General features: G+C 31.6%; 3 protein-coding genes across 3 annotated transcripts; 2 read left to right on the forward strand and 1 right to left on the reverse strand.

The window, feature by feature from the left end:
* The first annotated feature begins 16,314 nt into the window (after positions 1-16,314).
* Positions 16,315-21,676, forward strand: LOC143053487 (perlucin-like protein). The gene is made up of 6 exons (XM_076226293.1): positions 16,315-16,434; positions 18,090-18,391; positions 19,541-19,614; positions 19,910-19,991; positions 20,521-20,733; positions 21,608-21,676. The coding sequence occupies exons 2-6, from the start codon at positions 18,106-18,108 to the stop codon at positions 21,613-21,615; spliced, it is 663 nt and encodes a 220-aa protein (XP_076082408.1). The 5' UTR covers positions 16,315-16,434; positions 18,090-18,105; the 3' UTR covers positions 21,616-21,676.
* Positions 21,677-33,133: 11,457 nt separating this feature from the next.
* Positions 33,134-41,039, reverse strand: LOC143053488 (chorion peroxidase-like). Its single transcript, XM_076226294.1, has 8 exons — positions 40,930-41,039; positions 40,391-40,486; positions 39,172-39,264; positions 37,951-38,443; positions 37,467-37,667; positions 35,510-35,676; positions 34,813-34,921; positions 33,134-33,259 (listed from the first exon to the last, which is right to left on the reverse strand). Exons 3-8 carry the CDS (start codon positions 39,257-39,259, stop codon positions 33,175-33,177), a joined length of 1,143 nt encoding a protein of 380 aa, XP_076082409.1. The 5' UTR covers positions 39,260-39,264; positions 40,391-40,486; positions 40,930-41,039; the 3' UTR covers positions 33,134-33,174.
* Positions 41,040-60,111: 19,072 nt separating this feature from the next.
* On the forward strand, positions 60,112-63,373 carry LOC143053489 (perlucin-like protein). Its single transcript, XM_076226295.1, has 6 exons — positions 60,112-60,163; positions 60,543-60,755; positions 61,700-61,773; positions 61,939-62,020; positions 62,377-62,589; positions 63,305-63,373. The coding sequence occupies exons 2-6, from the start codon at positions 60,557-60,559 to the stop codon at positions 63,310-63,312; spliced, it is 576 nt and encodes a 191-aa protein (XP_076082410.1). The 5' UTR covers positions 60,112-60,163; positions 60,543-60,556; the 3' UTR covers positions 63,313-63,373.
* Positions 63,374-72,089: the final 8,716 nt, after the last annotated feature.

A 72,089-nucleotide genomic window follows, 5' to 3' on the forward strand; every position in this document is an offset into this window, starting at 1 on the left:
GTTTTCGTCTTCAATCTTGTAATGTAAGTATATGAAAAAAAAGCGCACCAAACGCTCTAAATTAAGAAAACTTGTATTTTCCTATTTAAATGCATTGGTTTTTCGGTAGGATAAAACAATGTATGACTCAGCTTTATATAAAATCTTTCTAGATGTGAAATGTTCATATCATATACCACCGCTGACGGTCATGATTCTGATTTTAAGAAGGATTAATGGGATGTTACCACTCAGTTGACTATGCTTCTCCAGTTTTTATGTCCTAAGAATACCTTTGACTGTCCCTTTGGTATCTTTAGTCCCTCTTTTACATGTTTCTGAAAGAATAAAAGTATGTGAATAGTGTTAGGCTCAATGTGTATGTTTATAACTATAGACCACATGCCCCTTTTTTAACCTTTGCTACATGCGGTTCTTTTTTATGTTGACGATAACAATATTCTCTGGATAATAAAGAAACTGTGCTTTATCAATGAAATACTATGGCTTTTCTGGTATGAACAGTAGTATCCTTCAGACACTTGTCAAAAACAAGAAGACCAAAGAAGCCAGATTATTTAGTTTCACTTTCAGATATATTGATGGTGTTCTTTCCATTAACAATCCGGACTTTTCTAATCGGGTTCCATTAATATATCCATAAGAACTAGAAATTAAAGAAACGGCTTACTCCGCCTCATATTTAGACTTATATACCTCGAATTTGACATACACAGTCATCTCAGTACCAGATAGAATCTACGACAAACGAGACGATTTTAATTTTTAAAGTTTAAATTTCCCCTACCTTAGCGCAATATACCAAGTTCACCTGCATATGGGATATACATTTCCCAACTTATTCGATATTAAAGAGCTTGGACTTTGTAAAACGTCACCAGTGTCTGTGGCTCGATACTTATACATCCCGTCAATGTGTTTGTATTATCTTTCATATTTGCTGGTGTGTTTTGTATATGCTACTTTTTGTGTTTCTTTGGTTCTTATAACGTGACACTGTACTTTAAAAGAATCCGTCATTATATTATTGTTTTTTTATATGTCATCATGTTATTGTTCTATTATAAATTTGAAACTCTTTTAAAGACAAAATCTAAAGAACTTCTGGACAATTTTAAATCTCGGTCTGTTAATATGAATAATCTAACATAACGTTTGATTCTTAACCATGTATACCACAATTCCCCGTGTGGTTTTTTTTTGAAAAAAACTTGAACGACATTATTTCTTCCTATGTGACGTTTACATTTCCTGACGTCAGATACGCGAAGCAATGAATTTGTTTTTCATTTGATAGATGCTTTTGTGCTTGTTTGTAAATGATTGTTTTGAGGTTGTAACACAGCGATGACTGCTGTACCCATATTTGACTATTTTACCTATTATGTCTGTTTTGTTCACGCATCGTTGTTAATATAACAGATTTTTTTATGCGACTGTCATACAAGTGAGAGGTTAAGCGATATAAAACCAGGTTTAATTCACAATTTTCTACATTTGAAAATGTCTGTATCAAATCAGGAATATGACAGTTGTTGTCCATTTGTTTGATGTGTTTTGTCATTTGATTTTGCCATTCGATTAGGGAATTTCCGATTGAATTTTCCACGGAGTTCAGTATTTTTCTGATTTTATACAGCTGTTCGAAATTAATAAATCGACTGAGAGAAAACAAATCAGAGTAACAAACTAAATCCGAGAGAAGAGGAAAACAACAAAACAACAGAAACACTGAAGTGCAACAAAACAAAAAGGCAAATCAACATACATAGAAACGAACTATCATATAACAACTGCTATATTCCTGACTTGGTACAGGTTAGCTACTACTACTGGTAATTTAAACAAGCTACTTTATTTTATATATAACAATATGAATTTTGCTGTGAAAAAGTCTACCAAGAGGAATATAGTTAAAAAAACTTCCTAAACATTTCTGAGAATCGCATGACATACAATACTGAAGGTATGATACATGTAGAGTCGACAGATGCTAAATAATCGATATTTCATAGAACTCTGAAATGAAAGGTCTTTATAACTTAAATTGCATTTTCAAAACGGTAAACAGAATATTTGCAGAGATATACTGTTGAGGTTTTCGGTAGGTTTCATAACAAATATTATTGTATGCTTGATTTAACAATATGATAGTTGGTTGTTATTTGAAAAAAAAAGTGTTATAATCATATTGATTGTGAAAACTAATCTCATTTTTTATATGTGTTTTTCATTTAGAAAGTTTTTAAATTTTGTTGGATTCTTCTTTTGTTTTCTCTCGTTGAAGTATGGATATCGGGTACATTAATGACAACTCTATACTATTCTTTCCTAAATATTTATATCAATCGAAGACTCGGTTAAAATTTTTTCTTGATATCTCTTTGCTGACAGTTAAATTTCACTTTTCCTTTTTTGTGTGTTACCTTTTAATTCGGGCTCCTAATCAATCATAATATTTGAACATCAGTAAACACAGACTGTTACTTTGATTAAGACAAGTTAGTGTATGTGGGATAAATCTCTTAACCACTGGTTCCGAAAATGAGTGTACCAAATTTAAGTTAGAAATGTTTCCAGTTGTTTATCTCTAGTTCCATTAATCTGACTGATAACGTTTGAAGTTTTAAAGGACTTCCACTGTTCGAAATTGCCTTGAAGTTCAATATCTTTTGTTATACATGTTATATTTATGAATCCTGGTTAAATAAGAAGGGCATAGGGTTTTATAGGGGCCACGTGTTGGTGCATATAGTATGATGTGTGTGGGAAGAAGTCCACTTGTTAAGGACTTTATATACTAACTTATTTGTTTAATTTAAATAATTAATGGAATTATTATAACTTTTTTCCTGGAGGTTAATTAGATTGTGTATAATGTGTATAAAGTTGAACGAATAAATGTACAATCGTTTTAAAGAGTAATAAAAAAAGATAAAAAACTGATTTCAATTAGTATAATAGTTACAGCGAGTAGGGTTGACGTTTGGAATAAAAATATATGTATAAGTGGTAACTTATTTAACTGTGATGATTAAATAATTCATTAAAAATCTTGACAAAACTAAACGGGGGGGGGGGGGGGGTCTCAACACATGAACACGTATTTTTGTCTCCGACATTTACATGACCTCAGGTAGATTTTAATAAATGTATACAATTATTTTTTCTTCTAATGTTATTTATGTTGTACTGTGTATTGTTCTATATCAAATACCAACTGTTGGAATTCAATTAACTAATAGTTCTTATACTATAAAATGTGTACAAAGGTAACAGATTTAATGAATTGGACGTGACATCAAATGGGGAAGTGTCTTTAAACAAAATGATATAATATGAATAGAGATCATTTTAGTCAATGGTCTTTTCTTTGTATCTCATTGATTTCAGAGGTACCGCCAGTGATAATTTGATTGTTAATATGTTCATTTATAGGCTTCAATAGGATTTCCGCGATAGCAGATTGCTTATAAAAAGAAAGCTATTGAACCAAGAGTTTCAAGTAATAATCATTTGACAGTTTTACGATCGCAATCCCGAAGTTGGTTTATTTTTTTCGAATATCACTGCCGAACATGACTATCAATACGTTCCATACCATACTTCCGTCGTATTTCTTATATTGAGACATTAACGAATGAGGTTATTGTAGCATGTGTACTAAATATTGGCAACATGTACAGTGCAATATGTCTACAGGGATTTGCATATTCTTCTAGTACACCTACTTCACCTGTTTTTTATATGTTTTAAGTTGCTTAGTCTTTATGTAAGGTATTGTAGATATTTGTCTTTTAGAAAATGAATTCATAAATCATATTTATAGTGCTGTGTGTGTTAGGATGTTTATTGCCTTCATGACTAGATCCGTATGGTCATTTTATTAAACAAGGTAGTAAATAAATGAAGCAGTAGTACTAAGAAAAATACGAAACTCCAAGGTAAATTCAAAAAAGGGGAAGTCGTCCATTCAAAATGATTAAATCAAACCTTAGACTATATCAAAACAATTGGAACAAATGCAGTTAAAAGTAGAATCACAAAAATACTTAACTTGGAGTAAATTTTAAAAGGATAGTCGCTCATTAAATGCCAAAATCAAAAGCTTAAACACACTGAAGGAATGAATACCAACTGTCATGTGTATGAATTGGTACAGACATTATCTTATGTAGCAAATGGTGGATTGAACCAGGTTTTATAGCTAGATAAACCTCTGTATAAACTGTTTTATGACAATCGCATCAAATTCCATTATATTGACAACGAGGCGTTAACAAAACAAACAGACACAACAGACAAACATCGCACAAATAGGGATACAGAAGTCAACATTGTGTTATCATCCTAATCACTATAAAAAAAAATGTAACAAAGAAAAGTATTAATTGAATTGTAATGAAAATTCTTCAATTAAAAGATGTTTCCGTGATAACTCTACTTATAATTTCCTTTCGTTCATCGCATTAATCTTTTCAGAACTTTATTGCAGATGCATTAAAATAATGTGCTATACATTATTATTTTTTTTTTCTTTTTGATGAATTTACGGGTTGTTTACCTTAAAGTTAATGCTTGAGAAATACTGAGAAATATAATTGTTAGATTTATGTAATCATACATAACATATTTTTCAATGGTTTTACAAAGCTTATTGTTTGGCTCATTAATGAGTTTTTATGGACTTATCGGCATATTACGTCTCTCCTTTTACCTTTAAGTATAAGATTCCATGTAGAAAAAAAAAACTTATGAGAATGGCCTCGTTGTATGATTCACCTTGTATTTTACATTATTTTCAAGGTATCAAAATCTCTATATACCGGCTTTACTGATTTCCTGAAACCTGTTTGTTTTTAGAAATCAGATTTCAGAGAATTGCATATAAATAACACACACTATTTTTGAAGGTTTACCTGTGTGTGTTTTATAAGAACATTTAGGCTAATCGTTAATGTTCTACATGTTTGAATGCATACCGATCAATAGAAAACAATGAGCATCAATAACGTAAGTTTATGTAATAAAACTTGCATTCATTTAACTTTGTTTGTTCCTGTTTTTGTCGCTTGATTACATTTGAACAAAACATTTTGCTTTATCAAAATAATCAATTACCAACTATATGCTCGGCATTCTAAAATTAATCAACCAAATGTATTGGTTACTATAATTATACTCTGCAGATGAACACAGGGCTTTAAATATTGATGAAAGTTTTTTTAAGGTTTGAAAGTGTAAAAACTAAATAATTACATCGTTTACTTCGATGTGTGTATATCAAAGTCAGATACAGTATGTCATTTGTACAATTTTGATTGTTAAATACACAATTTTGTATTTATATAAAATTGAGAATGGAAATAGGGAATGTGTCAAAGAGACATCAACCCGACCATAGAGCAGACAACAGTCGAAGACCCCCAATTGGTCTACAATGAAGCGAGAAAATCCCGCACCCGGAGGAGTCCTTTAGCTGGCCGCTCAACAAATATGTATACTAGTAAAGTGATAATGGACGTCATACTAAACTCCGAATTATACACAAGAAACTAAAATAAAAAATCATAGAAGACTAACAAAGGATCTTGATAGTATATTTATTGATTAAAAGACATTAAAATCTAAATTTCCATTTACTGACAAACTACTTTGTAAAAATTGATAATCCATTTTAAAATAAAAAGAACATATATCCAGATGCAATATATGAAATTTTCATATTAAATCATTTTTATTTGATTTTTTTAGACCTCAATATGATTTCCTTCATAGAAGACTGCTGTATATCACTAGTAGCACGATTTCAGTCGGAAACGGTCATTTTGGTCTGATCGTATCTTAATTGACTGGATTTACCGCTAGAGGAAAACGTCAAGACTTGTCAGATCGTTAAGTCTCCGTTCGGATCGATAGTCTCATTAGGTAAATTAGTCCGTTAAGGCATGTCAAGATATTTAAGACTGTATCTTCTAGCGAGCTGTTTAGATCCGTTAAGACCGTGTCAGACCAAAACAGATCAAAACTCAAAATCAACGTTCAAAAGTGTCAGACCATGTTTAGATCCGTTCAGTGCCGGTATGATACCACGAGTTACGCCCCTTCTGCTTGATTAGTGCATTTTAGATTAATTATATATTTATTTGAAGTTAAAGTATTATATCATGTATATCTCTCGAATAAATAATAATAAAAAAAAAGTAATTAAAGATTAAATCCTCTATTGATTCTTTATTTCTGTTGTTGTTTGTTGGGTAACTAATAAATTATTCGTCTATATATGTTGCTTATTTTCTAATAAATATTAGTTTATATTAGCTATAAAGTGCAAGGACGTATGGTAATTATATACACATGAACTCTTTGTAAACATATTTTTCGTATTTGAAAATTAGAAACGGAAATATCTTAAACATAACCTAAAAAGGCGATGTTGTATATTTGCCAACGAGACAATCAATTGAAATGAAGCCAAAGCAAAAATTAACACATGCATATTTTTGTTTTAATTCGTATTCTGTTGATATGTCCTACTTTACTATTACCGTTGGAGCTGGTTTTTTTTATTATTATTTTCGTTCTAGTTAGTCTGTTAAAATCGGAAACGCTTCTATTACCATAGCTTTGTACTGTACAACCTCAGAGTGTACAACATATCATTAAACAATTATTTATTTTACACAAAGGTGCGTCTAAACACCACCAAGGTCGCCAACGTACATGAAGCTGATCATGATACTGCATTCAGTCTGTGTAGAGATAGTGTTAAAACTATAAATAAAGTACCGCCGTATAAAGATTTTCATCCAAACAATTAATCACGTTATCCTTATGTTTATTTTCTAACCCATGCATATGTATATAGCAGCAGTGGCAGATTAACTGACCCCCCTCCAATGCAGGTTCCCAAAAAATGTTCTAACATAATTTGTTTGCTACTTCTTGTCTAGAGCGGAAATTTATCACAGCAGAGCTTGATTTGACTTCTTAATTGGCCGTTATTTAATACAAACGTCCAGATGTATGTGTAGTTTATATATACGTGATTAATGACAACTTATCGGTGGGTGTGTAAATATTCACACCTGTGTGTAATGTCTCTGCAAAAGTTTTGATGTAAAATACATTTACATGCATGTTGATTTGAATAGTACGAATTTATATTGGTTTATAATACAATGCATATTAAAATCGATTTACAGGTGAAACTTCTGGTCTGTGTTTTAAAGAATTGGTACAAATTTGTTCCTTATCTGTCCTATTACATTCATCTATGGTATTTGAAATGAAAATAACCACAAAACCAGTCATTTTGGCAATTAAGATTCTATGAAGAAACCCTTTTAAGGTGACTATATCAGAGACAAAACAAAATGTGTACAATAGATATAAGAAAGAAGATTTTGTATGATTGCCAAAGAGACAACTCTCCACAAGAGACCAAAATGACACAGAAATTACCATATAGGTCACCGTACGGCCGTCAACAATGAGCAAAAGCCCATACCGCCTAGTCAGCTATAAAAGGCCCCGAAATAACCATGTAAAACGAGAAAACTAACTGCTTATTTATGTACAAAAATGAACGAAAAACAAATATGTAACGCATAAACAAACAACTACTGAATAAGTTTTCAACACGAAAAGAAAACGACAGTACAAATTATGTTAAGAATCTAATCTAAAATAAAAATGAGAAGAATGCTCGTACAAAATAAATATTTATATATTTCGAAAAGGTGACTTTATTTACCAGCAATTTAAAAAATAATAAATACATATTTGAACAATACAACAAAGAATTTTTCAACACAGGATCAGGATATTATAACTTGATAAAGGAATTCGAATATGGAATGGTGGTTGTTTACAACGGATCCAAGAAAAGACACGTATATGTCAATAAACATGCTATTAAAATAAGAACATGTGGTATATAATTTCAAATGAGATGTCTGTTTATTACAAGTTATAGCTACTGGTAGAAAAAGCTCCAGTAAAATTAAATTATATCAAGGATGGGAGAGAACTTAATATCTGAAAGACAGAGAAACATGACACAAAATCCTTCAACATGATTTTTTATTATATCAATGTCATGATTCAGGAACTTTTCAATATTCCTATAGCATCCGACGAACGAACGAACCAGTTTGATTTTTTTAGTGAGAACAGCATTTTATCAAACCATATTTATATATCTTCAATATAAAATTAAGGAGATATGATATGATTGTCAAACTTCAAAAAATAAATGGATTAAAGGGAAAATTCGCAAAAAAATAAAATTTGATATTATGTTTATCCTAAATATGAAAATGTCTGCTTAAAATGGTCTCTTTTTTTTCGTCTCGCTTCGCTCAGCGTTATTTTTGAATCCACATCGTTTCAACCCTGGCTACGCCATTGGGATGGTAGTACACGCTTGTCCTTTAAAGTTAGTCTGTCTGTTTGATAATTTACAGTTTAAGGAGAATAATTCGTCTTTTGCAAAGAATATATAAAGAATAGTCTGAAAATGTGCTTACGATTTCATTCAGGCAGAGAGAAATATGTTTTTATTTTATTTCATAGGATTATTTAGTACAAATATAAAAATTGTCTTAATCTTTTACAATTTACAAATATGATTTGGTAGTGTGTTTTTTCATGCACATGGTACATGAAACTTGTATGATCTTACTTTTGTCAGAGATCTATGAACTGTTGCAAATAGGACGTTCTGGAAAACACAAGTCGCATTATAAAATGCTTGTTAAATTCCGTTACATGTGATACGTTCATATTTAAATACCTTTCTGTTGAATAAGAAAGTGTAAAAACAGTTATTGAAATTCGCCTGAAAAGAGAAAACGAGTAGTGATTATGTAACTAACTTTTTTTCATAGGACATTTGCGCTTTTTTTTTTTGGACACTTGCGCTTCAAAACATAGGACATTTGCGCTTGTTTTGAAAGGACATTTGCGCTTTTTACATATGACATTTAAGCTTTTGCAATATTTGGTTGTTATGAATTCCCTCCTCTTTTCCAGGGTTAGGTCCGGTAGGATTGTAATTTCATCAGACTTCCCAGTCAACACAATAAATACAAGGGGAATATAGTTCCCATTTTTAAATCCATAACTCAGTCTGGTATAAAGCTGGTATAAAACATTTGGGCAACAATTAAATGTTCCGTCCGTTTGTGAGTGAATATGTTCATTTTTCTGACTAAAAATATTAGTAATCCCATTGTTCGTTTTAATTCTAGCATTACACTTTTTCACGGTACAATTCCATGAAAGGTCTTCACTTTTGAAAGTTTGATCAAAACGATACGAAAATCCATCATGACATGTACATTTTTTACCTTTAATAAATTAAAAGTCTCTATAACTTTAAACTTTATGTCTAAGACTTTGTTAATGCGAACTAACTAATACCAAATATAAGTTGATTTTATTTACTTAATGATTACTTCTCACTGAAAATTTACAGGTATACGACTATAGGTAAAAAGCGCAAATGTCCGGTCAATTTAATACAGGTTAATCAAAATTTAAAGTGCAAATGTCCATAGTGTTTGAAGCGCAAATGTCCTACCGATTTACAGGTAAAAAAGCGCAAACGTCCTGTGCCCATAAAAATAGACAACGCTTATATTTAGAAATAAAAAAGTAAAGAAAAGAAATATTACTATACATCGTACGGACGTTTAGACTAATTCGCTAGCTGTGATATACAGCAAAAGAAATAATGTCGATCGTAGCAAGGATAAAAAGTCATACCAGATTAAAAAAAAATGATAATTTCTGAAAAAAATCCTGTATTTTAGAATCACGAAGTAATTGAAATTGGATTTAGATTAGATTTGGTTGAAATGGTTGATGGTCGTCTCTCCATATCTCCTTAGGCCAAAATAAAAATTGTTTGTTTCCCCTCCCCACACCCCGGTCAAAAATAAGCCCCCTGGGATGGGAAACAGACATTCTTTTAAATGTGGCCTTATTCATGATCTTTTTATTGAAATTCTGTAATAAGAAGATTTTACTAGTCTATAAGTATCACATAAACTTTACATTATCAATAATCCATTAAAATGAAGTCCAGTCATGAATTTCTGAATTTACACAGTTCTTCCATACCCCAAATTTATGGTTAAACGTTTATCGTAACCATAGAAACAGAGAAAAAGACTTAACATAAAAACCATGAAAATGGTGTCATTGTCAGATGAAATCAGCCATTCAAAAATGTCAAACATGTACACCTTACATTTATTCCATAATAATGCCAAAAGTAGTGATCCTATACATGTACAATGTAGCTTATAGCTTATGAGAAACATTGATGACCTTCGGCTATTGTCTGCTCTGTAGTCGGGTTGTTGTCTTTTTGGCACATTCCCCATTTCCAGTGTCAATTTTATTAGGAATTATAAACTGAGAAACAAATCTAACCATGTTAACATTGTATTAAACTGAAATAACCTTGACCACTTAAATTATCCATGAAATAAAGTCAAGGTCAGGTCAACCCAACCTGATAGAAAAGTAGATCTTTCAAGATACTCATATACAATAAAATGTATCCAATTACATATATAAAATATACAGTATAAGAGAGCATTTCATTGATTAAGTAACAGTATATTTTACATGCAGTCATTGAACCATGAAAATGGGGTCAGGTGCAATGTACATATAATGGCAAACTGAAACATCATAACATATTAGCTACTAGCATCTGAATACAAGACAAGAAACATCCAGCTCTTTTAGCTTTTAAAATGTGAAGCTCTATAAAATAGCTTACATCATCACCCCAAGACTGTAATACAAATTTCTTGTATACAGCCAACTTTCATGACTTTTGTGTAAGGCGAGACAAAATAAAATGATACTTTGAAGTACATGTATTGTTTAATATGTTTGACTACTATTATAAAATGCCAGTTTCAGAATGAACAGTAATTTAGAAGATTATGGAAAGTAAAGGAGGTTTAACACTCCCTGGTGGTACATGTAGCCAACAATAGCAATGGCAGCATAGAAACTCTTATTATATCCAAATTCTTATTTCAAATGAATAATTATCCAAGGTGAATCAGATGATATATGATCATGATGATGCACTTTTAGTATGGACAATGATTGATATTCACTGAAATTAGAAATTTCCATTATTCCAATTTTCTATTCTTAATGATATAACTATCCAAGATAATCATGGAATTAAGATATGATGCACTACTAATATTCCTAGAAAACTTTAAATTCTCTTTATTTCAAATTGTTAATATTACTTATTTCAAATATATATATATATATATATATATATATATATATATATATATATATATATATATATATATCTATATATATATATATATATATATATATATATATATATATATATATATATATATATATATATATATATATATATATATATATATATATATATATATATCAAAGGTATGCTCTGTCACCAAGTAATGTAGTACATTGTTTTTCCTACATTTTTTTCTATGAATTGTAAGTTTGCTATTTGTTCAATTCACAATTTTCTTTTTGTCCAATCGGATCATCCCATCAACTGTAAATCATGACATAATGCTGTTAGCTCTATCAACGTTATTTCCAAACCAATAAGTAACACAAAATTATGAATGAATCCACCATTTCACAATTTATAGCTACAGGTACAAATGGGGTACCATATGAGAGTAACTTAGTGACACTATATATTTCCTATATATACATTGATATACATGATATATGCCGCTTCATAATCTGGCTGGGAATCATGCTCAAACCAATGTGATATCTTATCTACAAAAAAAATATACATTAAGAATAAAGTATTTATTATATATAAACTTGTATTTATCTACAAGAAAAACTAGCAATCATAATTTGCTTGACAACAAAGTTTAATATAAATGTAAAGAAATGAATTTATGACTTATACAATTTAATTGATAAGTCCCTTATGAGAAGAAAAATAAAACCCTTTTTTGAGGTTCTATTTCTAAAACAAAATGTTCTCTCTTTCTACATCAATGTTTTCTTAGGTGTATACTTCATTGAAGGGTTACTGTCTAATAGAGGCTATAGCACTATACTTGTTGTGATCAAATTATAATTTTTTTTTATTTTAAAATATAATTTGTTGAATATTACTACCAACGTGACATGGTGACAAAGCAAATAGTATTTATAAGATTCTTCTTCTTCTTTTTTATAATCCATCAACATACTGATGATAACGTGTCGGGCACTTATTTAACTATGCCACGCATGCGTGGGATCTAATTTTTATTTAGTCATGACAGTCATGACAGTGAATAATATACAAAAGATAAAAATAAAAATTTCAACATAATTTCTTTTTCTTCTGTTATAACATATATTTAAGTTCTACAAAATTTAGAGCATAACAAATCATTTATAACAAAATAATGAATCATACCTGGTAAAATCTTAAATTTCTAATCACAAAAGATGAAAAGTGTTAAAAATTGTTGTTAAGGACGCAATGCCGTCTCGTCATTTGGAATCAGGCATGTCAGGGCACAATATCTATATACTCTTTTTTTGCCCCGGGCAATTTTGAGGTTATTGCATATATACAAACCCAAGCCTTGAACATGTTGAAGGTATTCATAACACATATGTGACAAATTATAATTATTGTACATCACCCACCAGTGGCTATATAAATAGGTATATCATCGTCGTAACTAGTCCGAGATTACTCCGACGTCCAAACGGCTGTTTTGCCAGACAAGCTTATCTCGGACTACATCGTAACTTGTGAAGATTGGTTGGTTATTGGTTAATAAAAAAGTGACAAATATTTCATGCAAATTTAGGACGTGACAGTTATCAATACATTAACATACAATCTGTAGGATTACTCGATCAGGGGTTTAGGTCTTGTAACTGTTGTAATAGGCCATCCCGCACAACCAAACCATTGTGAATACCCCACATGTTAGGCAATAAACAGGCATGGATCCAGCCACTTTTAAAAGGGGGTTTAAACCATACTAGTTTATATGTAACTTTTCAAATCTTCCAAAAAACATGAAAAAGGGGGGGGGGGGTTCCAATCACAGGAACAATTTTTTAACAAGCCCAAATTCTTACGTTGCCTTTGAACAGGCTACTATGCAAGATTGTGGAGTATTGGAACGTCGATTCATACCTGTATGCACAAATGTAACAAATGTGAACATTTTTCCTTCAAACTCTTGGATGATGATCCATGATCAATGATTATTCTGATAGACATGTTTTAAAATATTATTCATTTCTACTCACCAATTGCAATTTCCAGCTCAGCTTATATTGTACTATAGTTTCCTTCTACCATGTCAACGATTTTGTGTAAAATAAGTTTGCTATTAGAAGCGCTGACACTGCCGACACACATGCGACATGAATGCAACAAAAATAAAGAGGGTGCGGTAACGTTAAATCGTTTACGGGCGAAGAATTATTTTCCGTTTTTAATAAAACTTGTCAGATTTGATTAATTATCGTCGAAAAATGTCCCTAATGGATAGTCATTCAAATTAAACCAGCTTTATTATGCTGTATGCATGTAATATATATGTAACCTGGTCTTTAAATGTACTTTAAGTACAGTGTCTGACGTATAAACATTTTCTTGATTATTTATTCTATTTCAAATATAAATTTGAATGAATTGATAAGCCTTTTTCTGCTATAATATTCAAACTTTATTTTTTAACGAAGGCTTCTGGTATGTAATTTTTTTTACAAAAGGCTCTAGAATTATAGACACATTAAAAAATAAAGATGGAAAGTCAAACGCATGAGTCTGGCAAAAATAAACGGACAATGTCATGACAATAAACGGAAAACGATAAAAGACAGAGTTATATATAATATATATTTTTCCCTGCCTCAAATTTACTCAAATGCAATTTATATAGGTAACATAAAAAGATAAATGATAATGCATTCATTTACAATATTTAAAAATAGTTACATCTTAAGTTTAATTTAACATATTACAATCACGTTTTCAAGTGTTCACGGCCGACATCCGTTATTATCAAATAAGGGTGTAAAAATGAATGACAAATTCTTCACCACGTACGGCAGTCTGTAATTGCATATAAAACGTATTGCAATCACTTGTAAACCATTAAATATAAAGGTTCAGGTGCTTATATTCAATAAATAAATATTATTTCGGCAATCTGTTGATTTTTTTTAGTCAATTCGCGGCGATTTGTGCAGCAGTGTGACTTTGGGCTACTTTTTTTATTTATATAATTATAAAACAATGTTAAATAATTAAATGGGAAGGAGTTAGAATTCAAATTGAATATTTGTTTTATTTAAATAACATGATTAAGGGGACGTGGTAGACTTTCAGTTAAAAAAAAATCGTCTTCTTTCACAGTTTTATTTTATTCTTGAAAGGGGAGCAACCCCTGATAAATAATGGGAAAGTTTCACTCGTTTTGTGTCCAAATTATTAAAATCTGAACACGACTGGACACGGTCTGACAACATCTTGACGTCAGTTTGTATCCATGGTCTGTTTTGGTCTGACACGGTCTTAACGGATCTAAACAGCTCGCTAGAAGATACAGTCTTAAATATCTTGACATGCCTTAACGGACTAATTTACCTAATGAGACTATCGATCCGAACGGAGACTTAACGATCTGACAAATCTTGACGTTTTCCTCTAGCGGTAAATCCAGTCAATTAAGATACGATCAGACCAAAATAACCGTTTCAGACTGAAATCGTGCTACTAGTGTATGTACAGGTTAACAAATAGAAAACAATGGATATGCATATGAAAAGTTAGTTTATGTGAACACATTTATCCTTTCTTATTTTAAATTGCAAAGTGTTGTAAGTCACTTATTACGATTTAATTCAATAATCATGTAATGGTAATCACTAAATAACACGAGTAAAGTGTTTAAGAATATAAGTCTTGTATACTGATGTACCCCTTTTTTGACATTTTTACTTATTATATTTTTTTATTTGTTCTCACAGTTTTATGTGACTGACATACAAGTGACAGGTTTAGCTAGCTGTAACACCAGCATTAATTCACCACTTTCTTCATCATAAAAAGTAAAAAAACAAAAAATATTGAACTCTGAAGCAAATAAAAAACGGAAAATCCCTAATAAAACGGCAAAATAAAATAACAAAACACATCAAACGTATGGACAACGACTGTCATATTCCTGACTTGGAACATGCATTTTTAAATGTAGAAAATGTTGAATTGAACTTGGTTTTATAGTGCTTAACATGTCAGTTGTAGGACAGTCGCATCATTATCTATTATATTCCCTCCGATGAGCGAACAAAACAGACAGAACAGGTAAAATTGTCAAAAAAGGGGGAGGATACAGTTGTCATCGCCGTGTCACAATCTCAATTAAAACAAAAACAAACAAATATTTAACAAAGAAGCACAAAAAATCATAATCAAATTTATGATTACTTACTTATATATGTATTTTAAATCAACCCATAAAGGATTGAAATAGTTGAAGTTATGTGACTGAGTGACACGGTTTACATCAATTCTAGTGTAGAATCGCGTGTTTGACGTCCGAATGTAAACGTCATACAGGGAGATATATAAAATAATGATAAACAAGTTACGCAGAATCTATACACAAATACCATCATGTATTATTTGTGAAGTTGATACGGAATATTTATCAACACGTTCTTGGTACCTTACGATGAACTTCTTTTAGAAAAAGGACAAAACGTTCTTTGACATACCTCCTGGTTCATCAATTTTTTGCTCAGAAACTGGGGATGTTTTACGAAGTCTGAGTAGGAGCTGCAATCTCGTGACAATCGAATAAGTTGAAAATGTATATCCCATTCGCAGGTGACGTTGGTATATTGCTACTAAGTTTGGGGAAATTCATAATTTCAAAATTAAAATCGTCTCGTTTTTTATAGATTCTGGTATTGAGATGACTGTGTATGTCAAATTAAAGGTATACGTCTTTAAATGAGACGGTGGAAGCCCCTCAATAAACTTTGTTAAATGCTGTCGGTTGGTATGTTCTGATTACATATTTTCGCTTGATAAAACAGCAACCTTCTTTAATAAAAAAAACTTTTTGACGTTTCTGGTATGAAACAAACAAAACTATGTGCATACTTATATTTTGAATATATACTTGAAATGAAACAGCAAAGATAAATATTGGTTACAAAACTTTTACTTCCCGAAACATTTCTGAGAATCGTATGACATACAATACTGATGGTGTGATACATGTAGAGTCGACAGATGTTAAATCATCGATTTTTTTCCTAGAAGTGTTGAAGGAAGGGTCTTTATATTCTTCTGTTTGCATTGTAAATTGGAATACAGAAAATTTGCAGAGACGTACTGAACTGTCAAGATATCCGGTAGGTTTTATATCAAATATTATTTTTTAATGTTTATAAAAGAAGTTATGTGCTTATGTGGCAGATACAAACAAAATGTACATGTAATATAAATAAGACGATCTGGTATGAGTGCCAATGAGACAACTCTCCATTCAATTCACAATGTTTTCTAGTTAAAAATAATTTTCACATATATTTTTATCTTTGGTATTAACTAAGAATGCCTACTAGAGTTTTTGAATTAATTTTGTCCGTTAAAATTTATGTTTTGGTTTGAAGTACATTATAACGTATTCTTTTCCAAACAATCTGATTTGTTTGGAATTTTCGTAATCATTGCATTCGGTTTAAACAACAGTTACTGTAAATAGTGAAATATCGAGCTCCGAGGAAAATTGTAAACGGAAAGTCCGTAATCAAACAGCAAAATCAAAAGCTCGAATACAGAAAATAAGTGGATAGCATTTGTCAAATTCCTGACTTGGTACTGGTATTTTTATATGTAGAAAATAGTAGAGTAAACCCGGTTTAAAAGCTATCTAAACCTCTCAAAGGTATGCTTTAGTGACAGCGACATATACGAAGTGGGAACAAAACGAACATACATAGTTGTCAAAAGAACATGTAGAGATACAGCATTAAACATTGTGTTATAATCCGAATCAACATAAACACAAACAATTATGTTAACAAAGAATCACAACAAGGCGTACTGAAAAAGCACATAAGGGAATATGAAAGACAAGATTACAAAATTTATCAATAAACTACTGTTGCTTAAATGTACACTGTATTTTTAATTGTAAAATGCACAACTTTCATAGTGGACAGATTCAACAAGTGTAGAACAATAACTATAAATTGGCAATAGAAAATATTATATGTTATGTCTGGTGTTACGGTTATAACCATTATTGAACTTAAACTTGTTTAGTGTCACTCAATGTACAGTTCACACCGTAATTCGGGTTTCCATTTCGTCGTCTTTGTTACGCGATTTAATGACAAAATGTGCATGTTAAACTTTCACTGTGTACAATTTTCGCTGAATGGGAAAATACACCCGAGAAAAAAACGTATTGTATTGTTAAATATTTCGAATAAAATATAAATGTAATAAATTGATAGATAATTGATTACATATATCTACGTGTACTACAAATTGATATACACATATTCAGAGCCCTTTCAATAATCATTCTAATCATGTGCCATCATGCATGTGGTAAAAACTGAAGTTTTTAATCAAGGTGGTGCTAGTATAAAACATCATTTTGAAAGCATATTAGTTTGAATATCAGTTAAAATATAATTTGCTTTAATCTAATTCTTACACATTATTTTGATCTACCAATCATCACAAAAGATATACAAATGTTATTTCACCTTTATGATTAAATGAGCATAATTAGTGTTCATATAAATTTCAAGTAATCTCGATAATTAGCAGCTTAATATGTTGAATCAGAACAGTTGTAAATCTATGAATAGGTAGGGAAATGTACGCCAGTCAAATTTTCGCGTGGCTATAGTTGTCGAGAACAAAGCAAAAAAATAAACACAGTGGAAAATAGTCCGATATATACGGTATATCATTTATGCTAAATCATTCCAAATTGGGTTAGTCTATATACACCAAACTTCTAACCACCAAAATGATACTCTTTATTTAGCATCTGTTTAAACAAAATGGGATTCCTATCAATGATTATTCTGTGTATAATCGGAATGGTATTTAAAGATGTGATTGCGCTACCATGCCTGTCCAACGACTCAAAGACGAAATTTGATGCTACCAGAAAAGCATTGACAGATTTACAAACTTCCATTAATAACAGAGTTACACGTTTACAAACCGATATGAAAAATAAAATGAAGAAACTAGATGACCAAATGGGTTATTTGCAAACGGACATGAAAAATAGAATAAAGAAATTAGATGAGGGCATGGGATCTTTAGTTTCAGATTTTCAAAGTGAGTAAATAAAAGTATTGGTGTATTTTGAGATTTAAAAACACTACTTCATTTATTGATCATTGAAATTGTTTCTTATCATTTCATTTATTAAACTGTTGCAGGCTATATTTAGCATATTTTAAAATCTGGTGCAAGAAAATTGGTACCGTATTAAACTAAAGCGTACAGAATTATCGAATCTTTATTATTAAAATAAAAGTAAAATAACAAAACTCCTCGGAAAATTGAAAATGGAATGACCTTTGTATCATATAATAAGTTCTTACTACATCAATACGCCAAACAATGAATAAACTATTGTTAAAGCAAATGTGTCCCTACAATTTCTTTTTCGGATTCAATTTGTATTTGATTTTTAAACAATTTATTCATCAGATCTTTAAAAACTCATCAGATATGACAAAACTATAATGTGTACGCCACACGCGTCTTTGTCCTTGATGAGTTCATTTAGTACTTAGTGATGTTCAAATACTTATTTTAAAAGCTTAAGGCCATTAAAGAACGTAATTGAAGTTTGTGTATGTGTGGACAGTTGTTTAACAGCGTGTTTTGGCATGCCACAAAACCAGGTTCAACCCACCATTTTTTCCTTTAAAAATGTCCTGTACCAAGTCAGGAATAAGGCCATTGTTATATTATAGCTCGTTTCTGTGTGTGTTACATTTTAACGTTGTGTTTCCGTTGTGTCGTTTGTTTTCTCTTATTTTTGAGTTTGAATTCACATTACTATAAGATGTGTCACGGTACGTATCTATAATAAATTCATGTATTTGGTTTTGATGTTATATTTGTTATTCTCATAGGATTTGGTCTAATGCTTAGTCCGTTTCTGTGTGTGTTACATTTTAATGTTGTGTCGTTGTTCTCCTCTTATATTTAATGCGTTTTCCTCACTTTTAGTTCGTTACCCCGATTTTGTATTTTGTACATGGATATATGAGTTTTGAACAGCGGTATACTACTGTTGCCTTTATTTGATTGAAATAATGTATACTGATCAACTCAAGTAGCATCATTCATGATCACACTTACAATTTTCATGTATATTTAATCATTATTAAAAATATATATAATACCTTCATATGCAGTATGATACTCTTAATAAATAATGATATAATTTAGAATGCCTTTATTTCTATTAAGAAAAACAATGGCGAAAATACAACGGACATTGTTACTACTTTGGAAGCGAAGTGCTTACCTGGTTTAAGTCTGAGGTAAGATTTTATATAGATGTATGCACAACTTTTGGTCCAATAACAAAAACAATATAATCTTCAAAAACACATTTTGAAATACGTGACTATCGTTAATGAAGTAAAGAAGAACTGATAACATGGGTTGTATATTGCTTCGGATCCTCATTCAACCGTTTCTTCACATCTGTTTTAAGCCAGCAGTTAGAATCCCAGACTTGAATCGACATCAACCGATAGTGTTCTATAACAGATCGTTTGCTTTGTCATATTACATTTTATATTTTTTTAATTTCTATTATCATTGCATTTTAAGCAACGATGCAGGCAGATTGGAGGACATTTAGCAAAAATAGATGACGAGGCAGAAAACAAATGGATAACGGATAATAGAACAGGTAAAATACGACCTTTGATTAAGAAAACAATAGATGAACATAAAAAAGACGATGTGCATGAACTTTTGAAAGCGTTATCAAAAGAAAATTGTCAATTGCCAATAGAATTATCGAAAAATTCAGGAATTTGGATTTGTAAGAACCTAAGGTCTCAGCTCTCTTAGAGAAAGTAATTCTTATATAAATGTGGCTTATCTTTTTCGGTTCCATTTTCTCGTAATAGCTCTTTGAAATTATAATTATTGTTTTACATTCATGGCTTTCAAATTGTAATGTTTGAACGATTCTTGCAAACGTATCTCAAACTGTTTTGAAAGAAACATCATGTACACGATATGATTAAACACTTCGTTCAATATATGATAAGTTTGTTCTTTTATTTCGATCGCAGTTTGAACAGAAGGCTTCTTTTTTTATAAATAACGAAATGTACGACATTGTGATTGAAGACTTCACTGAATAGATTTTGTTAAAGACAAACATAAATATGATGTCATTTTATTGACATATATGTATGATTTAATTTTAGTAAACAATAGTTACTGGATGGGACTGACTGACTTAAAGGAAGGAGAATACCGTTGGAGTTATGACCAGACATTGGCAAAATATAAACCATGGTATAGTGGATGGGGAAGTAAAGGTACAGCCAATAACTGCGGATTGATGTATGGTGGCACCAATACTTGGCTAGACTATCCTTGCACTAAATCATACTATTATGTATGTGAAAGTCATATCTGTAAGTATTGATTGTATCAAAAGTAAACAAAAACTCATAAATTTCAAGTTTAAGTAAAAAAAAAAATCTTAACATTATGGATAGCTAAGAATACGTATTGCTATATTATACGACGTCCATTTCTTAAAAAAAGTAGACCGTAATTAGAGAAAATTTTAATGTCTATTTCAATTTGAATAAAAAGAATTATTTCACTGATAATATGGGATATAATGTATTTTAAATGATAATTCACTTATTAAATACAATTCTTATTTTCATATTTGAACGATATTACAAAAACAAATGTAAGATAAATTAGTATATGTCGTATTTATTTGATTTCTGTGTATCTTTTGTTTAGCTTAGTTTTGTTCTGCTATTCCTGTTTTTATTTTTTATTTGGACTGTGTTAACTGTATCTATTTTGTCTTTGGCTCTTTTGTGCTGTTATCCATTTTGTTATCAATATATTTAACATGTTTACGTTAGCTACATTTTTGTTATAACTCAACATGCATCACTTTGAGAATGTTATTCCATTCGAAAGAATTCATGATATAAACATGAAATTAAAATAACTGTGTAACTTGGAATTTGATATTTTGACATTTTTTTTTTCATTTTTGATTTTTTTTTTGTTACTTTGCTTATTTTTACCATGAGCTTTTTCGATCGTTTAATTTTATAATCATTTTCAACTACCAAGAGCATGATAAGGTTGTCCGAGTTAAATTGAGAAACTCAAATCAATTACAAAAGAACAAATGTTGTGTTATTTTCATCATGATAGCCTTTGTTTGTGAAGTTAATGTTGCACGAACACTGCATGAAAACAGCCTCGCTCAATATTAACATGATTTCAGGAATTTAGATTTTGTTTTTTATTTTACAGGTTACTGATGTTTGAAATGAAGACTTATAACATCAAATAATAAAGAGAAAAATCTTTCAGGCTAAAAAATGTCTTAGTCATTGCTTTCTTATATATTTTCAAGAGGAGTATACTTGATTTACTTATGCTAAACAATTTCACGAAACCCAATTATACAGCATTCCATCTCTAGATTACTGGAATTTACATGTAATGGCGCTCTCCACTCACATACTCCTTTAACATTGGAGCTGTTACAACAAAAGACTTATAGACTTAAAAAATAGACAAGTCGATGCGTCCCTGAAATACCGTTTCAAAGCTGGTACATAAAATGTTTCAGTGTCATGTACTAATAGTTATTTTGTTCTTTGTTACATGATTGCTTTAGTTGATTTGGATTAGTAATAGTTTTCAGTTACTGCAAATTGTGTATGGTGGGTACTTTGTTTCTTTAAGTTTTTTCTTTTGCTGCAATGCAAATAAATCAGGTCGTCAGTTTTTTTCTTGTTTGAATTAAAATTGAGAATGGAAATGGGGAATGTGTCAAATAACAGTTTTCAGTAACTGCAAATAGTGTATGGTGGGTACTTTGTTTCTTTTAGTTTTTCTTTGCTGCAATGTAAATAAATCAAGGCGTCAGTTTTTTCTTGTTTGTATTGAAATTGAGAATGAAAATGGGGAATGTTTCAAAGAGACAACAACCCGACCATAGAACAGACAACAGCAGAAGGTTACCAATAGGTCTTCATTTGGTCTACTTTTGAAATATCGGGACTTTTAGAACTTTGATATGAATTAGGGTGTTCAACGGTGCTGAACGGTGTTTGTCTCCGTTGAAAAGATCAATCATACTATTTCTGCCGATGTTTCATATACCTCAAGTGAATGACTAGCTTAATTTTGATGTGTTGTTTAAATGTTACACAGCTACAGTGACCTACATAAATCATACTCTTACATATATGAAAATGAACATAAAACCCGAACTCAACATATCAATGCCGAACAAAGTGACCTTGGTTTCCCTATTTATACATATTGATTGACTCTCATTCATGATTTCCAAAATATAAAAATAAGAAGATTTTTTAGACAGAAGTTCTATGTTCTTCTTTATGTAAAGTAACAATTGTATATCATGTATATGGGTGTTTATTATCAAAGTCAAGATCAATTGATTTGATACAATATTCCTGTGCTTGTATTTCATATCATGATTTCCTTGATAGAGGGTTGCTGGTCACAAGGAAGCTATTAAACTAAGAATTCCAAATGGTGAAGTTAAAATCATCCTTTCGTAAATTTTACGAACGTCATCACGAGTTGGTTGACCGTTATGGAATAACCGTTTGACAGATAATATCGGATATGTTCCTTACGTCGTAACTGCAATCCCCTTCCCTTTTCATGAATGTGACCTACCGAATTGGACTATTTACCGGGTTTTTAATATCATTAGCAACACGACGGGTGCCACACGTGGAGCAGGATCTGCTTACCCTTCTGGAACACCTGAGATCACCCATAGTTTTTGTTGGGGTTCGTGTTTGTTAGTCTTTAGTTTGTATGTTGTGTCATATGTATTATCATTTGTCTTTTTCGTTTTTAGCCATGGGATATTTTCGATCTATTAGTTTGGCTGTCCCTCTGGTATATTTCACCCCTCTTTTAAAACATCTTGTTATACAAACCTTAAGAGTTTTTATTACCTTAGGCTTAATGGAATATTAAGGGTTCGATTACTTTATATTATATCTCAACCATTCCATGTAATGAAGACTAGAGGGTCTGATTAAATATTGGCGTGGTCTTATTGACCGTTAAACATCTTAAATATTCTGAATTTTAGTAAAAATATTTTTTATTCGCTCAAGTATTTGCGAGTATAGAATGATCCGTTGAAGATTTGAAAATTTGATTAATTTACATATTTTACGGTAAAGCTTGTTATATGGTAAATATGTCGTTTGTTGACGATTGTATGTTGACCTGATATAATTAAGATCTTTTTATCTGTTGCGTTGTGTTAAAACTAATTTATGACGCCCTTAACCTCCTTTTCTTCATAACTGATAGAAGGCTTGGCAACAAGCACGCAGCGGAAACGTTATGATTTTCAAGGATGAAAGTCGAAGTTATTTTATAAATAGACAATCTCTTGCTATTTATGTATATTTTTTTTTAAGAAATAACCAATTGTTTTTGGACAGGTATATGAAAATATGTCGGGAGTAAATTGATTTTTGTATATTTTATTCATCCCAATTCTAATGTAATTCAACAATGGTAATAGCATAATAATCATTAGGAATTAATTTTGGAAAATCACTTAATAACGCTAAAAAGAGATATACTATGCTAAATAAATAAAGGCAACAGTAGTATACCGCTGTTTGAAATTCATCAATTGATTGAGAAAAAAAAACAAATTCCGGGTTACAAACTAAAACTAAGGTAAACACATCAAATATATAAGATAAGAATTACGACACAACAGAAACACACCATTAAGATGTAACACACACAGAAGCGAACAATATAACAATGGCCATATTCCTGACTTGGTACAGCTAGGACATTTAAAGAAAAATGGTGGATTGAACCTGATTTCGTGGCATACAAGACCTCCCGCTTTTATGGCAATGTTAAATATAACATTAAAATGACAACATTTCATGACATGACTTCAATACAAATAAATGAGAGAACATATAGGACAGAGAAACACCCGCATATTAGCTAACAAAATGTACCAGGTTTATTATTTAATACGCCAGACGTGCGATTCGGCCACACAAGATGAATCAACCAGTGACGCTCAAATAAACAAAATGTTCGAAAGCCAAAACAATTACAAAGTTGGAGAGCATCGAGGTCCAAAAGTTCCCAAAGTGTGTATACTACGGCTAGGGTTTTCTGCCTAGGATCAGAACATCCTCGAGCTCACTATTTTGAATATATTATACTTCTGCAAGCACTATTTTTTTGTAAAATGACTATATCATCACATTCTAATTTATAAATATTTCCCCCAAAATAGGATATAATTAGGATATAATTAGAGATTAGATTTGTAAAACTTATATAACATTTATTAATAACAATGAAAATAGTCTACTTCTGGTCAAAATATGGTGAATTCCGGTTGACCAGATAGTTATCAAAGGTGCCAGGATTATAATTTAGTACGCCAGACGCGCGTTTCGTCTACATAAGACTCATCAGTGACGCTCATATCAAAATATTTATAAAACTAAACAAGTATAAAGTTGAAGAGCATTGAGAATCCCAAATTCAAAAAAGTTGTACCAAATACGGCTAAGGTCATCTATGTCTTGGATAAGAAAATCCTTAGTTTTTCGAAAAATTTTAAGTTTTATAATCAGGCATTTTATAAAAATAATCACATTATTGATATTCATATCAACACCGTGTTGACTACTGGGCTTGTGATAACCTCGGGGACGAAACGTCCACCAGCAGTGGCATCGACCCGGTGGTGTAAATGATGAAATGTCTACATTTAAATGCAGAAGACTTACTTGTTTTATAATGAACAGTAACAATTTTTAGCAGAGGTTAAAATCTAGAACGTCAAATTGACAAAGGGCAATAGTTTCCATGAGATGTCATCCGATGACATCAGTTATACTAAACCAGAACATTCTTAAGAGTAAATAAACAGTTTGACAAAAACATTTTTTTTAAATCTTTTACGGTTTCAACGAAATACAGATAACAAGAAAAAGGGGTGCTCCTATAATGATGAGATTTTGGCTACACAGGATAGTACGACATCATTGTCCAAAAAAGCATCTTAGAGGGAAAAAAATAAATACCAATTCTTTAGAGAACGATTAGAAGTCTTTCCAATGTCACTCCTAACAAATTAAAAAATATACAGTGTAAGGACTTTTTCAGAGGATTAGTCTGAAATATACTACTTCCGGTTAAACAACGGTCATTTCAGGTTGACCTGATAAATGATGAAATGTCTACAAACCAATGCAAAAGACACAACTGTTTGATATTAATGAACCAGTAAGAATTTTCTGCACAGGTCAAAATGTAGAACGTCAAATTGGCATGTGACCTTGATCTCTATTTCAATGTCATAGATCAGAGGACTTAAGTCGAAAAAACCCAGGTCAATCACTGGTATGGTTGTGGAGTAATACTGATTTTTAATACATAAGGGGAGAAAACTCCTTTAATGGTTGATCAAAACACTTTGACTTAAAAGGGTTGAAGTTGCGCCCTTTTGATCGACAATATATTCGTTGAGATTGGAGGATTTATATTTCAACAGACAGTCGGTATTCCAATGGGTACTAATTGTGCACACCTGCTGGTCGATTTGTTTTTGTACTCGTATGAAGCAGAATTCATTCAGAACCTTCAAAAAGACATAAAGAAACAGCACCTTGCGAAATTCTTTAATTTTACTTTCCGATATATTGATGATGTTATATCATTTAATAATCAATATTTCAGCCAATACTTACATCTCATATATCCAAGCGAACTCGAAATTAAGGATACTACTGATACTAGAAGGACTGCTTCATACCTTGATCTTTTCCTCAATATAGACGCAGATGTACGACTTCACACGAAAATCTATTATAAACGGGACGATTTCAACTTCCAAATTATCAATTTCCCATTTCTCAGCGGTAACATACCCTCTGCCCCCATCGTATGGTGTTTACATATCACAATTCATACGTTATTCTCGTGCTTGGTCACACTATACGGAATTCATATACAGAAACTGCTCCAACAAAGTTATGAGGAGGACAGATTAAAATTGACACTCCGTAAATTTTATGAACACCATTGCGAATTGATTGATCCATACGATGTGTCTTTGACCAAACTAGCTAAAGACATTTTTACCAGATGGTACATTGTGCTTTGTCATTACCTCGTCTAATCTTTTAATTACCGAACGTAACTTGTTCCCGATTGTGACTGTTTTGCTGAGTGTGAATTCGCATTAATATGAGACGTGTTTCGGTAATTATTTTTCCCATATTCATGTATTTAGTTTGATGTTATATTTGTATTTCGCATCGGATTTTGTCAAATGTGTTGACGTCTTTTCTAGTATATCATGCAGTATGGTAAAGAAAATTAATCACCGCCTTCATTTATTAGATTTGATTTTGTTCAACGTAATCTGAACGATGTTTTACGTTTGAAGATAGATTCAAAACAAACCGGACATATCTTTATAATATAGTTAATTGCTACCTCTGTTTACTATTACTAGTAATAAGTTTTGCAATGTACATTGTTATTAAATGTAATATCAGTATTTAGTTCAAATATAATCTTAAATCAATCCTAATCCTATCTTACTTTTGAGATATAGTTTTAGTCATTCAAATGTGACGTCATTTTTGTGCTGTTTCAGAATTTCAAATATGACGTAATTTTTGTGCCTTTTCACCACTTCGTATGTGACGTCACTTGTTTCATTTTTTGCGTTGAGGCCTTGAATGAGTCGGGTGTGTCTATATTTTGTGTTGGTCTTTGTTATGTATCCGGGTTTTGTTTTCTGTAATTAGTTTATACTTCAGTTTTATCATGTATATCTTTTAAATTCATTTGATAAAATTTACTGTTGCAATAGCATATATTGTATATAAATAATAAAGATGTTCTCATCCCAATCAGAAAACCATAGCCGTATTTGGCTTTTTTAAACTTTGGATCCTCAGTGTTGTACAAGTTTGTACTTTTTTTTAATTTCGAACTTTTATATCTGGGCGTCACTGGTGAGTCTTGTTTGGACGAGACGCGTTTCTGGCGTATTGAATTTTAAACCTGATGCCTTTTGTTAGCTATTATTCATGTGTTTCTTTGTTTAATATGTTCTCCTATTTATTTGTATTGTAGTCCTGTAATATAATGTTGTCATTTTAATATTATATATTTAACATTGCCATTTAAGTGCGAGGTTTGGCATGCCACAAAACCAGATTTAACCCACCATTTTTTTTCTTTAAAAATGTCCTGTACCAAGTCAGGAATATTGCCATGGTTATATTATAGTTCGTTTCTGTGTGTGTTACATTTTAACGTTATCTTTCCGTTGTGTCGTTTATTTTCTCTTATATTTGAATGTGAATTCATATTACTATAAGACGTGTCACGGTACTTTTCTATCGCAAATTCATGTATTTCGTTTTGATGTTATATTTGTTATTCTCATCGGATTTTGTCTGATGCTTAGTCCGTTTCTGTGTGTGTTAAATGTTAATGTTGTGTCGTTGTTCTTCTCTTATATTAAATGCGTTTCCCTCCGTTTTAGTTTGATACCCCGATTTTGGTTTTTTTGTCCATAGAATTACGAGTTTTGAACAGCGGTATACTACTGTTGTCTTTATCTTTTGTTACAGTTATTTGGCAAGCACATCTTATCATTAACTGTTACTGTTTCTTTTGAATAAAGATAACAAGCAAAATTCAAAATTGTGAACACGACCTTGACCTTTGACCTTGACCTCAATTTCCTCCAAATGGGTCAAGGTCTTCATATCAAAACACTGCATTATTATCCGTTCTCATCAGAATATTCCATACAACATAAATTCCAATTCATTGTATCTCAAATGTCAAATTCTCGTTCTCACAAGAAACCCATGACACGGCACAAAAAGAGCGGGAATATTAATTTTTTGACGAAAATATGTTAACACATTCTTCTGCCAACACAATTATACTGAAATTTCATTTGATCTGTTTTGTTGTTGTACTGTTAGCTCTTTTCTGGATTGTTCATATTTTCTTTCAGTCGTGTATGTAATGTCTTAAGACTTTTTTTTAACGTTTATTGTAGTCCCTGTGTGTACCAAATATAAGTTGTTACATTCAATTATTCTTTTTTTTTAATTTAAAACAATCAGAAAACAAAATGAAAAACGCAGAAAAAGCAAGACATTAACCAAAAATAAAGATTGAACAAGAGAGACCAAAGATACATGTTTTTCTTCAATTATTCAATTGGAAAAAGTATAAGGACAATTTTAGTTTTTATATCTTGATCGTACAATTGTATAGATGTTTCTTTTACTTGAAGTTTGTACAAGTATTCACGTTGTGCTTTGTGCCATTGGAATATCATGTAGACAGTATTACCAGCATTAATTATTTGACATAATCTAGCACCTCATACGACGAATTACATGCTGTGTGTAGCCAACGAATGCTTTGTGTTATATATAACCAACTTCCGTATAAACATGAACAAAAACTAAACAATGTTAATGCAAAACCAAACAAAGGAATGCAATACTGATACATTGTTATTGAGAATGGTATCTACAGGAGATTAAAAACTTTGCATGTTCATCTGACATGCATTCATGTAAGTTGTTTCTGTCATGAATCTGACAGAAGTAAACACAGAGGAAGTCAATGTATATCGATGCTGTACTATGTAGTTAGTTTCGTATTTTATTAATCTGACAGGAGTAAACACAGAGAAAAAGCTGGTATATCGATGCTGAACTATGTAGTTAGATTCGTATTTTATAAATTGCATAATTCTTATTGAATAATTTTTGATTGAAATAACTAGAATATGATTTTAAGAAGACATCTTATATTTGAGATCCCCTTTGGTTTAAAGTGGGGTTATTATTGCTCAGTCTTTGTATTTTTTTGTACTGTTAGGACGTGTACTAGACAATTGTAATTTTTTTCTTCGTTTTTTTTGTTCTGTCCCTTTATGCATGGAATTAACCCAAGCAAAACCCGAGGGTGACCTCATATGAACTTAAAGGGTTAATCAGTAAAGGTGAGTATTGACACAATTTCCTCTATATTCATCTGATTACATGGTTGTGCAGTAGGTTTGAAGGTTACTCCACGGTACAATATAATTACCTGGTACCGACAAAAAAAGTACAGAATGTTACTGAAAAATATTTAACACATTTGAATGTTTATATCGTCATACAGTGCTGGCATCGAAATGACCAGTCCATAATAAATATTCTACGTATTGTTCTCCTTGTTCACGTATAGACACAATGTCAAATCCCAGACTTGTTACAATTCATTGGTCAACATGTCCTGCTCTTTATCTTATTCTATGATGTACCTACATTTAATCCTAGTAAGTTATTTTTTGTAATATGTCAATAATTGTATTATTTGATTTAATCTTTGTACGTGACTGAATTGCATGAACTGCAGACTTTTGGAATGCAATAAATTGCAGTATTTTTTTCTTCAAATGCCAGCTACATGTTTGTTAATTAATAGAAAATTGCATCAAATAAATATGATCTATATAGAATACAAACACAAATATTTTGAATATTGTCCCTATTTGATGTTGTTCTTTCTTGAACAGATGTCAATAGTATACGACAGATAGCTATTATCCAATACATATACACATACTTGTACATTAGATGGTCATTGCAGAGGCAAATTTTGCACACGTGGAGTTTCTATGAGTCATACGCCAATCTCATCAGTGAGCTTATCAGTGAACTTATCAGTGAGAGTCACGTGAAAATATCACCATGAATTTAATTTAACATTCAGTGTCCAATCTAACTGTTAGTCATCATAGTAGATATAAGAAAATGTAGTATGAGTGCAATTGAGACAACTCTTCATCCAAGAAGAATTTATAAAAGTAAACCATTATAGGTCAAAGAACGGCCTTCAACACAGTGTTTCATAGAAAATTCACGTGAGCAATATGTGTATCTGCAATGACCAGCTAATGTACAAGTGTGTGTATATATTGAATTAGAACTATCTGTTCTATACTATGGAGTCTTGGCTCACAAAGAATATCAAGCAATGAAGAGACCTACAAATAACTAGTGTTACACCATTCAAACTGGAAAAACCAACGGCCTAAGCTATATAAAAAAAGAAGCGCGAAACACTTTGAGCCACATCAAGAAACAAATTTTTAAGTACTTTGGAAATTCCGTATATCGTCAAATTATCGGAATTCCAGTGGATACTTACTATGCACCATTTATTGCAGGCCTGTTTTTGTATTGTTATGACTTATAATTAATGACCAAAATCTGCAAAGACCCATCGAAACAACATCTGCTACAAAATTTAACAATAATTTTAGATATTTGGATGATATATTGGCTCTCAAAAATGGCGACTTCAGTCTGTATACTAAAGAAACTTATCCTGTTGAAATAACGTTAAATACAGCCAATTCCATCAATGACCACTGTCCTTTCCTCGATCGTAATATCTATATTATTAACGGGAAGCTTAATACAAAAATTTAAAATAAAAGAGATGATTATTCATTTCCTATCGTTAATTATCATTTTTTAGATGGTGACGTTCCCTTGTCACCATCTTATGGTGTTTATATATCTCAACTTGTAACAATGTATAAGCTTTTTGTGAGAGAAATTTATGTAATACTGAAAAGTTATTACACCAGGGTTTTCGATATCACAAACTAGTCAAAACATGTTCTTAGTTTTATCATCGGTACAGGGACATCATTCGTAAATATAACTGAACATGCAGACATATTATACGTTCAGGTACATGTATTTCACATCCAATCTTTTATGGTAATATTCTTTACAAAGCACAAAAAAGTTAGTATTCATCTCAAACCCTAATTAAACCTTTTAACATACTTATCAAGAAGAAATATAGTTACGATACTGTTGTCAGGTCATTAAAGATTGCATATTTTCGCTATAGTATTGATTCACTTTTAGTGTCTTTGCATCGGAATTAAACACATATATTCTAAAACCAGTTGTTAGCATTGTCTGCTATTGTCTGTAATCAGGTCGGGTTGTTGTTTCTTTAACACATGCCCCATTTATATTTCTAATTGTATCCGTCACTAAATAAAGAAAGAAAAAAGAAGGAACGAAACCTTAGTTCTACCACAAAGGTTTTGTTCACAAAGACGTCTACATAGAAAACAAAAATGACTGTCCTCTCCAGCCAGAAAAAAGTACTAATATGAAAAATTAATGAAGTTGCTTTTGATGGGCAAAATATTTCTTTTCTAAACAATTGGAACCATTCTTGTTGTTCATAACGAGGAATAATATTTTAATATGCATGAACGACGCCGACGCATTTGTAACACAATGTATCAAAATTCATATATTTTTGGTGCTTGTATACTGTATGTACAACTTGTGTTTTCGTCATTCGTTTAATTTTCACTCAATGAAACTTATCTTTGATAAGTCGCTGAATGTGTCACTCACTCACTACCTTGCCTACACTGCTAGGCTCAATCTTTTTTATATCTTTCTCAACTGTCATTTTCCCTCTCTTTCGCTCAATAATTGTTACCTATCTTTACTCTCCGTCTATGTCATCCTTCCTCTCATTGTCCGTCTGCTGCACACTCGTCCCGCCCTTTCCACTTTCACTATCGCAGTCTGCACACTTTACCCCTCTCACAACGCGTTGATGTGGTCACTGTCACTCTTGCTTAAACTGTCACTTTCTCTGTCACTCTGACTGTCGCACATCTTTGCACTCACAGTCTCACTCGCTCACCCATTCTCTCACACTCGCCCATCCTGTCACTCTCACCCGCTCACTCTCTCTTTCAATTTTACTCTTCCTCTCACTGTCTCTCACGCTCCCTCTCATTGTCGCTCATCCTCCCACTCTCTCTCACTCAGTCTATTATTAACCCTCCCACTGCACCCTTTCACCCTCGCACGCTTCACAATCTCACTCGCTCACCCTATCACTCACCCAATCATTTTCCCTGTCACTCTCCGTAGCACGCATCCTGTTACCCAAACATCCTATCACTCATCCTCTCACTAACCCGCTCACTGCACCCACTTACTAGGCCCTCTCACTATTACGTCTCTGTCACTCACTCTCTCAGTGTCACTGTCAAAATATATTAAGGACGATTACTTATTTAAATTGACGGAGGAAGAAAAAAATAATCCAAACAATTTTCATGTATAATAAAGAAAAATAAGCAGAATGTCATCATTCAGGTATAAATTTGATTATATTAACGTGCACTATCATATGACAAATAACAGTTTCTCTAAATCTTTGGCAATTTAACCTTTTCTGGACCCTTTTGTCATCGAGGTGTGTTTGCTGATACCATTAGTAGATAATTGACACCACTTTGTCTAATCATTTTGTTCAGAGCAAATAATGGTCCGTCGACTTATGACAATTCACTTCAATAATCAGTTCAAAAATACCAAAGGAATAAACTAAGCATACACCATTTGGAAAATAAAAACAAAATATAAAATTTCCACATAATATGTTTTAAATCTTCTTCTCAGTTTTATTTACACTGTCTAGTCTAAACTATAAATTAAAAGTTCAACTAATAAATTATGTATATACAGTTGGCTTCAAGTTTAAAGATTCAAGATTTAAGATTTTCAAGATTTTATTGTAAAGCAACGCTTAGACACATATATATTAAATATGAGGTAATAATAAACATGACATTTAATACAAAGGTAACATTTAAAAACAAAAACAAAAACAAATTTGAAACTACGTGTGACAAAAAAGAATCTTGGACAATATCATTTCTCTTCGTACTGATAGTTTTACTTATGTAAGTGCTTCATACAGTTGTTGTCTTTCCATAAGGTAAGGTCTATTTCAGGAAGATCTTTGCAATCACGTAGCTTACTGAAAATATGGAATACCATTAGATAAAGATTCAAACTTGCTCAACGATATTATACACGAACATAATTATGCATAATTTGTTAATAGCCTTGATGTTGTATATTTATCATTGTTTATGTTAATTTGGTTTAATGATAGTTAGTCATTAGGAAAAGACATTGTAACTGCTTCTGTCCCTTTTTATGCGCAAGACCATGCACGTTTGTTCCAAACACTCGTGTGATTAGGAACTTACAAGTTATCAAATAAACCGATCAAAGACTGGCAAAACTAGGGTTTATTCTCAAGGTTGAAGGCCGGACTGTTGTATATATTTTCGTACATCTGCCTCATTTAAAAGTTGGTAGATAGTTGTCTTAGTATTGGCAATCATACAACATCTCCTTATTTTTTATTATTCGTGTAGAATAGTATGAGGACAAACCAATACTTGACTTCCTAAAAAAAAATTATTCATAACACTGAAATGAATAGGATTTAAGAAAATTACAATGATTATACAGGGAATAATTTAAGCATGACTCGAGCGGACCCCCCTTATGTCAGTCAGTGCCCCCTAATGAAAAGTTCTTTATCCGCCACTGAATTCCCATTTCTATAGTGTTAGCCGGGCATAAAAACCTTGTACATGTGAAATTCATTCGAAAATATATTTTGATAGATTTATTTCAAAATGCTGGATCAAGAAATGGATGCTTGGTACTGGTGTGCTGATGTTTCAATGACCTGACTCCCATTAATCATAATTGTGTATGTACATGTGAAACAATGCAAATACTAAAGAGACAGAACAATATAATCCAAATGCCGATTGGTGTAACTTTCCAATTTAAAGACCTCCCTATTTAGCGTATGTACTCACACATACTCAAACAATAACACAAAAACATTAAACTGAGGTGTAGCTTTCTCATATAAGTTTAAGACCTCTTTCTGAAAAGGAGGCAGAACATATCATATGTATCATTAAATTCAAAGTCTAAGATACACCTACAAGACCGTGACAGAAAAAAAAATGAAACGACAAAGCAAATATTACATGAATAATAATATATAATAAATAAAAAGAAATTCGTATAATACTTTATACGGAACAATACACCAGGAAAGCAATGTAGGGGTCAACATATGGTAATAACTAAAAAGACATTCACTTCGATAAGTACTTTAAATCAGGAGAGCATTGTTGAAATAACAAAATAAGCTTAAATATTATGATAGGTTATGGAACATCTATTCCAGATATTTGAATTTTAATTTTAAAAAAATGGCGGGAAAAATCAGACTCGGATTTCTACCAAATATTTAGCCTATGCATTAATTTTGGTCTCAAATCAACAGAAAAATAATCTGTAATCTGTTTTAATGTTTGGTAAAGACTTGTTATAACCTACTGACGATTTTTCCAAAAAGAAAAGTTGGTGATATGGGGCAATCTCTTTCTCACCTGTATCGTAGGAAAAAAACCAAAGGAGTCCAAACATAAATTCTATCAAAAAGTCCTAAACCTGGTCTGACTACATGTACATCTTTAGAATGTTTCGCAAACTTACTTATTTTTACATGGAATCTGGAATATATCTTTCTGTATCTTATTTTGACCAAACTCTGTGCACCATATTTGGGACAGTAAAGTTGCGGATTTGATAGAGTTAAGTTGACCTGGAAAATAAAATGATATATATGTTCGTTCACATGTTCAATAGGACTTCAAAAGATCTGTCCATGTCATATATTATACAAGCGTCAGTGTTATTAACAATGAAGTTTAAAGAAGAAACATGATATTTTTTGTGATATGCGCTTTCGCCACTTATGCAGCTTAGGCATGATATTTAAATAAAGAATACTATTTTAATTATAATGCAATAATTCTTATAATTATTAATACTACAAGTATAATAACACAGTAACACGCGATTCATGTATTATAGTTTGGTACTTAAAGACGAGACATAACAAGATAATTTTTCTTTTATTTTGACCAAACTCTTGCACCATATTTCGGACAGTAACATTGCGTATTTTAATGAGTTAATCTGACCTGGAAAATAAAATGATATATATGTTCTCATAGAATCCGTCTAATAGAGTTTGGTCTCAGCTGAGGATCACCTCCGGACGCGGGACTTTTTTTTTTTTGGTGTGTTCAAGACCCATTGTTGGCCTTCAGCTGTTGTCTGCTCTTTAGTCGGGTTGTTGTCCCTTTGACATATTCCCTATTTCCATTCTTAATGTTATTAATACTACCTTTTGTGAATGCAAAATCTGGATCTGACGATTCATACCAAAATCTGTCTCCCACTTTGAAGCGAAAGAATTGTGTTCCAATCAGACAAGCAAATGTAGGACCAACTCCTCCATCCTCCTCTTTTTCTAACAAACCACCAATAAATAGATCAACATCGTTTACTGTCCTTTAAAACAAACATTGGGTAGATTAAGTAATAATACGATCCTTTTAAAAAAACTCCAAATTTATTTTGAAGCGTGTAAAACCTATTCGTCTTTGCGATGTTTGTTTTGTTGTGTTGTGGTCTCATTAACGTATTCCATAATCTTCTAATATCATCATGATGATAAAAAATGTAACACAGTTAATAAGTTAATCTAATTATGCCACTGCAGCCGTAGTTTGTATTTGTACCCCCTCTGAAACCACAACATAAAATTTCATGTAAAATTGTAGATGATACTGATATTCAAATGTGCATATTGGCATGAAATTAAGATTAAACTTTTTTCTTTGAGTTATTCCTCTTTGGACCTATTATTTTGTCTGAAATATACTTCAGCGCCTCCATTCTAAAACCTCACAACACAATATCATGAGACTGTGTAGATATGTATACGTACATATCGACATAAAATTATTATTGAATGGTTTTGCGGCATCTGCAACAAGAAATCTGGCATAGTTATATTTCACTACTGTAGTTTGTCGTCGTATCTCCTCTAAAACTACAGAACAGAATTTGACGAATCCTTGTATGTTCATGTGAAATTTATACATCTGTTTCACGTTTCTTTTATAAATGTTAGACCGTTTGTTTTCCCGTTGGAATGTTTTTTGAAATAGTTATTTTTGGAGCCCTTTAAAACTTGCTATTCAGTGTGAACCAAGGCTACGTGTTGAAGACCGTACTTTGACCTATACTGGTTTACTATTATAAATTGTGACTTGGATGGAGAGTTGTCTCATTGACATTCATACCACATCTTCTTATATCTATGTATATAGAAGTGCTTATCTACAAAAAAAATGTTGATCAGTTGTTTTTGAAGGGAGTTATGCATCTTTCAACAATAGATTTTTTCCAATAGTGACAATGAAGGAGGACAGGTAAGCATGTTAACAGAGTTGCTTTAACGTGTAATTTAGTTAATATTTGACACAAAAAAAACCACTGGCCTGACTTTCGATAATGTACTGTGTCAAATGATTTCCATATAAAATAAATATTTGACATAACCAATTCCATCTCTTTTTGCCTGGGTCGATTCATCTTAATACTCAATATAAAAACTATGATATACAAAAGTTGCCATTATACTTTTAGTTAGCATCAATCAATCAATAAATCAATGTACTATTTACCATTATTTCAACATCTTGATGCATTTAACAAATTAAAACACATTCTAAACCCCAATCCTGCTTTTGATTGTCATATTGGAGTCTTTTTTAAGCAGTCTTTAAAACTGAGGGGGTCAGATCCATGTTAGACAAGCTTATGATTATATTGTTTACATAAATTCATAATTGAACTTTTAAATAAAATTGAGAATGGAAATGGGGAATGTGTCAAAGAGACAACAACCCGCCCAAATAAAAAACAACAGCAGAGGGTCACCAACAGGTCTTCAATGTAGCGAGAAATTCCCGCACCCGGAGGCGTCCTTCAGCTGGCCCCTAAACAAATATATACTAGTCCAGTGATAATGAACTTTATATATTTAAAATATGTTTCGGTTTATAGATTTTACTTGAATGGAGCGCTGTCCCATTGCCACTCATATCACATCTTCCTATATCTATCTATTATATTGTATTGGACTGCATTGTATTTGATTGTATAAATGTTTGTTTGTATTGCTTGACTCTTATGGGTGTAATTTTTCAATTAAAATTTATATAAACACGGACTCTTGCAGAGATATTTGCGAACAATATGTTGCATTAAAGAAAGAAAAAAAAAACACATACTTATATACTTTTGCAAGTTTTGAGCCAAACTCTCCAAAGTCGTCAAACCTTTTAAATTTTCTAAGTCCACAAAACTTGCGCCACTCATTGTACGCAGGAACACCTTGGTCACGTCCTCGCTGTATGTTTAGTGCATAAAGGTCAGTTCCAGGCGGTGTTTTGATGAAGAACAGTTTGTCACGGGCTCCGTCAACTAGAAAACTAATAATAAATGGTTAGTTTAAGGTAGTATTGGTGTCTTTCGCCATCTTGGATTGTACAAAGAACCTTAGGTCTAGATTTTCAAGGAATGTAGATAACTTATCTAATTTTTCTTTTCAATGCACACATTTTTCAGATTTAACTTATAAATATCAATTTTTACAAAGCATAGATTATTTTTGTTGCTTGATTGCTAAGTTTTTTAAGTTTTTTATTAACCCTTTGTGGGTTTTTCTATGTTCCCTTGGTATTTCTTCCTCTTATTTTAGTTCATTGTTCATACCTGTCAATTTTTTGTGCTGGTTTTGTTGCAAGCCATCTGGTGAGGTCTTCAATTCTTTCTCCAAAATTTGTCTGCCATAAATCTGGGCTTTCTAAATTATCTTCGAGTTTATGTGTAATAATAGTTTTGAAGTCTTCCTTTAACTCTGATTGTTCGGCCATAATTTGGGAATGTCCATAACGCCAAGGTGCTATTCCAAAACTATTGACAGAAGATGCATCAACTTTTTTATCATAAACATCATTAAATCCTCTCTTCTTTGAAAATAATTTGAATCTTTGCATTGTTTTTCGGTCAACAACAAGTGGAAGAAAGTGATTGTACGTGATGTGTTGGACTTGTGCTATGATAATTCTTCGAGTTTCTTGGAAAACCATCTCATTACTCCAGCATGGGTTAAGTTTATATAGTTGTGTGGACAATCGGTTGTGATATCTGACAAATACTAAATGGTTTAAACTAAGGTTTGGTGCTTCAGTACTTCTTCCATCACCTGTTGAAAGAAAATGTCCTGTTTTAGTAGTGCACTGCTTTGTAAGACATGATAGGATTTAAAGCTTGAATATTGCATACACAGTTTTGTGAGAATGCTCACATGATAATATGGAGTGTTCGCGCAAAAAAGAAACAAGTTTTGTGGAGGACATAAGATTAAACAAAATGTATATTTTGATTGCGTTTTAAAGTTTTTTGTCACTCTTTCGGTTATTTATACGTTTATATACGTATTTTACGCCTCAAAATATTTACATACTACGATGTGATATATTCTTTTGGTCTTCCCTCAGCGGGATTCCAATGATGTCGTTGCTCTGAAAAGTACACGATCTTCTTTTCACTATACATCATGTACTGTGTTAACACGAAAGGTAAATCCTACAATGAAAGAAATCGACCACCGAAAGTTGTATATAGCTTTGGTGGTCCAGTGGTCTAGGGCGCTGGACACGGTGCATGTGGTGGTGCAAGAATGTCACAGAAGCAAGGGCTCGAATCCCGTTAAGGAAAGAACAAAAATGTGCTTACGCAAATTTTAAGATCTAACATTAGGCTAAATTTGAAACTATTTATTATATATAAATTATGGTGTTTGCCTAAGTCCTTGTACAACCACGTGCTATCTAATATTAAATGTCTGTCATAAGGTTGTCAAATGTTTAAATGTGTATATTTATAACAGTTCTGTTTGAACTAGTCTAAATTTCTTCTGAGTAGCATTACCTGCAAACGGGCATCTATTCTCTGTTTTCAACTTTAGGCAGGCACCTCCATCAATTGTTGGTAAAAGATTTCCTGGATCTGTTTTCATCAAGACTAAAACAATGTGAAACAAAAACTTGAACTTTTTTGTAGTATTGTAGTTTTAATTTGGAAGAGATAAAAAGACATGGTTGGAACATACACATAACAACACCATTACAAAAACAAGTCCATTTTAATATTTGTGTCAGAGTTAGAAAATACATAAAATAACACCATTACCATTACGTCTGGCGCATATACACAATACTTTTATATATGATTTACAACCAATGGGTCGATGATACTGCTGGTGGATTTTTTTGTATTCCCCTAGGGTATCACCACCCCAGTAGTCAGAACTTAGGCGTTGACCTGAATTATCATCGATATGGTCATAATTATACATTACCTGTTTACCAAACTTTGAAGTTTTGAAATACTAAGGATTTTCTACTTCCTAAATATGTAACCTTAGCTTTCAGGAATTGTTGGTCCTCAATGCTCTTCAACTTTGTACTTTATTTGGAAGTTTTCACTTTTTGTTTTTCTAGCGTCACTGATGAGTCTTTTGTAAACAAAAGGCGCGTCCGGCGCAAATACAAAATTTCAATCCTGGTATCTATGATGAGTTAATTTACAAACTCAATCAAAATTTCGTATTCTTTCACGTGTCTATAAAAAAGAACTCTTTTTATTTTATATAAACGTCACAAAAATACGTCACTTTTTCGTATGCTGGTCCATTCATGTCACACACAGTTTATATTTTGTCTGTGGTATCATGTGGTGTGCTGTCGTAATTTCATAGGATGAGTTTGTTATTATTCTGCGGTTTTCACGTTGTAATGTACTATTCTTTTTTTCATTAATGTGTTTCTCTGTAGTGCTGAGTGGTTTTGAGGTATGTTTGAACGGTATTCCTGTCACGTAGTGCTGTCATTGTAACGATATTATTAACATCTTTTCTAAATGATACAGAAAGTTATAGAAATGGTTTCATGGTTGTTTGAACTGGGATATTCATGTCCGACTAAATCTAATTGGTCAGATAAGTCAAACAGGCATGTCATTTCACGCGATTCTGGAGTTTACCAATGAATCTAAACGTTTAACAAGATATTGTATAAAAAAAATAATTCTTTTTTTCAAGTCAACTCAGTAAATAATATTTTATTATAAAAGCCAGGTGAATACTTACAGCTATTTTGAACTCTTAGTGTTTCATCAACCCCATCACCATAGAGAAATGAACAGTCAATATAAGAACTGATTAAATTTATCTGCTCCCTGTAAACTAAAACAAACAAAAAACATTTCTTGGTTCCTGCATTAGTATGTTGACAAGTTTTGTGTTCATCACATGTCAAAACCAATTGATAGGATATACTGTGGATTCCATTATTTTCGTAGTTGGAAGACAAATTGTTGATATAAGCCTTTAGAAAATGCGTGCTAAGTTGAACTGTAAAATTCGTGATTCCGATATACACTTGTAATTGGCAGCCTACGAATAAGTAGTGAATTCACAGTATTCAATAAAGCAGCGTGAGCACTTGATAATATTTAAATCGATAGTGATCCCATTTTCAATTGATAAATTTTGCCATAACGGCTTTTCTTAGCAATCGTTTATTGAATTTCTAAACAACAACATGCTTGAAAATAAATTTGTTTGTGAAAAATCAAATGATCGACACGTTTCATCGATAGAAAATAATTTACAGTCAATAAACATACCTTGTAAATTAACATCATTTGTAGCAGCTCTGGCCCTTATGAAGTTTTTACATCCAGCTGGTAAACGTTTATCAGAGTAAGGAATCTCAAATGGAAAGCATTCGTCTAGACTAAATAAAAAAACCGACAAGAATTGCTTAATATTCACCGTACAACCTACCATTTATCTATTGATAACATAAAACGTCTACTTTGGTTCAATTTAAACTTATACTTTGGTCTTTTAATGCTACAGTAGTTTACCGGTTAAAATTTCTTAGAATGAATAAACATGAAATTGAGTTATTCGAATGAACTTAAAAAGGACAGGACTGGGTGCGTATTTAAGCGTCTTCTGCTATGTATGATCATTTATCTAACCTCCAATTTATTTCTCTGAGTATGATTGGTTAACAGCGTCCGCGTGAATACCGTGTATATTCCATATTAGGTAAGTGGGGAGGCGGGGCTTGGTTGTTGATTATTTTTTGGGGGAAGACCAATGGAAGTCGAAAAACACTGGAACACTTTAATATAAAAATAAGAAGATGTGGTTTGATTGCAAATGAGACAACTCTAGTCTAAATTCAACAAAGAAAAATAGCCAGTCAGATAAATTCGATACATAATGTGCTAGTTACCTAATACGGTATATACGAGGTCAGAAAATCCCATGTACTTCGCTCTCACCTCATATGGAATTTACTGACCTCGTATATATCGTATTAGGTCACTAGCACACTATGTATATATGTGGATCCCACTACACTCATTATCAATGTCACAATTGCGGCCATTAAACAGACATTTGCAAAATATTCACCGTCCATCTTACCAAAATATCTATTTTTATCTTTTGAAAAAGTAAAGCACTACTGTTATTCAATTAAGGTCACAGTAGTTTATCTATTTTTTTCATTTGGTAAATTGCTTAAAATGAGACAAAAATATAACAAGTACAAACAGGATGACTCGAATGAAATTAATAGAGGCAAGACTTTAAGTTAGTGCGTAAACCTGCAACGCGTCTTCTGTTTTGTATGCGTATACTGCTACACTCAATATAAAAAAATGAAAACAACACGTTATTAATGTCTTGCGTCCGAAGCGCTTTTCTAGATTTTCCTTCATCAGGAACGCTTAAAACCTAACATTTGAAATCCGAAGATGTATAAATATAAGATGTTATCAAAGGTACCAGGATTATATACACACTCGATATAAATGTCACAATTGCGGCCGATCAACAGAAAGTTGTCGCTGTCAAATATCATGCTACCAAATAGTGTAATACAGTACTGATATCCCTATAACAATGCCATTCTCGTAAGACAATCAATACTGGATTAAGCAACTGAAATTGCATATGCCTTACCTGTTGCTTATGCCCGACTATTGGTCTAATATTTCTTTTTAACAATAACCCTAACCCTCAACGATGGTATTGACAACATAAGTAAATCAATTAAAAAAAATGGTGTAATTTTAATTTTGTTTGGGTTTCGAAAACAACATTACTTTCGTGCATATCATAAAGATCTTGTGAAGAAAAATGTTAAGAAAACCAATAAATATTTAGGTAGAAATGAATAATGTCTTACTTGCCGAATTTTGGTTCCAATCGATTGCAACAGTCAATTCCTAATAAAACAAAATAAAACTAAGTGATTGTTTTTTTTTTATTTACATTGAAGTGTTTTGTTCATTATATTTGTTTACGTTAATGTTCACGCATGTTATTTATGCTGTTCTGTTATACACTATTTCAAATAAAATATTTTCTTTATATACATGTATACTTTATAAGTGCTATTTATAGATTTACATATTGTTTCGCATTTATAATTGTTTTGATGTTATTGTCATACTTTCAAGAAAACAGTTGGCAGTACAAATTCAAAATTCGCAGACAATAAAAGTGTCAAAGTTTCAATGATGTGTCTAGTTCAGACAAGACAAAACTTACCCCAGGGTATATCCGTTTCTATAAAATCATGTGCCAGTAATTGACCAAACGACATATGTTGTCCTGTCCTTTTTCTATCACTCTGATGTTAAGGCCCAAAAGAAGAATCAGAAACTGCATTGCTGACAACTCTAGGATCAGGAAGTCTGTCTGGAAAACCTCTAGGCATACTTACTCCTGTTAATGATCAAGCAACATAGTAATGAAAATTTTGGTTTAATTCTAGCTAAAAAAAACCATGAGAGATAAATAAAGCCAACAGTAGTATACCACTGTTCGAAAGTCATTAATCTATTGAGAGAAATCAAATCCGGATTACAAACTAAAACTGAGGTAAATACATCAACTATAAGAGGGAACCAACGAAACAACAGACACAATAAAGTGAAGCAAAAAATCTGAACGATACCACGATCATAAGTTGATACGCCAGATGCGCATTTCGCTTACAAACGAATGATCAGTGAGCTAAGTAATTTTTATAGAATAAAAGTGTTATTACATAATTTTAGAATTGAATTACAATTGAAATTGAAAAAGCATAACAAATTACCAAACTACAAGGTTATTTTAATAAAAAGAGGGGAGAAAGATACCAGAGGAATAGTCAAAATCATCAATCCAAAATAAACTAACAACGCCATTACTAAAATGCCTAAAATGGCGTTGAACATACAATTGCAAAAAGACTAAATTAATTAAGTGCAGTTGTTTAAAATCATATACTGCACATTTTTTTGTTAGTAAAATTTAGCCCTTCTTGTTTTAAATCTTGAATGATATTGCTTGTAAATTTCTTAAATTCGTATTTCCAAGATGACTTCAAGTACCTGATTCGAAAAATTCTTCCCAAAAAAGACAGTGTCGTGATAAGAAATAAATATCCTATTTAAAAAAGGATCATATTGTACTTATCAGCAAAACAGTGTTTAAACCAGTACCGTCTTCATAAGCCACCATTGGTTTCCAATTTCTGTCACTGAGTCTTCTTTGTGCAGTTCCCGCCTGTCCCCAAGATGGATTTCTTAAATTATTGCAATAACCACTAAAAGTCCGATATCGTGCACTTTGTGGACAGACAGTTTCCTCTGAAAGTAAAGTAAAGTTTATTTATTAAGAACAAATAATTTATTATGCCGTCATTTTCAGTTTAAAAATTATTGTTTAACGCCTCTCCTCATTATCATTTATCTTCTTCCTTATAATGTTGATAAGTATCATTAAGAATTAGACTGTTTATTGTATTCAGTTTTACCAATTAAGGCATACATCCGTCCAATGTAACAGGTGGTGACACCATAACGGGACCCCAACTCACATTTCAACAGTGCTTTGTCCATATGTTGTCATCTTGTCCATTATTTGAAAAATAATAACATAATGTTTAGCTATTGTTTTGTTAAAATTGTAGCTTTAATCAATTATACTATCGGCTGCTTTCTTATTTTATTAAAAATATAATCAGTAAAAAAATGTAATCAATCAATTTAAGAATGTTTTGTCCAATGTTATGAGACTGTGGTCGAACGTTTGTTCTCAGTTCCTGTTGGTTATTGGAAATTTTATTCGTACGTACCTTTACACTTGTGATTGCTGCTTGATTCGACACTATTGATAATAACCTGAAAAAAGAAAAACACAAATAATTTGGTGAAAAAAGCATTCAGTTGGTACCCATCATAATGACTAAAATAGATATGGTAATGACTAAAATAGATATGGCTTGTTTAACATGTTTCATAAAATTTTGACAAAATACTTTGACTTCTTGACAAATGTAAGAGTTTCAAAATAAGCGAAGCACTTTATTGCAGAAGTTTAATTCTTTGTATATATAACAGTCTGACAAAGACAAATTTTAATTATTGAGAAGGTTGATTTTTCTTTACGTATAGTTTACGATTAAAACATTCAGCTGATTTTTAAAGATTTTACTCCCTTGGTGTTCTGTTTTCACTTAAGTATATATATTCCGCGCATCTCTTATATTGACAAAGTATGAATCAAGCGTCATGTGATTGTATAAAAGAGACTTGTTTTATTTATATCTTTACGGGCATATATTATATTCACAACTATTAACAAAAGGGACAAAAACTTACTAAAATAATCATGATGAAAGTCCTTATTGATATTTTCTCCATTTTTCCTAAAATGAAGTTCATTGTTGATTAAACAAAGTCATTCAAAACTTCTTTAGTGATAAACTGGATATATATATATTTATATTAGCAATAACCTTGGTGAAAATATTTCAATATAAAGCTTTGGCAAATTTGAATAATAAAAAACAAATTTTAAAATAATTGCCTACATGATGTTATACCTACCTACTTACAACTGTACAAATGTACGTACGTATGCATACAAACATATATACATGTACATATATACATACATACATACATACATACACACAGACCTACATACATTCACACCTACCTACCTACATATACATAAAAACTAAATTACACATGAATCGAAGAATCTTTATGAAAAGTAAATAATGAACATCGCGGCATGATCAAACTGAATGTGTTGATAAACTATGTGATATTAAAACATATATAGTTGAAGTGAATGTGTATTAGTAAGCTTGGGTGTGATTTATATTTCTTTATTTCATATACAAAATGTTCAGGTTATGAAGAAAATCTAAATATTGTCGTTTGTAACTTTTATTTAGCATAATGGAGGTGTTGGCAGAAGCTTTGACATGAATGAAAAGCCAGTTTTATGAATACAGAAATTTAAATCGAATCATCACATTCTAATGATCATTGTGATCTCAATTATAAGCAATATAATCAATGCTATATCATTACGCAACTCTCATTCAAGTGAGAGTTTTAACTAGCTATAAAACCCGGTTTAATCTAAAGTTTCTAAATAAGAAAATACCTGTTCCAAGTCAGAAATGTTGTTTTCCGTTTGTTTACTGCGTTTCAGCTTTTGATTTTGTCATTTGATTACTGACTTTCCGTTTTGAGTTTCGGAGTTCGTTACGTGAGGTATTTTACTTTTTATACAGAGAGTTTAAACAGAGACAACTCATGGAATAGGCAGGGATATTTACGCGGTATTATTTGATCGCGTTTGGTAGATACCAAGAATAAAGCTCAAATTACACACACATAAAAAAAAAACTGATATATATGGTATTCCTAAATCGTAATGCCATTAATAACTTTGATATAAAATAGAAGAGCAGAAATCAGACTCCATTGTCGTATTTCCCTATATAATTTAAAGGGACCTGAGGTCAAATAACAGTTTAAATTACACCGTTTAATACCACTTTTCATAATTTCAACCGATGTGATAAAATCAAATTTATTTCAAACTATTTAAGTGCCCTCTTTTTTAATTTTATGTACTAGCTTCCAAAACAAAAAGTTTGTGTCAATTTTATCAACTTCACGGGATTTTGACTTGTCGAAAATAGTTTTATTGGTATACTTTATAATTTATGGCACCACATACATGTTACTGTCAAAAATGTGAGTATCACTTACTTAAAATATGTCTTTAATGCTTTTCTGAAATTTTGATTGAATAATAAACAAGGTGCGAGGGATACGATACAGTTACAAGAAAGGTATTGATGTTTCTAATGTAAAGTCTTATTTTCGGGGAAAAGATGCAGTTTTCGACTGATTTTATCATTCACACTGAAATAACTTGAAAACGAGTTCATGGACCCCTCGTTTCTAAAACGACATTTGATTTAATTACGTATAAAGATTATGTGTACCAATTTTTAGGAAAACAGTCAATCGTGCAATTTTTTTTTAAATCTGATAAAAAAAAGCGAAAATGACGTTTTTCTACATTCATGACTATCAAAAAATATGAGTTGTTTGTAAAAACAAAAAGTACAAATTCATAAAATATTTATAAAAAACAGAAATTACCAATAATTATCACAAAACAGCTTGTATTTACCTTTTAAAACAAACACGTTATACATTTCTGTCGAAAGGAAAAATATGTCCACAAATACTAATTTTAAGGAAATATCGGATGTTTCAACCTGAATTTACTCGAAAAGAAGCCGGAATATTTGTTATTACATATTTGATTTAATCAGGTAAAACATAGCCTAAATTGTATATGCAAGTTTTCATCAAAATTTTATTTTGGGATCAAAACTGTATCGTATGCCATTAGGCCAACCACTTTGTTAATAACTACAATTCCTTGATATGTTGTTTTTTGTAATTACAATAGCTAATTACTCGAGGTAAAAACATCACGGTTAGAAGTTATTTCATTATCATTTTAAATCGCATCACACTTGAAATATGCATCCTTATACAATGGAAAACAACTATCACAAAATTACTACATAACACACACGACTATACATGTATATAATACCAAGTAAAACCTTAAAGAAATAAAATGATTTTCTTATTTTAAAATTAAAAAAAAAAGTCGGTGCCATAAAACAGAAAATGGAAAAAAAATATGTAACATCTGTTTTTCATTACATGACAACTATCATGTAAACTTCTGACATTTCTATTCTCTTCACCATGTTCACGACAATTCCACAGATTAACGTATTTTTCGTTTAATTTTTCATTAATAATTACACCTTAAGTAAGAATGCTATATTTTCATTGGTTGAGAACCAGTGTATTTTTTGGCACATTCTAACCTCATTTCAAAAGAATTTGCCTTTTTTTTCACCACTGCCGGTGAATTTGCCTCAAATACCATGGTATTTGCCAATTTGGATATTCCCTTTTTACCCCCGCGAGCTTGTTCCCGCCAAAAATATCCGGAACCTTTCTCACTTTTCCCGATTATGAAGACAACATGTTTAAACACTATTGATTGAGTTAAACCAAAACTGTAAGGAATATATACATATAAAGAGGGGAAAAAGACGTCTATAAAACTCAACGATTTAATGATGGAATAACAATGACGTTTACACATATATAGATACCATGACGTTACAAAAAGACAACTCTAACGTACATCTATAATTAACGCGGTACTACTATTAACATCAAAATATATTCCGTGTAATTAAACAGATATATCATGTTATGGAGGGGTATTTGCGAAACATTTGTGGCCTTCGGCTGTTGTCTCTTATTTTATAGGGTTGTTGTCCCTTTGACATTTTTCTTTTTCATTCTTAATTTTATTTTAATTAATATACATGTTCTCCGTGACAACATCTGAGTTCAAATACGTTTGAATTTAACCGCACATCAAATTAAAAATTAGTAAAAAAAAAATACTATTGATTTACATTAACGAATTGCTATTATGTTCAGCAGATTCATTTTGTTGTAGTACATACATCTAAGCCTTATTGTATAACCTGAATTAAGATAATATATTTAAACATATAAAGGCAACAGTAGTATACCGCTGTTCGAAAGTCATAAATCAATTGAGGGAAAACGAATCCGGATTACAATCTAAAACCGAGGGACACACATCAACTATAAGAGGAAAACAACGAAACAACAGAAATCCTGAAGTTAACAAACACAAACAACAATGCAACACGCACATAAACGAAATATAAGATAAAAACTGACATTTTCCTAACTTGGTACAGGATATTTAAAGAGAAATGGTAGGTTGAACCTAGTATTGTAGCTAGCCAAAAGCTCGCGCTTATATATCAGTGTTAAATATAACACTGACATGACACTGTGTATAACAGTAATACAGTACACATACATGCAAGAATATCCAGAACGAAGAAATAAAGTTTTAAAAAACACATAAGAGCAACACTTGCAAATGACAACCTAACATAAAAATACATTAGATAGAAATATAACAACTTACTTTGTATTCGACTTCTGGCTGTGATGAAGCTTTCTATGATGTTCTCTATTTATATTAAAACAATTCCAACAAGCTGACGCTGATTAACGAATTGTCCAATGAAAATCCGTTATATGTTCTGCATCAACCCAACATGTGTTACATACTTGGTTTACAGTACAATACCTATATAAGAACTCCAATCAAATATCACGTGTAAAATGGCACTACTAAAATGTGACCTTTTGTTTTCAAATAGGTGATCTTCTAAACTTCTAAACTTCTAACATAAACTTAAAAATGTAAAGAATTTATATAAAATCAATAGAATATGCCTTGACATCCAAAACTTATAACATTATTAAGAGAAGACATTTAGTACCAATAAATGAACTAGCACCAAGACTGAAAGGTCATATTATTTATGGAGCAAACAGGTATAGGAATGAATTTCTTTAAATTTTTTATTGGACTTACAGAAAGAAAAAAAAATACACAAACGTTTAATCATGTGAATACAGATTTGTGTTCATTTTTTAAATTTAACTCATTATTTGTAGTTTTCGTTCAGCTGGTTGTTCTATGGGTTTTTTAAATAAAGGGAGAATGTTGGTGGTGGTATCAAATAAACTCATCATGGATACCAGGAATAAAATTTAATATTTACGTCAGACGCCCAATGAAGTATTTATCATAAAAATGGCGGAAAATACCAGAAGGATATCCAAACTCATCAGTCAAAACGAATTGTGTCGTGATGTTATACTATTATTTTGGATTAGGGTGAAGGTTTGCACCCATTAAAATGTTTATACCATCTGCATCTGTTTGCACCTGTCATTAGCCAATACCCTTTTTTTAAGTGATAGTCGTTTATTGATTTTGTTTCTAAGTATTTCTCGATTTCAGATATAGATTAGACCTTTAGTTTCCCTGTTTGAATGGTTTTGTACTAGTCAGTTTTTGGCCCTTTATGTCTGTTTGCTGTGAGCCTTAATTTCGTTTTGAATGCCAAACTTTGAACTATAATGATTTACTTTTAAAATTAGTGACTTGGATAAAGAATTGTCTCATCATACATCTTCTTATTACTATGAAAAAAGACAATGCAAAATTTACAACAAAAAGAACAACAAAAAGAACAACAGTCCACAAAATACAATAAAGAAAACTAAAAAAAAAAATATTCTGAGCAACACGAACCTTTTCGTACTCGCGAAAAGCTATGTGTATGTATCTGTAAATATGTCAAGGGATATTGTACCTGTGTCCTTGGTTGGGTTTAATAGATGTAATACAAACAAATCTAAACAACGCTTTTCGCTTGATGTAATAAAAAATACGAACATTTCAAATGTCTATTGAAAATAATTCTTTTAATGTTTATTTAAAATAATCCTTTTTCAAATCATTTGGTAAATGTTTATATGTGCTTAGCTATTTTATATAGGATCGCAAAACAATGGGTCGTATATTGCATGTATTGCTATCACGTCGTCATTGTCAATTCCATAAAAGAAGGTTGGGATTGTTTTTTGGAAGTGAAAGTCCCAACCGTTTAGGAATGAGGGACCAAAAAGGGGTCAAAAACAAGCATGTTTCTAGAATCAGGACATGAACTTGTGTAAAAGTATTTTGATCGTTCTGAAATTATCTCACATGGTTTAATACCACAATCAGAAAGTTGCGATTCATTTTTTTTGGGTAATTGCTTAAATTATTCGCAAATTAGAGGCAACAAAAGGTTGAAAACAAGCTTTTCCGACAATGACTTGTGTTTATAGGTGTATTGATGTTTCTGAAATTGTCCCAGATTTTACAAAATTAATATTTCTTTAAAAATTATTCTTTTTTTTAAGAGGATGAAGAAAGGGGGGGGGGGGCATTTTTCTCAAGATATAAGGAATTTTGCTTATTCTTTGTATGTAGTCTGAAAACAGCACATTGTTTTGTAAAAAAGCCAGAATTATTTAATTCAATGTCTATTCAAATCATATAACCAATTTTAAGTTATTTGACTTCATTTTTTCTGTGCCTAAAACCTATAATGTGTAAAATATTTCATAACAATCCAATTTCAAACCTTATTCAGGCTAAAATTTGTACATAGTGTGTTAATTTTTGCCCCAACTGATAAGAGTTGTTTCTCTGCGGTCGTAACCAGCTTATCGAAGCAGTTTATTTTATTAACTTAACTGGTGTAATTTCTTCTACCAGACTTTACTCTAACATATATTATATGTGTATGTATGTCAATAAAAATTCACTCTGAGCAACACGAACTTTTCGTACTCGGTGAAAGCTGTGAATTTGTGTCTGTATATATGTCGAGGGACTTTGTTACTGTGTCATTGATTGGGTTAAGTAGATGTAGGACATAAAATGAATAGCAGCGCTGTTCGCTTGATGTAATAACAATACGAGCATTTTAAATGTCTATTTGTAATAATTCTTAATGTCTATTTCAAATAATTCTTTTTCATATCACTTGGTTAATGTTTATATATTCTTAACTTGGTTTTTATACAATCGCAAAAAATGAGTCGTATATTGATATCACTTCGTCGTCATTACCTGACAGGAATTCAGAAAAAAACAATTGCAATAACCACCAGCTCAGAGAAAATATAAATAAATAACATTATAGTACATTACAGTACGGAAATAGCAATGGACAGGACACCACAAACTGTGTGTAACATGAAAAGATCATTCGATAACAGAATTTCCGTTTTGAATAATTATTGCAGTTCTTTTTATTTTTTAAACGAAGAGAGACTATTTGTAAATATTCAGAACATGATAAGTAAATTCCAAACGTTTTACCAAATCAAGGTTTTTTTAAATTAAATTTGCAAAAGCTAACTCATTTTTAGGTTGATAGGGTGTCTTCCTCCATCTTGGATATAGAAATACCAGAAATCAAGGTCTAGATCTTCAATAGAATGTGCAAATTTGAGAGTAGTAGGAAATTCACGTGTAAGAACTTTCATTTCAAAAGGAAAATGACATGTTTTATCATATTAAAATTTATGGTTGTTTTTTACAAAAAAACAGAAAACTTTGTGTGGTTATTTTTTTTCAAAAATGCCAAATAAGGGAAGGCAACTCAAATGAAAGGGCAGATAATTCCGATAAAAAGGAAATTTTACAATATAATGTGTTAGGAATTTACCTATTTTTTATGTAGCAAGAAAACGGGTCCGGTTACTCCATTTTTATTTTTCTTAACTGAAAGCATACTACATTTTGGCAAATTATTAAAAAAAATCTATGGATTTAAATTAGACACCCCGTCTACTTTAATAGTATATACCAAGAACAAAAACAATTATCAGATATATGTTGACCTTGTATAAAAAGTGTACATGGTGTTCTCCAAGTGAAAAGCATAGCATGTCGTTGTTAAATTGTACTAAATATGTGATTATACAGTAAAATCATTTATGAACTAAAACAACAGCTGGTGTTGAACACAATAGCGTTACAATATATATGTCATTAGAAAAAAAGGATACGAAATTATTTATGCATTTCTCAAAAGACTTTCAAGAATTAAGAAAAAGAAGAAGAAGAAAAATATCGTAGCTTTCCGATTTGGGTTCTGTTGTTAGGGATTTTAGTTGTGACGTTATTAAAGTGATGACGTCATATTCAATGTAAACAAAGAAACGATATCATCAGGTAATTTTTTTTCATATCAAAGAATTATTAAAAATGAAATTGGTATTGTGTTACTTCTTATATTTTACTAGACTGATAAATATATATTTTACTGAAAGTTTTCATGACACAAGACCGGAAGAAGGAAGTAGATTTCTGCGCAAATGCGGGAATTTAAAAAAGTCGGAAAAGAAAAGTTAACGATTTTGAGTTCATTAGTAGAATGAAAGAGGGACGAAAGATACCAAAGGCACAATCAAACTCATAAATCGGAAATAAACTGACAACGCCATGGCTAAAAATGAAAAAGACAAACAGACAAACAATAGTACACATGACAAAACATAGAAAACTAAAGAATAAACAACACGAACCCCACAATTTACCAAAATTTTCCAGATTTTTTAAATTGTTTTATTGATTTTTCTACCGTTGTAGGGGACTTTGTCCCATCTTTAATTTCAAGATATTTTTGTCGAAACAGTAGAGAAATGGTATTTGGTACTTTTTAAAGGATTATTTGGTTATATTGTTTTAAAAAAATCAGTTTGAACCTAATATTATTGATGAGAGGCAGTGAAAGTCTTGAAATAACCAAAAAATCAAAATAAATTACTTTTTGAAATTGTGCAATATGGATCGTTAAGATAATAATAAATTCCAAAAGTTTGTAAGTAACAATTCATGCCATACAACGACGTAACAAACAATGCTTGAATACCATCTAGAGCAAGAATGATGTCTATGATGTCATTACAAAAGAACTATTGTTATTATGCCCTTTGTTTCAAGAGTTAAAGCTTATTGTGTCTTTCCATAAGCCGTTTATGTGGGTTATGCCCCTTACATTTAGGTCAAAAATCTTCAACCAAAATACAACAGAGTTGCGCCCTAATGTTACAAACATTAATCGCTTTTCAAGATATAATAGTTTTTTATAAACAGTTGGCGTTGAACACAATAGCGTAACAATATATATGTCAATACAAAAAAAGTGGATATGAATTAGTAATGCATTACTCAAAATTATTTTAAGAATTATACATAACTGGAAAAGATTATCGGACAAACCTTTCCTATAAAGTCTTAGCATTGATAAACAACATTTAGCCATCTATTGTGCACATGTCTGGGTATGTCTTTATCTATGAAATTCAATCTTTATAAATTAAATTATTCAAGTAAAAACGATCAAAATTGTGTATACGTATAGCCATCATAACATTAATACTATTTGGTTCTAAATGCTGTGTCTTCAGACGAAGGATAGTTGATATTACTGTCAAGATATTTTTTGTCGAAACGGTAGAGGAATGTATTTTTGTACTTTTGAAGGGTTATTTGATAATATTGATTTTTTTTTAAATCCAGTTTAGACGTAGTTTTAATGAAAACTAAAGAAGATAACAAATAATTGTAATAAAACCACAATTGAAATAATTGAATATGATTGTTTGAGGTAATAAAAAATACCAAAATTCAGAAATAACAATAAATGTCATACAACAATGTAACAAACATTGCTTGAATATCATTTAGCGCATTGTCAAAAACGACACTGTTAACAACTTTTTGACGAGCCAGAGTTTTTTTACTCTATCATTAGTTTGATTTGTGGATTGTTTACTGGTTGTTATTTTCCCCTGGGTCATTTTTTTACTTGCATTTTTTGTATTTGCCTTCTTGCTATTTGTTTCGTTTCGTTTCAATCGTCGTTTGTGGTTTTGTTTGTATTTTAAGTATAATTAATAGTTCATTTCCTACATTTCCTATTGCCCTACATATCAAAACGCTATTGTGTACAGTGCCCGCTCTAATATTTAGTCGTTTATTAAAGTTGTTAATCATTTCTTTTAATTAGTACAATTTGACAACTACATGTACATGCCAGGCCAGTCACATAGGGTACAATAAGTACGACTATTATATAAGGTCAAAATATATCTGATAGTTCGGTTCTGTTATAACTATATACAATCTAAGCTTTCGTATTTTTGCTTTAAACCTGACACAACTTTATGTGTGTCGATATGTAATATGTTTTATATATGTCATTCGACATCTCTCTTTAGTGTCCTAAGTTCAGGCTACTCAATTAAAATGTATTAGTTTGTTAACACTCAATCTAACATATCAAATGTAACAGCTTTATGTGTAAATTATTAAGTGTTTTATGGACGCCATGAAGTGGTCTAATTTCTAACAAACTGAAAGTATGTCAGCACAAGTACACATCAGTTAACTTCAACTTTACAGAAAATTATAAAAATGGGTGAATACTAACTCATGGAATGTTCCTAATTACGTTGGGTCCGACGAACAGTTTGAATATTATAAATAGTTTGCCTGATAAGGATTAGACGTAGATACACATTTTAATACTTTATACGTGTTTGGCTTTCTAACCATTTTGATATGAGCTTCACGGATGAGTCTTATGTATACGAAACACGCGTCTGGTGTATCAAATGTTAAAACTGATACCTTTGATAACAGTTTTACCTCATTCAGTACCCAATGCAGGTGTAGTGAATACTTCCAAACTAAACTGTTCGAACTTTTACTAGACGAAAAGTACTAACGATAATTTTAATATGTCAAATGAACTAAAAATTTAATATTATCATTATATAGTTGTTAACAAGAAATACATCGTGTGTTAATTTGAGATAACCTAGTTGTTCTTGTACCAGCCTTTAACGGTCGATATCTTAAGTTGTATGTATGTCACATAGTCAATTGTTCTACGGTAGGCTACGGAGTGTATATCTCCCAATTGATACGATATGCCCGTGCTTGTATTTCCTATCATGATTTCCTTGATAGAGCATTGCTACTCACAAGGAAACTATTAAAAAAAGAGTTCCAAATGGTGAAGTTGAAATCATTCCATTGTAAATTTTACGGACGCAATCACGAGTTGGTTGACCGTTATTGAATTACCGTTGCACAGATGATATCCGATATGTTCCGTATGTCGTAACTACAATACCCGTCCCATTTTACGAATTTGACATAGCGAATAAGACTATTTACCGTATTTGTAATAACATAAGCAGCATGACGAGTGCCACATGTGGAGCAGGATCTTATTACCCTTCCGGAGTATCTGAGATCATCCCAAGTTTTTGGTGGGGTTCGTTTTGCTTTGTCTTTAGTTTTCTATGTTGTCTCTTCTGTACTACTATTTGTCATTTTGTCATTCATTTTAAGTTGTCAGTTTATTTTCTATCTATGAGTTTGACTTTTCCTAAGGTATCTTTCTTCCCTCTTTTCCAAATGTATCAAATTATGGATCAGTGCATGCTGAACTATTTTCTTCGGGTTATTTTGTCCTTGACTCTGTATGATTTTTCACAAAGTAAGCTGAATTCCTAACTAGATATTTAAAACGTCTAGTGCCCTTTTTGTTAAAGAAACATAAGCTGACGAGTTCTTTCAGTCGAGCTTTAAGTTTAGTATGTGGAATACTGGTATAAAGAGTTGAAAAATCAAAGGTTTTATTGTTGGTACAATGTTTCAATGATTGAGATTGTAAATTCACCAATAACTCTTTTGAATTTTTCAGTATCCACATCTGATTAACACCACTTCTTGAATAAGCCGTTTCGAAATATTTCTGAAGTCCCTCTTTGACTGCAGTAAGAACTTTAGAAAGGGGTTTAGTGGAACACTTGGAAGAACCTGCAATATACCTTTCCTTATAAGGATTCTTGTGAAGCATAGGCATCCAATATAAGAATGGAAGATCCTGGTCTTCATCTTTTGAATTAACACCAAAGGAGATTAGAACCGATTTGTTGTTTTCCAGGATTTCCTGCTTTGTAAGCGTACTTAGTGTATATGTAGGATTTCCAAGTGTGTTATTTATTCCGAGTTCCTTAATCAGGCAGTCTATGTAGTGTTTCTTGAAAACAAATACAATATTGTTTGAGGCTTTGTCAGCTTGAATGCCAACATATTTTTCATGGAGGCAAGCCAACTCCTCTATGACCTGAGGGTCTTTAAAGATGGAAGGGGCATTGGTGCTCATTGACCATTTAAGCTTCCTTGCTCTTATCTGAATTAATGACCTCTCTTATTTTACCCACTCCGAAAAATTGTCAACCTCAACCTTTTCTCTTTTTGCCCAGTCTTTTGCATAACCCTCAACAGAATCCATTAGTAGTTTGAAGTTCTGCTTCCAATTGATTGGCTGTGGCTCTCTGTATTTCGGACCCTTGTAAATATTATGAAACTAAATTAATAAAAAAAATCATCAGTTATAATATTGTGGGTGTAAGGACTTTATTGCCTTTATATTACATAGATTCGTATAGCTATCATGTAAAACATGATATTAAATTTTTACAGCCTAAATATTGACGACAAAATCCAAACTCCAAGGTAAATTTGAAACGAGGTAAGTCCATTCAAACTGACAAAATCAAGTGTTAGACTATACTGATCAACGAAACGCATCTAACAAATTTGTTCAAGTATGCTATATAAATTTCAAAGATATATATATTCAAACTATGTTTCATTGTACTTATCCTATTGTTTGGTTCATTTTTGTAAAGATTTTAATGCATGAAGCTATAAAATAATGTGATACCCAATTAATCAATGTAGCAAAATTTTTCAAAATTTTTTTGCACCGGCTAAACTGATTTCCAAAAAACAGTTCATTTAAAAAAATATATCATTATAAAAAGCTGAGAATTACCTTTAAATCCAAACACTTATTTTTAAGGTTTACGAATACCTATGTGTGTATAGTAAGAACAATATAGGTCAATCGTTAACGTTTTACATGTGTTTGTACATAACAATCAATAGATACGAATAAAAAGATGAGTATCAAAAACGTAAGTTTGTGTGATAACGCCTGTCCTTATTTTACTTGTTTATGTTCTTTTCCTATTATTACTTGATAAGACTTGAATCAAACATTTTGTTTTATCAAAATATAAAATATTTATTCAATAATCACCTATATGCACACCATTCTAAAATTGATATACATTTTTTGTTGTATTGATCGCTATAATAATATTCTCGTCACAGTTTGAAATGACGAAAGTTCTGTTTGGTTAAAAAAAAAAGGTGAAAAATAAATAATTACATCGTTAACTTTGAAGTGTTTGTATTGTGGGTCATAGGTGTTGTTGTTGTTGTTGTTGTTGTTGTTGTTGTTGTTGTTGTTGTTATTGTTTTTGTTATACAGTATTACCATTTGTAAAATTTAAATTGCTTAAAACTTATACAATGTATCTATATATGATTTAAAGATTTGAATAATTGAAATTTCCAACATCTAAAAACACCCTTCGCAAACGTTGCCACAGTTTTTATTTAAGAGAACACATATGATATGAATTCAGTTGCAATATATGACATTTTGATATTTTATAAATTAATAATTGCAATGTTTAGTCCTCAAATGATTTCCTTGCATTTGAATCAAGAATATTGTTTCTTATACAATTACAATATTTATTTTTTAATTACTGTCTATGCAATGATAAATGCATCACATCATTGTTAGAAAAAAATGTTTTTACAATCAGTATTAATAGCTGACTAGTAAATTTTCAAAATCAGTGGTGAAACGTTCAATTTACTGCATGTCTCCAGGTAAACTAGGTCTATTAGGAAGATCAGTCCTTATGTGTGATGTTTTGAAATTCTCGATTTCTTTATCAGTCAAAACATATGTCTTGTTGGTAGCTGTAATGTAAAATTGTTGGTCTGCTAAATTAGAACAGTTGTTTTTAGCTGGCACATGTATTACATTTTTTTTCTGGACAGACTTAGATGACGTAAGCTATACTTTTTGTAACGTATGGTTTGCAATGGTTTGGTTAGACGAAATGTATATCCAGGGGAATAAACTAAATGTCTGGCATTTACTTTGTCGACGCTCGCAGTTTCGCTCCCGTGGAGTTAAAGCCGAGCGGATTATATTATCAAAATTGAAAACATCGAAATCTTTTTTTGTCTTTTTTAAAAGTCAGTTGTGACTAGCAAAGTTCATGCTTACTGAAACCAGTCTGTACTTAGCAGAATGTGCATCAATGTAGAAGTCTGTTTACTTCTGAAAATAGTCGAATAAGCTTATTTAATAATGGTGTTTTAACATATGATAACATGCCTTTTATATATATGGTGTGAGCTTCATGTGCATTTTCCAATGACCAATGCTCTCTTGCTTCAACAAGAGTTGGATAATTCTGATAATATTTTGACATCGCAACATCTAGGATTTCAACGGGATATATAATAATTAATAAAGTCATTAATAAGGGACTTCAAAAGTAATCTTAAACATGAATTTTGTAAAATTAAAAGCTTAGTCATGAGACCAGTTGTATTTATTCGGACCTAGGTAAGCAAAAATGTGTTACTCATTTATCGATATTCAAATTTCACAAATAAAACGAGAAGATAAAAACGAAGGCAACCAGCATAAACTGATTGAATGCAATAAACTTAAAAAGGAAAAATACCGGTTGCGTCGAAAGGTTTAGCGTGTCCCGTCAAGTATGCACGGGTTATGTGATTCTCATATATGTTAAAATGGTATAATACTAAATCCCTAACGGGAGGGATTGTGCTTGATATTCATATGATGAAGACATAATCTTTCAATCAGTTTGATTGAGGCCTTGAGCTTGCATGTCAATCCTTTGTTAATTTATGTATTATTGTCATTTTGTTTAGCTCCGTTTGTTACCTATTCTGACATCGGACTCGGACTTCTCTTAAAGTGAGTTCAACTATGCGTATTGTTGTGCGTTTGTTCTTTTGGATAGACCAGAGGTATCGAGTGAGGGTTGAGATCTCAAAACATGTTTAACCCGCCGCATTTTTGCGCCTGTCCCAAGTCAGGAGCCTCTGGCCTTCGTAAGTCTTGTAATTTTCAATTTTAGTTTCATGTGTATAATTCGGAGTTTAGTATGACGTCCAGTATCACTGAACTAGTAACATATTGTTTCGGGGCCAGCTGAAGGACTCCTCCGGGTGCGGGAGTTTCTCGCTGCATTGATGACCCATTGGTGGCCTTCGGCTGTTGTCTGCTCTATGGTTGGTTTGTTGTCCCTTTGACACATGCCCCCTTTCCATTCTCAATTTTATGCAATATTTGTCAAGCTAATCTGTAAATTTCCAGACCTGACGACCACTTTTAATCCACGTTTGCAGCAAATGAACGATCGTACCACCCAGTCCGTCAACCTTTTCATCTTTATATGGTCCAGGCTTTCTTTGCAACCTATGGTTCTAGAATGATGACATTCATTTTAGTGTTTGATGATTATAGTCCAACAACCCCTTTTTAAAACTATACTATGTACTTTCATCGGTATGCTCTGAGTAATTGTTTTCGGTGAACTTTTTGGATATATTGGTATAAAAACTGGATGATGACACAAAATAGATACATTTAAAATGGAAAATGTGGTATGAGTGAAAGATTTCAAATGAAACAGAAATTAACAGCTATAGTTCATCCCTGTACGGCCTTCAACAATGAGCAAAGCCCATACAGCCTAGTCATCTATAAAGTGCCCCAAAATCAAATGCTCAGTAATTGTATAGATATCAATTTGAACATAATCCGTACTATGAAAGGAGAAAGTTGCTTAGTAAACATAACTTTTACTTCCTTACATATTTCGGAGAATCAAATGCCATATGATACTGATAGTGTGACACATGTTCAGACAACAGATGTTAAATCATCGATTTTTCAGACTTTTTTAAAAGCAGGGTCTATATATTTTGCAGTTCGCATTTCACAATGGAAAACAGATTATTTGCAAAGACATACTGTTAAGATTTTCGGTAGGTTGTATAAAAATGATATGGTATATATATTAATAAATAAATTATTTGATTATTTGGCAAAAAGGGTGGTTTTCTGTTAAAATTTCTTTTTTTTTAATCCAACAAAATAATTGCTGTTTTTATACATACATATTATTTTAGCAAGATTTTAACTAAAAACTGACATCATGATCAGATTAAAGGCATGTTTAACTGTAATAGTTATAGACAATTCATAATATTGAAGGTTAAAAGTATACGTCTCTCATCGAGTATTTAACACTTTTAGTGTTTATTAACTTTACAGAGAATACCATTTGAACTGTGAATCATATTGAATAATGGTGTGAGTCAATATGTTAAAAACATTTTAATCGCCATCCTAATACTCTTTTAGCATTAGTTTACAAAATGAGATTAGCACCAATTATTACTCTGTGTATACTTGGAGTGATATTCAAAGATGTGATCGCGCTGCCATGTCTCTCCACGGTTACAAAGACAAAGTTTGAAGCAACCAGAAAAGTATTGACAGATCTTGGAAAAAACATAAAAAATAAAATAAAAAAGTTAGATGACGACATGGAATCATTAGTTACAGATTTTAAAAGTAAGTATATCCACATTTTGTGAAATTGATCGAAAGGTTTTCAATTCATACTAAATGGATAAAAATGAAATTGTTATTCTTATTAAATTTCTTAAACTTTTGCAGAATATGTTCAGCCAATTTCAAACAGAAGTATATAGAAAATCAGGTTTTATTTCATTGACGTTTAACTCACACATCTTCCTTTATTGTGTTCATAAGAAAAGAAAATTTATGTATCGACAAAGCACACCGAGCATGACTGCGCGTAAAATTAAAGACATGATAAATTACATGAATTAGAAAAGAATAAATAACGAAAAGACAATTGAATTTTCGTTCAAAAAGCAGTCACCTGTTAAATATATTAGATACTCATTTCAATAATCAACATCTCTTCCGGGATGTTCGAATCCCAAATTTGTTAAATTTAAGTTAAAAATATCGATGAAGTGCTGATAAAATTAAAAACGGCTCTATTTAAAATTTGATTTAAACAATAGAACGTAACGAGAATTAAACATGTTTGGTGATGACTTTTGATATTTCTTAGTAGAATTATGATTTAATAAGTCAAGTTTAACGAAATACGCCTAGCCAATTTTAATTCACCTATCTTTTGACCAGGTAATTAATTCTTAAGAAGGTTCATCACTTAAAATTTCATACATCGTTCAAACCTGCAAAAATCTATTCAAAAGTGATTGTAAGAATAATCGTATGTGCACTCAATCAAACTTTTCTTGTAACAAGCGTATGACGAGCATATGCGCCCGGGTTGTCTTTAAATGGACTTTTGTTTTACTATTATTTGTAATAAGATCATAGTTATTCTATTGATGATGAAATAAAGTTGATATACATGCATGTTATATCATAAAAAGAAAAAAAAATAACATCACATTTTATAATAATACTTATGGTAGATGATGATAACATTTAAAATGTACTTTTTTCTATTTAAGAAAAACAATGGTATAAACACAATGGACATTGTTACTACTTTGGAAGCGAAAAACTTTCTTGGTTTAAATCCGAGGTAAGATTTTATACAGTGTGTGCAAACGTTATAGTCTTTTGATAAAATCGATTACGTCTTGTATTTAAACATGTTTTTTTTTTAAAATTATATCTGAATATTCTACAGGAACGAGGATATATTTCATTTTATACTGTTGTCAATTCATTTCTATTAATGTTGTAGCAACAATGCAAACAGATTGGAGGACATTTAGCAAAAATAGAAGATTCAACCGAAAACAAATGGATATTTGACAAAAGACCAAGTATGTAAAGTAACTTTTTTTTATAGTTAAACTATAAACGAATCAACCATTCATCACTGAATAGTAAAAGCCTTGAAACAATACAACTGTCTAAATATCATCAGCTGAGTTCTGAATAGTTTTCGAAATTACCACTTTGAAAAATATTTACATGTCTGACTTTTAAATGCTCACATTTGGTTTTCCCGATAAAAATGTTCGAGAGTAATGCATCTTACAAGATATTCTTATATACTTGATTATACAATTAAACTGTATATGCTATGAAACATATACTTTATCATGTATTTAAATTGTGTTTCACTTTTTGAATAACATTCCATTTCAGACAAAGCTAAGATACAATTTCATTTTAGAAAAAGATCACTACTGGATGGGACTAACTGACTTAAAAGAAGGGGAATACCGTTGGAGCTATGACCAGACAATAGCGTCCTTTACAGCATGGCACAACGGTTGGGGAACAAAAGGTACAAGCCATAACTGTGGACTGATGTATCATACCACCTATACCTGGCTAGATTATCCATGCGCAACTGAATACTATTATGTATGTGAAAGTCATTTCTGTAAGTATTTGTTAATATGGAAAGAAAATAAATTATACGATTTTGTATTTAAGCAGAATGAGTCAAGCTTAACAAAGGGAATAGGGAGCTCATTATAGTCACGCGTAATTGTTTTAATTCAGCATCGTGATTGTAAACTATTTCATAGATGTATGTATGATTAAATAAATAAAGTAGTAGTAAATGAAAGTTTGCCTAAAACGTTTATTTCTCTTTAAACATCATTTGAAAATTTCTTAAATATGTATTCAGTCATGTTGTCTTTTAATCAATATTAACTACTGTTCAGTAGATTTTAATAACAACAGTATAAGTTGGTGATGTCAGGTTAAAAAAAACTGCCGATCACTCAGAATATCGACTGAATAGGTTTGCATTGACTGTGAGGGAAATTATCTGAACAGTACTATTACTGTATTAAGCAAAAACCACCAAAAAGACCACAAACCGTAGATCACTCTGTAGTTTATATCATATAAATGGAACCTGTAGTAAAAGACCGCCTGTATTAAGAGACCATATTTTTGCTCTCCCTTAAGTGGTCTCTTAAAACAGGTTTCACTAAATTTCGTTCTATCTGCACGTTATGATGTAAATACAATTCAAGAGTTCCTTATTAAAGTTAATATTGTCTGAACTAACTTTTTATGTGTGTAGATTGGTTGTTTATCATAACAATAATTGTAGTAATAAATTGTATATTTTAACATTGCAGGCTACTGATGTGTGAAATGAAGACCTGTTGCATCCAACAAAGAATAAATAAAATTATACGCATCTTCAATGTTTTTTTTTATTATCATTGGCACAAACACTAGAGAATAAATAATGAGTCATGAATAAGGTGCATTCAAAACTCTGTTTGTGGATTTACTCCAACCGGAAATTGCAAATACAAAGATGTCCGAACGCTAGTAATATACAATTACTTGAAAACACAATGGAGCTGGTGTTTTTTTACAATATGGTAGTTTTCCTATGACGAGAAAGTTGGCCTTCAGGCCTTTGGTTTTATTTATTTGTTTCGTTTTTTCATTACGCAATTTCTTTTTTAATAATGAATAAAAACCTAAATATAAAAATTCTGACTCAGAATTCCCCGCCATTTTTTTTAAAGTAAAGTGGTTGCTCCTTTAAGAAAGTCATTTTGGATGATTTGCAGTAGTTTAAAGATGTCTCGATTACGCATTAAAAACGTAGGCTGCATCAGCGTGCTTACAGACGAAGAAAAATAATTGCGATGTTAAGGATCACTACATTTCTATCTTTTCTATTTGTTTCAAATGGTATTTTTTCTCCAAGGAATATTTGGAAAGGGTGGGTGTAATAATTTTTTTTTTATTATTTCTAATTGATTTAAACGGATCTGAGATACTACACAAACAAACAATTACCCTCACCCTTTTTCAGTAATGCATTTATAAGTAAATCGTTGTTTGAGTGAAGACCAGTGGCAAATTTTTTAAATGAATTATGTGTTCGGCAATGATGATGGACAAGTCTTGATAAGGGGTTTATAAGGCTACGTAAAGTGTTTTTATAACAAATAAATATATCAAGTTTAGACAAATATTTCGGTAAAGAAGTTTATTAGTAAGTGTTATAAGTAAAATTGAGAATGGAAATGGGGAATGTGCCAAAGAGACAACAACACGACCATAGAAAAAAACAACAGCAGAAGGTCTCCAACAGGTCTTCAATGTAGCGAGAAATTACCGCACCCGGAGGCGTCCTTCAACTGGCCCCTAAACAAATACATACTAGTTCAGTGATAATGAACGCCATACTAATTTCCAAATTGTACACAAGAAACTAAAATTAAAATGATTCAATACTAACAAAGGCCAGAGGCTCCTGACTTGGTACAGGCGCAAAAATGCGGCGGGGTTAACCCCCCCCCCCCCCCCCCCCCCAAATACGCACATTAAAATTCAGTTCATGAGAAGTCCGAGTCTGATGTCAGAAGATGTAACCAAAGAAAATAAACAAAATGACAATAATACATAAATAACAACAGACTACTAGCAGTTAACTGACATGCCAGCTCCAGACTTCAATTAAACTGACTGAAAGATTATGATTTCATCATATGAACATCAGGCACAATCCTTCCCGTTAGGGGTTTAGTATCATACCATCATAACATATATGAGAAGAACATAACCCGTGTCATGCCAACAACTGGTTTTTGAATAAATGTGTTTAGTTCCGATGCAAAGACCCTATAAGTGAATCAATATTAACGCCAAAATATGCAATCTTTAATGACCTGACAACAGTATCGTAACTATATCCCTTCTTAATAAGTCTATTCAAAGGTTTTGTTAGTTTTTGAGGTGAATACTGACACCTTTGTGCTTTATAAAGAATGTTTCCATAAAAAATTGGATGTGAAATACCTGAACGTATAAAAAGTCTGCATGTTGAGCTATATTTACGAATGATGTCCTTATATCGATGATAAAATTTAGTAAATGTTTTGACTAGTTTGTGACATCGAAAACCCTGGTGTAATAATTTTTCAGTAATACATAAATTTCTCTCGTTAAAATCTAAAACATTGTTACATACACGAGCGAATCGTACAAGTTGAGATATATAAACACCGTAAGATGGTCACAAGGGAACGTCACAATCTTAAAATGGATAATTAACGATAGGAAATGAAAAATCATCTCTTTTATCATAAATTCTAGTACTCAGCTTTCCGTTAGTGATATAGATATCAAGATCGAGGAAAGGACAGTGGCCATTGTTAGTATTAGCTTTATTTAAAGTAAGTTCAACAGGATAAATTTCTTTAAAATACATACTGAAGTCGTCATTATTGAGAGCCAAAATATCATCCAAATATCTAAAAGTATTACTAAATTAGTTTATCAGATGTTGTGTCGATGGGTCTTTGCTTATTTTTGTCATAAATTGTAACTCATAGCAATACAAAAACAGGTCCGCAATAAGTGGTGCACAGTTAGTCCCCATTGGAATTCTGATAATCTGACGATATACGGAATCCCCAAAGCGAACAAAGATGTTATCTAGTAAAAATTCAAGGGCATATATAGTATCAAAGCATGTCCAATTGACATAGTTTTTTTGTTTATTGCTACTAAAAAATGACCTAAAAGAGTTTGAACATATATATTCACATTCTGACTTTTTAAATGCCCATTTAATTAGGTGTGTGAATTTTTTCTTAATGAGAATGTGAGGCAATGTGGTATACAGGGTAGAAAAATCAAAACTTTGAACAGATTTAAAATCACCAATATAAGCATGCAATTTATCAAGTACTTCCAACGAGTTCTTGACACTCCAAAAGTAATTAATTCCACTATTTTCGAAGGCCTCATTTGAACAATTTATTATCAGGTTTTTAATTGTACCAAGTGTGCTGGTAAGAATAATAGACAATTTAGTAGTGGAACAATGGCTTGTAGACGAAATAAATCTATATTTGTAAGGTGTTTTGTGTAGCTTCGGAAGCCAGTATATAGTTGGGACTTTCAATGGCGGCTCATTGACGTTTACACCACACTTGTTTTTGATGGACATTGTCAATTTTCAAACATGCAGTTCAAGGTGTTATTTCGTATCTGATAAAAGATGAAGAGAAGATAAAAGGGCCTTATACAAAAAAGAAGAAATGGTCTTATTTAAAAAATGAAAAAAGAATGACTTGTTTTGTCGCTCGTATTTCGGTTGTCTATAAATATAGTTCCTGTCATGTTTATGAATGTAAACTATAAGTACTGTGTCTTTTAGGGGGACATTAATGGCTTAAAATGATTAGTTATACTATTTCTTTTATAGGGAAGATTACCCTCAATTTTAAACATTAGTTTTTTTTTCAGATGGCATTGTGGATTTAAGTGTCAGATTTGTATGGATGGCAAATCTGTCTATTTAACAAATGAAATAGAACATCGTAGGTTAAAAATTTGCGACTTTTCCAATGTGTCTATTGACGCCATTTAAATATTTAAGCAGTTCAAATATGTTAACAGTCGAGTATATGTCAATATGTTCCAGAGATTTTCATCTTTTTCATCATTCAGTAACTGTATACCTCAAATGTATGAAGCCAAAAAAATGTCTTCACTGGGAACTCCAGAGCTGAAACATGAAGACTTTAGTTTAGCAGGGACTTAACTCTAATGCTAGTTTTGGTCAATTTTGCCCATATTAACTTTACAGAAACAGTTAGTGTAAAACAGTTGTGCTACACGACGACATGTCTTCTTAGCTACAGAATGATGCATTGAAATAGAGATTGCGCGATACATTCACAGAATTTTGGAAATTCTTTGACATATAAAATACCCTGTCATTTTGAAAATAAAAATTCTATATATAATGGTGTCGACCTAAAAGAGGGACGAAAGATACCAAAGGGACAGTCAAACTCATAAATCTAAAACAAACTGACAACGCCATGGCTAAAAATGAAAAAGACAAACAGAAAAACAATAGTACACACGACACAACATAGAAAACTAAAGAATAAACAACACGAACCCCACCAAAAACTAGGGGTGATCTCAGGTGCTCCGGAAGGGTAAGCAGATCCTGCTCCACATGTGGCACCCGTCGTGTTGCTTATGTGATTACAAATCCGGTAAATAGTCTAATTCGGTAGGTCATATTCATGAAAGGGAAGGGGATTGTAGTTACGACGTAAGGAACATATCCGATATCATTTGTGAACCGGTTATTCCATAACGGTCAACCAACTCGTGATGGCGTCCGTAAAATTTACGAAGGGATGATTTTAACTTCACCATTTGGAACTCTTGGTTTAATAGCTTCCTTGTGAGCAGCAAACCTCTATCAAGAAAATCATGATAAGAAATGCAAGCACGGGAATATCGTATCAATTGGGAGATATATACCCCGTATGCAGGTGCTGCTGGAATGTTGCTACTTAGAAATGGAAAGTTCACAATTGGAAAGCTGATATCATCTCTCTTGTCGTAAAGTTTTGTTTTCAACCGACCCTCATTGTCAATTTCTAGATGTAAGTCAAGATATCAAGCCGACTTAACGGTATCTGTAGTATCCTTTATCTCTAGTTCGATTGGATAAATGCGTTCCACATAGTCACCAAATTTTGAATTGTTTAGTGAAAGAACATCATCTATATAGCGGGAAGTAGAGTTAAAGGATATTGCTAACTTCTTGTCTTTCTTCCTAAGAAGTTCCTGCATGAAGTCAGCCTCATAATAATAAAGAAACAAGTCGGCGAGTAGAGGAGCACAGTTTGTTCCCATTGTTGTATGACAAGTTTACTTTAACTTACAAAAAGTTTAACATAGTATAGACTTACAAACAAAAGGTCACCACACATTATTTGTGATGGACACAAAGACCTTGAAAAACAGGTCCTACCTATATTGTTTTATTCTTCCAACCCTTTATACTAATTTTTTCATATATCGTTTTTTTTCTTTCCATAAAGTTGATTGACGTGTTCATCATACTCCGGGTTTAAAAGTATCTTTTGTTAGAAATATACAAGAAATCATTAATTTCAATGACACTGCTTCATGACCAGCGGCAAATACTACAGTCATAATGCAAAAGATATAATAACAAGTATGTGCTGCAAAACATTGCTCTAGTGAAATAACAATTCCAGTTAATAGATTCTTGTTTACCAAACCAATGATCGGTGTAGAACACGTCTGAAATAAACAATGATGGATTTATCGATTTGAAGTGTTTAATGCCACTTTTCATCAGTATTAACTATTGCATGCGAACAGTAATTTTTATTATTGGAAAATACCAACAAATTGAGAGAGAAAACAAATATTTGTAGCATGAGTCAAGTGAATAGTTCATTCATACATATATTTTGTCGCTGGGATGCTGTCTTATTGAGGGAAACTCACATCTCTTTTTAATGTCAAACTTGTACATGTCTTTTGGTTATATTTGTCGCTAGGTTGCGGCTCATTGACGTTTACACCACACTTGTTTTTGATGGACATTGTCAATTTTCAAACATGCAGTTCAAGGTGTTATTTCGTATCTGATAAAAGATGAAGAGAAGATAAAAGGACCTTATACAAAAAAGAAGAAATGGTCTTATTTAAAAAATGAAAAAAGAATGACTTGTTTTGTCGCTCGTATTTCGGTTGTCTATAAATATAGTTCCTGTCATGTTTATGAATGTAAACTATAAGTACTGTGTCTTTTAGGGGGACATCAATGGCTTAAAATGATTAGTTATACTATTTCTTTTATAGGGAAGATTACCCTCAATTTTAAACATTAGTTTTTTTTCAGATGGCATTGTAGATTTAAGTGTCAGATTTGTATGGATGGCAAATCTGTCTATTTAACAAATGTTATAGAACATCGTAGGTTAAAAATTTGCGACTTTTCCAATGTGTCTATTGACGCCATTTAAATATTTAAGCAGTTCAAATATGTTAACAGTCGAGTATATGTCAATATGTTCCAGAGATTTTCATCTATTTCATCATTCAGTAACTGTATACCTCAAATGTATGAAGCCAAAAAAATGTCTTCACTGGGAACTCCAGAGCTGAAACATGAAGACTTTAGTTTAGCAGGGACTTAACTCTAATGCTAGTTTTGGTCAATTTTACCCATATTAACTTTACAGAAACAGTTAGTGTAAAACAGTTGTGCTACACGACGACATGTCTTCTTAACTACAGAATGATGCATTGAAATAGAGATTGCGCGATACATTCACAGAATTTTGGAAATTCTTTGACATATAAAATACCCTGTCATTTTGAAAATAAAAATTCTATATATAATGGTGTCGACCTAAAGTTGTATGACAAGTTTACTTTAACTTAAAAAAAAGTTTAACATAGTATAGACTTACAAACAAAAGGTCACCACACATTATTTGTGATGGACACAAAGACCTTAAAAAACATGTTCTACCTATATTGTTTTATTCTTCCAACCCTTTATACTAATTTTTTCATATATCGTTTTTCTTTTTCTTTCCATAAAGTTGATTGACGTGTTCATCATACTCCGGGTTTAAAAGTATCGTTTGTTAGAAATATACAAGAAATCATTAATTTCCATGACACTGCTTCATGACCAGCGGCAACTATTACAGTCATAATGCAGAAGATATAGTAACAAGTATGTGCTGCAAAACATTGCTCTAGTGAAATAACAATTCCAGTTAATAGATTCTTGTTTACCAAACCAATGATCGGTGTAGAACACGTCTGAAATAAACAATGATGGATTTATCGATTTGAAGTGTTTAATGCCACTTTTCATCAGTATTAACTATTGCATGCGAACAGTAATTTTTATTATTGGAAAATACTCAAAAATTGAGAGAAAAAACAAATATTTGTAGCATGAGTCAAGTGAATAGTTCATTCATACATATATTTTGTCGCTGGGATGCTGTCTTATTGAGAGCAACTCACATCTCTTTTTAACGTCAAACTTGCACATGTCTTTTGGTTATATTTGTCGCTAGGTTGCGGCTCATTGACGTTTACACCACACTTGTTTTTGATGGACATTGTCAATTTTCAAACATGCAGTTCAAGGTGTTATTTCGTATCTGATAAAAGATGAAGAAAAAGATAAAAGGACCTTATACAAAAAAGAAGAAATGGTCTTATTTAAAAAATGAAAAAAGAATGACTTGTTTTGTCGCTCGTATTTCGGTTGTCTATAAATATAGTTCCTGTCATGTTTATGAATGTAAACTATAAGTACTGTGTCTTTTAGGGGAACATCAATGGCTTAAAATGATTAGTTATACTATTTCTTTTATAGGGAAGATTACCCTCAATTTTAAACATTAGTTTTTTTTCAGATGGCATTGTGGATTTAAGTGTCAGATTTGTATGGATGGCAAATCTGTCTATTTAACAAATGTAATAGAACATCGTAGTTTAAAAATTTGCGACTTTTCCAATGTGTCTATTGACGCCATTTAAATATTTAAGCAGTTCAAATATGTTAACAGTCGAGTATATGTCAATATGTTCCAGAGATTTTCATCTTTTTCATCATTCAGTAACTGTATACCTCAAATGTATGAAGCCAAAAAAATGTCTTCACTGGGAACTCCAGAGCTGAAACATGAAGACTTTAGTTTAGCAGAGACTTAACTCTAATGCTAGGTTTGGTCAATTTTGCCCATATTAACTTTACAGAAACAGTTAGTGTAAAACAGTTGTGCTACACGACTACATGTCTTCTTAACTACAGAATGATGCATTAAAATAGAGATTGCGCGATACATTCACAGAATTTTGGAAATTCTTTGACATATAAAATACCCTGTCATTTTGAAAATAAAAATTCTATATATAATGGTGTCGACCTAAAGTTGTATGACAAGTTTACTTTAACTTAAAAAAAAGTTTAACTTTAGACTTACAAACAAAAGGTCACCACACATTATTTGTGATGGACACAAAGATCTTAAAAAACATGTTCTACCTATATTGTTTTATTCTTCCAACCCTTTATACTAATTTTTTCATATATCTTTTTTTTCTTTCCATAAAGTTGATTGACGTGTTCATCATACTCCGGGTTTAAAAGTATCTTTTGTTAGAAATATACAAGAAATCATTAATTTACATGACACTGCTTCATGACCAGCGGCAAATATTACAGTCATAATGCAAAAGATATAGTAACAAGTATGTGCTGCAAAACATTGCTCTAGTGAAATAACAATTCCAGTTAATAGATTCTTGTTTACCAAACCAATGATCGGTGTAGAACACGTCTGAAATAAACAATGATGGATTTATCGATTTGAAGTGTTTAATGCCACTTTTCATCAGTATTAACTATTGCATGCGAACAGTAATTTTTATTATTGGAAAATACCCAAAAATTGAGAGAAAAAACAAATACTTGTAGCATGAGTCAAGTGAATAGTTCATTCATACATATATTTTGTCGCTGGGATGCTGTCTTATTGAGGGAAACTCACATCTCTTTTTAACGTCAAACTTGCACATGTCTTTTGGTTATATTTGTCGCTAGGTTGCGGCTCATTGACGTTTACACCACACTTGTTTTTGATGGACATTGTCAATTTTCGTACATACAGGTCAAGGTGTTATTTCGTATCTGATAAAAGATGAAGAAAAAGATAAAAGGACCTTATACAAAAAAGACGAAATGGTCTTATTTAAAAAATGAAAAAAAAATGACTTGTTTTGTCGCTCGTATTTCGGTTGTCTATAAATATAGTTCCTGTCATGTTTATGAATGTAAACTATAAGTACTGTGTCTTTTAGGGGAACATCAATGGCTTAAAATGATAAGTTATACTATTTCTTTTATAGGGAAGATTACCCTCAATTTTAAACATTAGTTTTTTTTCAGATAGCATTGTGGATTTAAGTGTCAGATTTGTATGGATGGCAAATCTGTCTATTTAACAAATGTAATAGAACATCGTAGGTTAAAAATTTGCGACTTTTCCAACGTGTCTATTGACGCCATTTAAATATTTA

This window comes from Mytilus galloprovincialis, chromosome 12, assembly GCF_965363235.1.
Source record: "Mytilus galloprovincialis chromosome 12, xbMytGall1.hap1.1, whole genome shotgun sequence".
Lineage (NCBI taxonomy): Eukaryota > Metazoa > Mollusca > Bivalvia > Mytilida > Mytilidae > Mytilus > Mytilus galloprovincialis.

What these genes read in the sequence shown, in the direction of transcription:
- LOC143053488 (XM_076226294.1), bottom strand. Translation starts at nt 39,259, where the DNA reads ATGAAAACAGATCCAGGAAATCTTTTACCAACAATTGATGGAGGTGCC. An exon ending in AAACTTGCAAAAGTATATAA is followed by an intron (nt 35,677 to 37,466) that starts GTATGTGTTTTT and finishes TTTGTTTTAAAG; the next exon opens with GACAGTAAACGATGTTGATC. An exon ending in CAGATTCCATGTAAAAATAA is followed by an intron (nt 33,260 to 34,812) that starts GTAAGTTTGCGA and finishes CCATATTTTCAG; the next exon opens with TAAGCTACGTGATTGCAAAG.
- LOC143053487 (XM_076226293.1), top strand. Translation starts at nt 18,106, where the DNA reads ATGGGATTCCTATCAATGATTATTCTGTGTATAATCGGAATGGTATTT. An exon ending in TTTAGTTTCAGATTTTCAAA is followed by an intron (nt 18,392 to 19,540) that starts GTGAGTAAATAA and finishes ATTTCTATTAAG; the next exon opens with AAAAACAATGGCGAAAATAC. An exon ending in GATAACGGATAATAGAACAG is followed by an intron (nt 19,992 to 20,520) that starts GTAAAATACGAC and finishes ATTTAATTTTAG; the next exon opens with TAAACAATAGTTACTGGATG.
- LOC143053489 (XM_076226295.1), top strand. Translation starts at nt 60,557, where the DNA reads ATGAGATTAGCACCAATTATTACTCTGTGTATACTTGGAGTGATATTC. An exon ending in TTTCTTGGTTTAAATCCGAG is followed by an intron (nt 61,774 to 61,938) that starts GTAAGATTTTAT and finishes TTAATGTTGTAG; the next exon opens with CAACAATGCAAACAGATTGG. An exon ending in GATATTTGACAAAAGACCAA is followed by an intron (nt 62,021 to 62,376) that starts GTATGTAAAGTA and finishes ATTTCATTTTAG; the next exon opens with AAAAAGATCACTACTGGATG.